The sequence below is a fragment of the Diorhabda carinulata genome, chromosome 6 (genome assembly GCF_026250575.1).
Source record: "Diorhabda carinulata isolate Delta chromosome 6, icDioCari1.1, whole genome shotgun sequence".
Classification (NCBI taxonomy): Eukaryota; Metazoa; Arthropoda; class Insecta; order Coleoptera; family Chrysomelidae; genus Diorhabda; species Diorhabda carinulata.
Genome location: NC_079465.1, coordinates 27,924,747 through 27,996,835, shown reverse-complemented (window position 1 = coordinate 27,996,835; position 72,089 = coordinate 27,924,747). Strand labels below are relative to the sequence as shown.

Below are 72,089 nucleotides of genomic sequence, written 5' to 3'. Positions count from 1 at the left end.
CCTTTTGTCAGAAATCAACATTTTTAAAGGTGAGCGTGATGATGGTGAGCGTTCTGGTCGACCAATTGAGGTAGTTACTACAGAAAGTATCACAAATTGGTTATATCTAATCGTAAATTGGATTTTCGTGAGATAGCTGAGGCCGTAAAGATACTAGAAGGAAGGGTGTTCACAATCAAAGTTTTCAAAGTGGGTGCCGCGTTTGCCGAGTTGATAATTCAGAGCAGTGCTTGGCCTTCTGTGTCGATATGTGACAATAGATGAAAAATGGCTTTATCACTTCACTCCGAAATGAAAACGATCAACATCTGAGTAGATTGCAGCCGGAGAACCACGTCAGAAGTCTACAAGGGCATAACAAATAGCTAGGAACGTTATGGCTTTAGTATTTTGGGATGTCCATGCAATATTGTTCATTGATTGTCACCAAAAGGGAAAGACAGTCAATAGCGAGTACTACATAGAGTTGTTGGATCGTTTGAGTGCACAAATCAAGAAAAAACAGCCTCATATCTTGTAGATAGACTAGTGTTCCACCAAGACAATGCACCGATTCACAAGTCAACAACGATGGTTAAATTGTACCCGAATTACTCCTCAAATTGCTTCCTCATCCACCCTATAGTCTAAATCTGGCCTTCAGTGACTACTGACTATTCGCTGATCTCAAAAAAATACTCGCCGGTAAGAAATTCAGCATAAATGCAGAAGAAATTGATGAAGCTAAAATCTATTTTGAGAAAAAAGACAAATCCCTCTACAAGCTCGGCACCGAGAAGTTTAAGAGGCGTTGAAATGATTATATTGCTCTTGAAGGAGAGTAGATTGATGAATAAAATCGATTTTTGACAAAAAAATGTGTTTTTCTTAGTTAGTTAAATGACTTATTGAGGGATGTGAATTATTTGTTGCATTATGATAATGTTTCAATATACGACTATGTACCGATATGAAACCTATTGTACTTATCATGAATATAATATGAAAAAAAAAATGTAGATATTCAATATTGTTGATAGTATGATAGGAAAAATGATTCGTTTCGTATGATATCCTATTCAAATAAATCGTATTTTTGTTGGTGTTTTCAAAATTCCACTTTCTCATTTTTCATTACTCCTTATTTAATCTGTTCTCAAATTAAAAATATAATGCAGTTCTAGAAATTGAAAATGTGGAAAATAAACAACGGTCCCTAATGACAATCTTTGCTTCGGAAAATTATTTCATACAACAATAGTACAGACAGTTCCAGAATTGTATATTCCGAGCAATTAAAAAACAAAAAAAGAGAAAATCCTCGCATAAAGAAACATGACATAATTTTTCTACGTCTGCAATTACGTTGCAGTGTACATTAAAATATAACCTTGCCTTATTTAAAAAGTTGAGTCTTCATTAAGCGACAATAACGATAGGAATATTCATTGTTTCCAAGCAGAAATACGTACCGTTCCATTGTGATTTAAATATACAGCCGACGCGACGTTTAAATGATAATGACATGTGGATGCTGTTGGAATAACGATTAAAAAGTTCCATTAATTATGTCCTGCAACGCATATGCTATTGGTTAAGTGGTATAGATGTCACCCACAATGCACTAAATTCACAATTTATTTATCCGCCCAAAAGTACAGAGTGGAAGAGTTGATTTATAGATGTACAGATACACAGCCAATTAAAAATTTCCGAGATATTTTCAAAATACTATTTTCTCAGATTCTCACTTATATTATAACTTCTTGCTCTCACACCAAAATGTCTGGTATTCTCTTGAATACAATCCATGACAATATTATTAAAATAATCTTAGTCATATTAGCCCCCAAGTTAATATGTTATTAAGTTCCAGCACCACGTAAGTCAAAAACGACAACTTTTCAGAAGAACAAGAAAACTGTGTGTTTTTTTATCTGCCAATCCTATAATGAAAAGGTATTTTTTATGTGAATGAAAATTTAGGTACTGTCCAGACCAGAGATTCCCAAATTGGTCGGTATTGACCCCTTGGGTGTATTTCCAATTTTATGATCCGAAATATTGGCGGCTTACCGTTCCTCAGAGGAGAAAACAGCTACTTTCCTGGCTAATGCCTCGACGAATATTGAACTATATCTTCTCCGAAGAACGTGATGTCATCGGAAATCGAAATATTAGATGTAAATAGATATTATGTTTTTTAATTACTGAGCATCCCTCATGTATGTATGTATGTATTTGAGGTCTCGAGTATGCCTCATATATCAGTCGACGGCTAGCGGTCTACGGACTAATGGTTCGCAGTTGGAAGGGAAGATGTCGCCAGAAGGCGTCTACTGAGAAAGTACATGAATCAAGTAGCAGCGCCGGCTGGCTGTGTCTCCAGTTCATATTAGAGATTCCGAAGTCGTTGCGCCATTCCGAAGAGGCGCAACAACGTCGAAACTAGTCAGTGGTTACGACTCCTGCCAATTTCGGTGGATTGTCGATGTGATCAAGTTCATCGGGGGAGATGTAATTCAATATTTTTCGTGATATTAGCCAGGAAAGTAATTGTTTTCTCCTTCGAAAAACGACAAGCAAACATTTTGAATCATTAAATTCGAAATGCACCCTGTACAATCTACTCATTGTATACAATACAGACGGCAACAATTAACTCAGTTTGAAAAATGTCAAGTACAGTTGAAACTCCTCGCAAAAAATACATTTGAGAGAGGAGAACTCGACAAAATGTAGATGAAGTGCAGATGAGAGTTCATTAATATTTTTAATTTATAATATTCAACAATTCTGCTTGGGATTATCGTATGATATTACTGAAAAATTAGGATAAGTTTCGGATTCAAGTGTTCTATTTATTATAGACATTTTGAATGATCTCTAACAAAGAAGCTCCATTGAACTGATTGAATTGAATAGAAAAATAACAGTATCAATTGAAGAATGAGTACGTCAGAACTATTCGATATTGTCTAGAATATACAGTTTGGTATTGGCTATTCAATATGTTAATCGGAAGAAAATAGAGCTATGAAATAAAAATCAAGCCATGTTGAAGGTAGTATTGGCTCAATAACAGTTAAACTTCGATTTCGCATTTATTCGACAAATTTTTCAATATTTGTGTAGCGTTGAGCATTGGGGAAATTTAAAAGGAAATCTATCAGACTTTAGTGATCTCATTGCATATCATTGTCAAGAACATATGTATATTGTGACATGTATACTGCAATTCGAAAGATCTACTCCTTTTAGGAAATGCAGGATATGAGATGACTCTCAGGTGTGATGTTCTGGAGCTCCGTAGTCTCTTCAGCTGCCCATTAAAACAACAATGCCCCGACAAGACTTCTGTCAGTCCAGTCATTCAGTTATCTAGGCTCATACATATAACTGGATCAGTTGCCCATGAGTATCTTTCCTATTTCAACTCTTCTAGATTGTTTCAATAACAAATTGTTTTCTATCTACCTATTTTTATTGTACTTCCTCTATTGTCTTTGAGCCGAATCTAGAAAAAGGTTCATGAAGTTTTCACAGTGTTTGTTTCTGGGTTAGTACACTTCTATTCCAGTTCTATTTGCTATTCTAAACCTATCCGTATCCCATTTACTTCTACAGACTAGTTTTGAGATCATTTCTCTCTCAATGCTCAACTTTTTCTATATTCCAATATTTTGATGACTTTTGTGGTTTTATCCGTCAATAATATATAGAGAGGTGGATGATTGGGACTCACTTCTAATGCAACAGTTGGGCATGTACTTATGGCCCCGGTCGCACTTATGGAAGCCATTATTCTTATACTACGTATTTTATGTTCATGTGAAACTGCTATAATATAATAATCGGTGATTTTCTAGCATGTTAGCTTCCATTGTCGAAATCTGAACATTATCCATTTTTGACATAAGAGATAAAATGAATTGAATAATCGAACTTTGTCATTATTGCAAAGCTAACGAAATCATTCAGTTTGTAGGTGACCTAATGTTCAAGGAAACTATTCTGAACCTGATAATCTTCAGCAACTAGATCATGAGTGTAAACCGGTTTCGGAGGATCTAGGACACTGCTTGGTTAGTGTTCATACAGCTCTCATTATCGATACTTATTTTAGAAATTCAAATACCTTATTAATAAAAGAGAAAACATAAAGCCCTAATGAATACCTCTTACAAATGCGTTTAATTCTCAGATAGTAAATTTGATGAGGGATTATTGAACTTTCTTGTGATTGTAATCAGAAACATCATATAGGATGGGTTGTTTATTCTATTATTTGGTTTACATTTGAGCTCTTAAGTAACTGTTCCGCTCCGAGGAACTGCGTACTGATCCCACATTCACGCTTGGTTTCAGTTCCGAAGAGTTACATTTTATTGTTCGAAAAGAGATAATGTAGTAATTCAATATGTGATTTGGAGATGTCAAAGCGACTGTTGGAACTCATGTTTTATGGATTGGAACAGACTTGCCAAAGAACTGGGGACTATAATTTTTAAAAAATCAAAACTTCGCTTTGATGCTCTCGATATTAAGAATTCTCTTCGTGAATAGCGCTCGTTTGGAAACGAAAAATACTTTGAAATATGTATTTTATAAAGAAAACCTACGAGATTGGAACTATTTAAGGATATTCACTACAAAACTGCAGTTTTCTTTCTTTGTGGGACGGTCATTCAGTGAGTGGACATTATGTATTTTGACTGGAAGTTGCTGGGTGACATTTATTTTATAGAAAAGCGTACCGCGCCAGTACTTAGAGCTTGGAACTTATTCGTAAGTATCGTGAAAATATTTTTTGATAAAAATATGGTCGCTAATTAATGAATTTCCTCAAAGTCGCTTAGCAAAATTCAAAGCAGTTTACGTGTTATAGTTTTTATTAGTGCCATCAGAATGTTTAACATTTTTAATGGTGACGTACTCAGAACATATTATATACGTGCAATTTGAGTTTTTTACAGATACTTGAAACATGGAATTGAATCGTGAACATTTTCGTGCGATGAATTAAACGAACAGCAGTGTGCCGATCAACTCGCTTCGACTTTTGGTGACAAAGGACCATCTCACGATACCGTGTTTCACTGGTTTTCCAAATTCAATCGTGGTGGCACTTCGTTGTAGGATGAATTTCGTAGACGTCATCTAAAATTAGCTATTGTGCCATAATATATCGATGGTATGCACAAAGTTTTATACCCTGAGATTAGTGTTTACTTGTGTATTACTTTCACTAGCATTTGACAAACGCTCAAAAAAAGCTCGTGTCGATTGGTGCAAAGGAATGCTGAAAAAATTCAATCGTGGTGATTCAAGAAATGTCTTTAATATCGTGATAGGCGACGAATGAGGCATTTAGGAATATAAACTCAAACCTTGATCAGAAATAATCAAATGGATCTGCTAAGACGAGCCAAATCCAGCAAAAGCTGTTCGCCAGTTTTTTTGGAATAACTGGATATATCTCCATCATTTCATTATAGCGATGTAGAACGGTCAATTCCGATTGATGCATTAGCATTTGTTTTCGGAAGTTTTCGAAAAAAGCTGGAAATCAATTGCAAAAAACGAATTCTCCATTCTCCATCACGACAATGCGAGATTCCACACATCAGTCAAAAAAAAAACGTTTTTGAACAGACAAAACATCGAATTGATTGGACATCCGCCGTACAGTCCTTGCTTGGCACCTGATGATTTCATCTTCAACTTTCCAAATTTGTTTAAATTGAAATTTCGTAATGTATTTCTCCCTATTTCCAACTATTTTGAGTTACGATTGCAAAGATGTGATTGAACTTTAATCCTCGTCTCATGATTTGAATTTCATTCCTTCTCAGATTATATATCCATAGGTAGTTGTATGTCTGTTGTGGTTCATTATTATATTATTTTGAAGATTGATGAACGGTAAGTTGAAATAGAATTTTTTAAAATTACCTTTCTACAGTGAGATTTTTCGTTAGGGATCAAATTCTAGCTGGAATGTTAAGAAATAATTCCAAACAAAAAACATTTGTATAAGTTTTGAAAGTATTATACAAATAAATACATTTCTGGAAACAATACTCATACCACTTTGGAAATAACGCTTGACATATGTCCCAATTCGCTCGGATTACAGTTTGGCAGACTATTCAGTTGAAAATTAAAATCGCAGCAATTGAGAGTTGCGATTCATTAAAACGTGATTTTTTTCGAATTGAATTAATTGGGAATCGATTAAATTTCGATGAACTTCTAGCTGATAGGATTTTGCACGAATATTGGACAAATTGACGAAGTTGTCATTTCAACGTTGATAAGTTCCAAGGGTTTTTAAAATCCATATATTTCAACAATTTCACAAATCTACATATTTCAGTATCTTACAAGAATAATATCTCCAAATATAAAAGGAGAAACGGTTTTCTGCAGAGACTGACGAATAAATTTTCTTGGTCTCGTGGGTTTATTAATATTTATTCAACCAAAGAATTCATAAAATGTAATCTTAAAATTACAATTTCACAGTCGGATGAAATGAATACATTATTAGAACATTAATAACAAACAGATGGATACACTAATGAATTGAGAGTTAAGAAATGACATTTTTCAACAAGAAATTGAATCTCAAAAAACTAAAATATTCCAAATCAATAATATTATATTTCAAAACAACTTTCAACTATAATAGATTCAAATGATGCTAAAAAGTTGACAAAAACGAAATGCAAGACCAAAAACCAAATAATTGTTTGTATCCAATAGTACAGGGTGTTTTTTAAGTAGTCGAAAATTTTTAAGTCACTTCATTTTAATGTGAAAAGTTCTTATAAACAAGTGTCATAAGTCTTGTAGTTGATGATAATAATGGATTGTCGAATACTTCCGAATATACCAGGATTTTTACAAATAACAATAGTCTTCTATGATATGATTTTGAAGATCTAAGTTCAATATTGGTGTTGTATTAATTAGAGATTTTAGATATCCCCACACGCAAAAATCCAGAGAACTGTTGTCTCCAGGTGACCTAGGGGACCAGTGTTGTGGAGAACCTCATCCGATCCAATGGTCTGGAAAAAAATGATTTGAAAACTCGCGTACAGTCACTGCAAAATGTGGAAGAGCATCATCTTGCATGAACCACATGTGCCTTCTAATAGTAAGAGCTGTGTAAGAAGGAGAAATTGTCCTATTGAATGCTTTTCGATGATGCCAAACCAAACATTGATCGGGAAGGAGTGCTACAACATTTGCTTGGGGATTAGCATTGTCCGTATGTTGTAATTATGAAAATTCATAATGGAATGCCTTGAAAAGTTGGCTTTATCCGTGAACAGAATATAGGCAGCAAGATTTAGTTTGCTTGCAATTTGATTTAAAATTCATGGACAATTTTGTATACGGAGCGAATGGTCAGTCGATAGCAAATGTTGATAACGTTAAATGCGAAATTGATACAATAAATTATCTTCTAAAATATTCCAAATAGTTGTTTTCTGTTACTGACATTTACTTTATCAACATTATTTCAATGGCCACCTAGAATAAGCATGTTCCTTTATATCACGTCTATGAGTATCAGCAGGAAAAATACAATTTTAACAGTCAATTCAACACTTTTTATCTGATTAACGACAAGATTCTCAGACATGAATCCCTCCTTTTAGATGGAGTGAAGGAGTGCCTGCTACAAAATTGAAGATAACTTAGGAAACAACATGTATATTTAGTCACCTTTCTACAGAGGATCCGAATATCTAGCAGTAAAATGATATATTAATGCCGATTGTAATGGTTCATAATTACCTTCAATCGTATAAAAATGAAAAACAAATAGAAAGAAAATTGATTATGTCATCAATAATCAAGTAGTGTGCGTAGTTTTTGGTTGATTTCTTTGCTCAAATGTTGCAATAGTTGATAGTTTTCCGATTTTCAAGATGGTCAATGGAAATTATCCCACGCGCATCCCAAAAAACCGACGCCATGACCTTGCCTGCATATGAACGCCGATTCTCCCTTTTCAGTCCATTATTTTGATTCCGATTTAAAGTGATGGACCCACGATCCATCCGTAGCTTTATTTCTTTGCCAAAAACTCGATGGAAACATCTTCACGACGCTGTTTTTGTTCCATTTTGAGCAAACGCGGCATCCTTCTTACGCACAGCTTCCTCAAGTCCAAATTTTCAGTGGCCTCGTTTAAACTCTGCAAACACCATCTCTAGGTCACGCCAGGTACTTCTGGGACCATCCTCGTACGTATTGACGTGATTAGGGAACCATCCTATAGAGTTCATAGCCGATTCATAACCAAATAAGAAATGGTTATGGTGCTGGAATGGTGAGGATTTTGGCTGTAAAACTGCCTCTCATTAACTTTATATCGACGAAGAGAGGTTAATTCAAATGAAGAAGTCAGAACCAGGTAGTCTGATAGGTCATCCAAGGATTCTAGAATTTATAAAGCTAGAAAGCAATAACCAAATGCTTAGCACTATGGACGTAGACATCCCATTCGAAGTGGTAAGTAATGATCACTAATCATGGGTCAATAAAGAGCTTATAAAGCTGCGAAATCATAAATGTGTAGAAGTGCAAAATGTGCACTTTAAACATCAATCATAGTTTTTATTTGATGAATTGTGAGATAACAAACTGAATATTTATACATTCCAATTTTTTCAATATGTGAGAATATGTAAGACGATGTTCTACAGTAAGCAGTTTATTTAGAAATGTTTGATTGTGTTCTAGTACCTCCTGTAATTATTTTCAATAAATAATTAGAAATTATAATAATGTTTTTCAGAATGAAAACTTATAAAAATCGTACAAGCCGTTTCCGAAATTATTAAGGCTTTTCCTACATAAAACTTATTCTGTATAATAAATTGGCTACTTCAGTCTAGTTATAAAGATTCTACCATAAAATCTAAAGCTATCATAATACAATTCAATAATTTTAACAATAGAAAGCCTCTGATGGTAGCATAATCTTTGTTTTTCTTTCACTTTCAACCCAGTTTTTTCTTCTTTAAGTAAGAAAATGTCTACGTTACAGAAGTAGATCAGTTAGTACATAACAATTATAGACCATATCAACATAGCTTTCGTTTTATTAGTGGTTTTCCATAAGAAAAGTGTATTTTGATTTTAATATCAACATTAACATAGCGAGAGTTCGCTCTGATTTTTAAAATTTGAATACATTTATTAAGATTTGTAAGTCCTTGATAGTTCAGTCAACTTTCTGTTTACTGAATTCAGTGAATTTGTACGTTTTTTATTTTGTACACAAACAATGTTCGGATTTTCAATTTTAACTTTTTTGTAATAAATAGGGAAAACTCTTTACATATCAGTAGCTCTACCGCATTTTTTTATATGCCAACTTCCACAAGCTTGAGCATTCGAATCATCTATGTAATAAATTCCTTTTTGTTTGTACACCCTTGGGATTTTGTTTATCTCCATTCAAATACTTTCCGGTTAAAGGCTTATTAACCCTTTCTACTCTCATTAATACTGATTAATATGTCTGGTAATGAGAGTGACACTTTAATGTTGGTGCGGGTAAAGTAAGAAAAATTAGATACCTGAGATTTGTCATTGTACGAATAATTTTTTTCTGCGAGAAAATTAATCAGTCTTGAAGCTATTAGTTCCTCACAAAACTGCGTGAAATTATGAGAATTTATTAGGAAGAATGAAAAATTTGAGAATGAGAACTAAATAAATTAAAAATCAGTCTGAGAAAATCCGAAACTGTTATTAGATATGAACAGTATTGGTAACAACATAATTAAATTAATCACTCAAACCTTGGAACTGAAGCATCCTTAGGTCGTCGACAGAGAGTAGACACTTCGGTGGATCACAGCAGCTCGGTGCTCTATGTTGAAATTGTACTCTTCGATTGGAAGTTCATTTGTGGAAGACCTGGGGCGTTAAAAAGAACTGTCTATGTGCCTCCGCTCACTATAAATCTCAATATATGATCTTTTTCAGCTTCTTACCAATTAAACCTTCTATCAAGTTGACGCTTTGGTTAAGTTTGCTCTTGTCAACTTTTTGTTGTATGGTTCCATCCTTGTTATATCGCAAAGACTTTGTGGCAGCTTCATATTCGAAAGGTGCAGTCAGGGAATCTACCAAGATTTTTGGATGGATTCAACGTTGCGTCCTCTGCGTAGGACCTCAATAAATTCCTGTTCATTCCATCATGTTCCCTGATGCCGATGGATAAAAAAACATCATATTCTTAAAGGCTTTCGTTACGTTTCCGCCTTCGGTGAACTACATCTGAGGCTCATCTCTTTACAGTGCTATATTTGGGTTCAATGCTTTTTGCTTTTTGAACTAATTATCAGTAGATACTCCAAACTGTTCAAAGTTATTGGTCCAGGATCATCATCAACCATTAGTGTCTTGATTCGGACATAACTGCCAATTTATCCTGTCTTGAGTTGAGTTATGTCTTGTACTCTCAAAACTCTTCTAATGAGTCCATGATTTTTTCGTCCTATTCTTAATATCTATTCTGGTTAGGTTGCAAACTTAATTTTTTCAAATGGCAACCCCCATTTTTCTCTTTACCATTGGATAGAAAGTCGATTCTCGATGGTACACTAGTATTTATTTGCTAGAAGTTTCCGAAAAAATCAGGGAAACCAATCGCAGAAAACGATTCACTCTACACCACGACTATGCGAGCTTTCACAAATCAGTTCCAATAAATACAGTGTGTTATCCGCCGTACAGTCCTTGGCACCCAATGATTTCTTCTCATTTCCGCGGATTAAAATTAAATTGAGTTTCTCTACACCAGAAGAAGTGGTTGATGCGATCAATTCAATTGTATGCAAGAGATTATTGGATTCAATAGTGAATATTTTTAAAAACAATGAAGCCGTATATAATTACGAATATTTCTATTTGTCCATTCCAAAAACTAAAGTAATACCCCTTGTAATCATCTATATTTACTACATAGTTCTTTCAGTATCGCAGCGAATCGGATAAATATGTCAAATAGTCAAAATACTTAATTATTAAAAAGAAAAAAAAATTTTCCCGCCATGCGATTCTCAATTTCTGATGGAGTCAAGTTTTCATTGGATTGTCGTGTATTTATGAAATAAGTGAATAATACTGAATATATTGAATTAAGAGGAATGGAATTTTGGTTTGCAGTGAGTAATTTAGCTACTCATTTTTGTAGGTTCCAGAGTGTTATGGCTTTCATACCATCCCTCTGATTATTCCAAGATAATGAAATGAAGCACAAGTTGTATAATAATTTCTAATTTCCACTTAACTTGGTAACATTATCATATCTCATGGAGATACTTTCCATAACTTAGCATAAAATACATTACCGTACTTTTTGTCAAATAAAAAGTGAACTTCGCTCTCAATTTACTTCGATCGCTCTCTAGGTATGGCCCTATAGTATCCCTTTAACATGTCTCTTAATAACGTATTTTTTGCAGCTGTTATGTGCCAAAATATATTTGATATACACAAATTTTTCACAATGAGTGATAAATTATAATTTGAAGGTAGATAGAAAAGTTAATTAACTTGCGCGGACAAAACAGCTTTGAAATTCCAAATTTTGTACCAGATTTTCAAACAACCGAAAAACATATATCATTAATATAATAGAGTGTAGAAATTAACGACGGACATCCACGCGCTTCCAAGCTTATGGTATCAGGGTTGTTGAAAAACGTATAAATCTGTGTTTTATCTGAATACGGGATGTCGTTCATTAAGTTAAAAAATATACAATGTGTTGTAGTTTTTCGTGATACAATCCCCATATTTTTGCAATTATTTCACAAACTGCTCAATTAGTTTCAATTTAATATGAAGAGGTGGCAATTATACCTTTTCAGGCGGAACCAAAGTAGTATTGATGAAGTTTTTCTCGTCAGGACTGAAACCGTGGCGCGTCCATATTGTATAACTTGACTGTTGACCCAACATTAATCGCAGTTAAGTCAATGTAGTTTTCTTTCATATTAACTGAGTACCTCAATAGAAGAGATGTAAATACATTTCCATTATGTAGCAAGACTGCTTTGGGGCTAGTTTTGGATGAATCAAGGAAGAAACAATAAACTAAATTGTCCTTTTTATTGAAATACTGAGTTAATTCCGTTTCTCAAAATTGGTACCAGGAAAATAAGGTTTGAGATGATAAAAAGTTCTCATTTTTTAGCCTAAAACGAAGCAATTTAGCTGCATATTTTGAAAAACTCAAGTCTCTAACTAGGTTATTAGGTTCAATCTAAGGAAAAAATTGTGATTCGTAGTCGACTGAAAAATCTGACCTAGAGTCGTTCATCGGAGCAAACGTTTGTGAAACCTCAATCATCACACAAGATATTATCTAGATTCGGAAGTGGGTGCGGAACTGGTATTTCAGATCTATGGTACATTAGAGGAATACCTGCATCAAGGTAATGATAACAAGTTTTCTTCTTGTTATCCGTATTTAATCATTCCAAGACTACCGCACAAAAGTAGCAGTCTGTTGTGTAATTTATCTGTTAACGCTGTATTATTGGAATATGCGAAAGAAATGTAGTTTTCTCACCCTTAAACCATAAGTTCATATCTTCCTCACATCTTCTGCACATCTTATGAAGAGCCCATGCTTTGTCGTGATCCCCAAGTATTAATTTGAAGTTAAGCAAACTTCTTCACAAAATCACTTACATCTCTTTGATGACTTTCCACTGTATATTCACCACAAATAAAACAGAAGCTGTCCGGAGATAGAGCTAGAGCACACATATAAAAATAATAGTACAGAAGCGTTTGAATGCTGGATGTCAACTCAATATGGCAAGGTAGGGTCAGCTAGATAATAAACTTAGCCAGTTGGAACGTGATTAAACGTGTTCATACACGAGAATAAATGCAACCCTTCACCAATCGTCAGAAATTCTTTATATCCCCCTTATCACTAAATTGTAATTATATTTATTTGGGAATAAACAAGAAGAATTGACGTGATTATTTACGTCTATTATTTTTTTTTTCATTCTCAGAATCATATATTATTGAAATTAGAGTAGAGATTACAATTCCAAATTAAATTGGAAGCTTAAAAAATAAAGTAAAATATTTTAAGATAACAGTTTTATACAAAATATTTTTTTCGGTGTTGGAAGATCAAAATCAATAAGAAAATGTATAAAATACTTATACAGCTTTCTACTTGCCGACCTGTGTTATTTAGGGCGACAATTTATTCATCAATATTGAGGAGTTTACTATATAATAACTTATTTGCTCGAAAATAATATTTTCTAAATATTGGACTTGTAAGATAGACCTGTGATATATTTATATCTCTGTTCCATTATATTGAGTGTTCATTGTTTTAAACTGTTGTGGTGGCTGATGAATTATTACTATTAGTCTGGCAGGATCAGTTTGATTCCAAATCATACCTCGTTCTTTTCATTCCAGTACATCCTTGTCCTCAAACCTAAAATATCCAAAATAAAAATATCATATGAAAATTCGAGCTTACTTTGAGGTCTTTTCTTGCCACGTCTCACTCAATTTCCTTTGATCCTACAAAAAGAGAATCCGACAGCCTTTTGTAATATTTTTATAAAGTAGTAAAGTCTTGTATCATATCAGCCGTGTTCGGCTTCTTAAATAGAAAAATGTATTCAGAAAAAATTCCTTTGTCCATTCAAATAAAACAAGTTTTGTTATTGAAGGAGAGAATTATTTAACAGACAGTAGCGGATCAAAACAAAACGATTCTTTAGTATTTTGTTATAATTTGAGTGAAAATTGAATCGAAAACGGAACACAAAGATGATAGGTGGTTCGAACAATCACTGAGACTTTACTGAGTTATAGATCTAATAAAATCTTCTATAAGGATATGATCAACCATCTATAGTCACGGTTTTCATTACTTTATTAGTATAATCTCAACTTTGAATTGATAATTTGCGATCTATCGGAACAGAGGCGTCTCTAGCTCAAGTAGTGACTGGATGCAATTATGCGCCATCTAGTACCTAAGCGTGCTGATCAATATAAAAATGGAATATGTAAAAACAGCACTTCAAGTTACCATAAACAAAGACCTTGTAACCTCCTCCGTATTTTTAAAAATTTGTCCGGAAACAACTGGGTGTGGTTTCAAGCTTTCCATGTCTGTCAAATATCTTCACTCTGATATTCAACCACAAATAGAACAGATTAAAAATTCAGTAGTGAGCAGACAGTTTTAGTTTTGGAAAATGGATGCAATTTATGTAAAGTTCACCGAGAAAAATGAATTTTATGGATGAAGAGTGAACAAAAATAACAGAACACATTTTGGTGGTCATTTAAAATAAATTCAATTCGAAGACGAAATAATACAGAAGATAATCACATGTTCTGGAGGTACCTCAATCGGAATGGGAAAAATGCTTCGACAATTGGATCAAATGCATCCAAGTGTATTGATCTGAATCGAAGATAATAAATCCGTATCCAACTATGAATATTTGTAATGTGAAATAAAGCTATGCGAACCGTTCTTCTTTTTACGTGGGTTACGTTAGGAATCCTTGAACTGTACTTCTATCTGTAAGTTTCCCTCTGAAACTTTCACAAGTATCTACCTTCATGAACTTCAATCTAGTTTGACGTTTAAAAAATATGCTGCAAAGTTGTTGACTTCGGAGTTCCTACCCTCAAAGAGATTAGAAAACCCCATTCAAGTGATGAAATTGTGATTATTAATTAGTCACAATTTTGAAATATTCTTCGTATTCGTTTAATAGGACCCTGTCCCGTTTAATTCCAGATATTGAGTCTCCTCCTGAGCTCTTCTTGAGAAGCTAAGCTTCAATTTCTGTAATATCATAACATCTTATTCTATCTCTTTGGCTTATACCCTTAATTCAATAATCTACATAGTTTGAGAGGATAATGAGCTCATTGATAGAAGAGAAAATGAAATATGCCAGCAGTACCAAAAAAACGGCAGTTTGCAAAGAAATTCTAAGTTGATGTATGCTCCAACAACAAACAATTCAATTAGGGTTAACCGAATTTTAGCCCATCAGGAAGGAATAAAACATAAACTGAACTCACTGTATACACTATATATACACTCCAAAATTCCCAATTACACTGTCTGAGGAGCGTTTTGCCTACCAAGTTTTCGTCTCCAGAGACTGAAGATAAATAGTTCACTTTCATGTTTTGAGGAAAACTCGAAGAAAATCAGTAATAAACACAAAATTATAAAACTTAATGAGAGAACAAATCTCTAAACAATCCTTGGTCGAATATTGGTTTAAACAATAATTAACCAAGATGATTTACTTATCTAAATATCTTATTAACTCAAACTCTAAATAGAAGTTATTTCTCACTCCGGAGATGTATTTCTTATATATTCTTATCTATCACTTTGTATTGTATTGGAAAAAAGGAATAGGTCTGGTTATTCTTGATTGAATTTTGATTCCGTATCATTCAAAGGCATGCCTGTTTCCGTGCGATTTTTACGCGTTTCTACCCTTACTGCACCCAACACGGTTATCGAACTTCATGCACGGAATCTAACAGCCTCGTTCACATTGACGTGGCAATATTTTTTTCCAAGGATAGAAATTCCAATTTAGAATGTAATCTCAACTTAAAATGACTTTCATTCAGAAGAATTCATAAACAATTGGAACGAAAATAGTTCTGCGTCTGCGTAGTTTGTAGTGATTTTTTCATCACTTCACTTTTTTCAAGTTATTCAACCTTGTGTCAAAAGATATAAAACTAAATAAAAAACAATAAAGTCAGTGTTCATCAACCAAATTAGCTTCTTGGATTTTCATCAAATTTCGAGACTCTGTAGATTTGGAAATATGAGAAATTTGGTCAGGATATGCATCATTCAAAAGAATTCTTGATACTTTTATGGTGAATTGAAGATTCATGTTTCAATTTCATTCAATGTTTCATTCAATATTTTGATTTATTTAGTCTCACTCAAACACTACTGGATCAGCATGCACTTCACTAGAAAATCCAGATATAAATTTGTTATCCAAATTTCAATATGTCTAGAGGCTGCAGCAATCATTTCGAGATATAAGGTCAAAAGGATGTAGTTCAAAATTGCAACTACAAAATGTCCTCGATCATTAACTCCCTACTACTGTTTTTTATGGCCATTAAGACAAGTTGATGAGCTTATTTTGACCTCTATGGTTTAACTTCATCTCTAGATAAATGTTGCTTTATATTTATTATGATGTACTATTGCAGATATATTAATTTAAATTTGAAACTAAATATCTGTGTGTCATTTTTGGTGACCCGGATCTCATAAAGTTCAGTTTGTGACTTCTACCTTAATAGTGGATAAGTGAAGGTGTTGCTGTCGGCTCTCAATGCGTTGCATCGATATTTAAAATCATCAATCGGACTTTAGTTGCCGCATTTTTCGCGAATTTCGAAAGCCTGAGTAACTAACAACATGACAAACCAGGGAAATTTCAACAAATCTGATATATACAAATGGGATTATTCTGATTTGTTTGAATTAAAATACTAGATGAATTTACGTTGCTAGATTCTGTTCAAATCTGGATATTGAATTTGAATGATGTACTGAGTTGTGATTTACGCTTTGTTTCACATATTGTTTCCACATAAAATCGATGTGGAAATACAATCCCATCATTTTATTTTTTCTATCAGTGATTTTCGAAGGGGATAAATTTTGACACAATACAGCGACTGACGCTTTACATGTTTTTGAAGATTAAGCGCATACAACTATTCCAATGTAACATCAATTTTGATCAGAATGTAACTAATTTACGCCAGTTTCCTAGTTTAAGTGATATATAATAGATATTTTGATTGTGAGTTTGTACTGTATTGAATTCTGAAACAAAACATTATATTAGACGAAATCAGAAGGAATAGTTTTGAGTACAACCAATCAGATTAAGATCTCTTTTCACTTTATTGATTTTTAAATTGGAAATGATATCTTTTATTTTTAGCTTTGGTATTTAATGGATGATTTTGATTTCCATGTATTTGGACGTTTTATCGTTCAAGGCTTCATAAACTTTATTAAATGGTTTTCCAACGGAAAATTTTAAATGGTGTTGTTGAAGTATGAAATTTGAGAATCAATTTTGAAAGTTGTGTCACAAGTAACGTATATACGTTTTCCTATAAATACGCATTGTCCCGATGAATTATTCTTCACATTCAAATAAAGTACTAGACTGATTCAAAATATTATGTATTGTTGTAAAAAATTGATTTTGGGATAGGATCATTCATAAATAACCAACAATTGTTTACTTATTACTAAGAAAATGTTCTGTTTCTTAATGTTCTTTTGACACTAATTGAAAGCGAGTACTCCTCGGTATTGCTGGGGTTCTGTTTTTATTTAGACAAAAAAAAAACACCACATTCACGTATAGGGTTCACATTCAATCGGGGTGAAAATATGAAAAATGAGAAGATTTTGTATTCCTTTTTGCAGTAGAGTTTCCAGACACCTTATCAATCGGACTAGTAACAATAATAATAACTTATACTGAGGAATATTGCACGTGTTCCTTGATATGTTCTGAACAATCATTGAGATCTCCAAGTTCGCACAATCACAGATTACATTGAGAAAGCCGTCAGAAGATACGAAGATAGACTCCACAAACATTCTGTGAGTGAGTGCTGTACTCGTAGCAACAATAAAGAGGTAATTTGATCACGTTAATAAATAGGACGGATCCAGATGGCAACTAGATTATAAACTTGTAACTTAGTTATTAATCTTTTGAATTTGTTGAGGCATCAACACAATTTGACTCTCAGCAAATAAATCATGGATTGTATGTATAAAGGAAACACATTTGTTTCTCATTGGACAAGACAATTGTTGCTTCTCGTTATACTCTAATGACTCTGGCGTTGAAGCTCATGTTTTCTTTTGTCCTTCTATGGAAAAAAAGTGAGATTACCTTCAATTCACATGTTGATGTAAATCTTTTATTTTATATTGAATACAATTGATATTTCAATAACTTATTTCACCACTAGTGTCACCATTATTACCAACTTAACTGGTATCGTCAGTTTATCTTTGACACGAGAATTTGTACTAATATTTTGGTCATCAAGTATCACTGTATATCCATGAAACATATGGTGTCATACTCTAAATATTGATTCTAGTAAAATTGCAATTCAATGGGAAATATTTTAGTTTCGTAGAAAAGTAATGAAATATTTTCCAATTTAAATAATAAATATTTCCAGAAGCATGATGATTTCATTAGGAGCCTGGAAGAATCCATTACTGGACATATAATGAACTATATTTTGCATTATACTTTTTATGCGAATCTTCAAATGAACAATATCTACTGGCAAAAGTGATTTTAGTGTTTTTAGGATCTTCGCGCGAATTTCGTAGGGATAAAACTACCTTTAGCAACGATGTTGCTGGAAAGCACGTTGATTCTCAATAATCATATGATGATAGCATATGATAACATTAGTTTTCTTTATTATAATTCTTTCAAATGTTACAATTTTTTTTTTAAGTGTTGTACAATTATTGTTGATCAGAAATTCTGAACTTGCTACCTCTTTATTCATTTCTTATAATGTGGAATCTATACTTATTTCTATCGTTATTATAATATAATAACGATAGAAATATATTGTATCTTCTCTCTAAAATCTATTTGAACAAACTATGTCTATGATATAGGTTTTAATAACAATAATACTCTTTCATCTTATCTTTAGGTGATTTTCAGACCCATATCATTATAATAATTAGTGAGTTCATAACACGTAGATATAGTAACATGCCCGTAATTATCAATTCCTTGGTTTTGTTTTGTTTTGTTTCATGTTACTTCTCATTATTTTCATAGAAATTATTAAGTGAATTGTATATATATATATATATATATATATATATATATATATATATATATATATATATATATATATATATATATATATATATATAAATTTGACCACGATTTCCACATTTTCTATAAACATTATCACTTCCCCATTTAGTCTTATGCTATCCTCCATCCATCTCTTCCTTCGAAATCCACAATAGTCTGTTCGTTTAGTCTAATCCTTGATTGGATCGTTTGCTCAATTTTTAGTTCTTCTATGATATTTATTTGTTTATTTTTGTATTCTAACATTACATTTAAGTTCTGATTATACACCCTCATCTGAATTCCTGATGAATTTCTTTCAAAATCTTTTTCCACTTGTTCAACGTCTTCCACTACATATTTTTCTATTTCTTCATTGATCTTAACCCCCATTTTCTTGAATTTATATTCTCAAATTTTCATTTTGATCTTCTTCCTCCTCTTCCACATCCGCAACTTTTTTCCTTAAGTCCTCATCATTCTCCCTGAGTTTCTCAAACTTAAAATTTCCCATCTCTTTGATATACTTCTTATTTTTTCACTTTATTTTTCTTCCATATCTTCGAATTTATTTATAGTATTATGAAAATTATTTATTTTCCCCTCTTATTGTTTATCTCTGTCTCAATATTTATTCTCATATTTTTCTCCTGATTTATCATATCTTCCTCAATATCTACTATGTATTTGTTCATATTTATAATCATCTTGTTTATATTCTCATTCATATTACTAATATTGAACTATTCATATCTTCCCTACTACTTTTTATATATGTCTTAATATCTGCCCTCATCTTTTCATTCTGATTCATCAATTTTATAAAAATTTTCATTACTTCATCACCTTCCATGTCCTAATTGATTTTGTACTACAGTCCCTTTCCTACTTCTACGAATTCCTTCATTTGATCTCGCGATTTTACAGTTTTTTCAAATGATGTATGATGCATCTAACATGAGGACGATGTTCTTCTACATCTATGAATCTGTTGATGGAATGAATCCATTTTCATATTCCTATGAAGATTTGAAAGCTTATGAAGGAAATCTGCAGGATATAAACTCCAGGATACTCCAAAATCAACTACATAACGTGGAAACGCTCCAAACGACAATTATCTTGTTTCGAATTGATTAAAATATCGAATATAAAGTGTAAACAATCGTTTTTGTTATATTTGTGGACACTTAATATTCTCAAAAAAGACAAGATCTATTGTAGATTCGTTGAAAAGACGCGTATATTCATTAATTTGGATTTCCTGTTGCAATATAAAAAGTACTTGAAGCACCGCACTACAGTCGGACTGCTAGACAACATTTAGATGCAACATATCCCTAATATCGATTGGTCGAGAAGGGCATTCGCCTCCTCGTTCTTCAAAGTTAAATCTTTGTTATTTATGTTTATAGGGTTACTTCAAATCATTAGTCTACACGACACATATGGTTGATATTAAACGATTTAAAGAATCGTATTCAAATAGCGTGTAACACCAGAAGAAATACACCTCAAATCTTTCAACGTGTTCCATAATCCATGACACGTAGACTACGTTCATGTATTTTGGCTAGAGGTAGTTATTTCCAACACTGAATCGTTTTTCATTTTACATCTTCACTCTTTTCCATTCAATTTATTAAATAAACATATAAATTTACCCTCGTATAATGTGATTAGTGATTAGTCCTTTGCGAGTGCCAAACAACGAAAAATACAGTTTCTAGCTTTACTGAAATTTAAAAGACCCATCTTAATTTCATACGAGAAATCACCTCCTGAATTTCATTCTTTTTACAGAAAGATTTATGACATCACCTTCAGATATGCCTGTACCTATCTTCAGTATCTACATAAATTCAGTTTCAGTTTCAGTCATGTATTTTAGGTAGCATTCTGTAAAGTATAAATCACGCATACTTGATAACGATGCATCCGAGTTCTCGATATCTAGTTCGGCTCGATTAGTCACTTATTTGATTATTGAGCCCGTTATAGATGAATCCATATATATGGTGGTATGAAAAGGAACCATAAATATTTAATGTCGATAATTTCAAGTGACAGGAAATGCATCTATTCAGAAAGTTATGAGGAATTTCCAACTCTGTATAGCGGTTAACCGCAAACTGCCCGTTCGGTGGCATATCATGAACTAAATACGATTGTATTCATACTGCTATGTATATTTGGAAAAGTTGTGATTGAACGTATACGTTTTGGTAATTGCTATATCAACATGCTAACCAAGCTTTCGTAATTCTGTACTGACTTGATAATGAGGCTTTTTCATCTGCATATTATAACGCACGAATTGAGCTCCACAAATGTTCATTAGTAGTGCCAAGGGTACAATTCCTATCAAATTTTATATCGAATAACATTATAAAGGGATATTATGCAAGTGAATCTGATAATAATGATAATAATTTGTATGCTTAAAACTAGTTGTGATGTACGTATTGAAGAAATAATTTTAAATTTTTGAGTAACCATGAACTAGATGGACAGCAATAATATTCTATATTGAATTTTGTGATGATATCTTTGAAAATATACTCCAATTCAAAAACAATAACTAAAAGAATATTTGCAGTGCAATATCGTGATTATCTAATTTTTGCATACTATAATCAATATAACCCCTCATTTCGCAAGTATATGGCCGATAATCAATACGAACTAAATCTGGAGAACATGACGAACGCTCAATTAATTCGGAGTACAAGAAATCAACTCTGCTTAAATTACTTCGGCGTTTTTTTCTATCACTTAATAATATTTCAAATACTGTTAGCATGAACTGTCCTATTGGACGTTGCATTTAAAGTCTTACTCATCATCACATTTGAAATGTTTGTGTCTATACTGGGCTAGAAGACGCCTGTTTGCTTGTATGCATGTGTTCAAATTAGTTTTTTGTTCACTACCAGTAACAGGATACGTTGACAAAACATATGAAGGCACAGGAAGTTCATTTTCTGAATCTGACATGTCTGATGAATTTGCAGACGCTTCTGCAGAATCCGATGTTGTATAATGCTTGTCATCAAAAGAAGCGTCAGAAAAACCAGTCACACTTTCTTCATTTGAATCAAACAAATGTGCAATGTCGCCTTCAAGTTCACTCTCAGTAAGCCCTCGTTTTGTCATTTCAATATTTTTTTTCATAATCTATTTATAATAATATTTTTTACAAATAAAAGACAGGATTACGAGAACCTATCTTATGTCAATGCTCGGATATAACTGCGTATATAAACATGACAATTTTAACTCGTCAAACCTACAAAAATCGAAGAATGTGCAAAACTAACAATGACTCACCGGTGACTCACGGGGGTCCACAAGAGTAAATTCACATGTTGAGACCGAGTGACCACCCGTGGGCACTTGAATTGAAATAAATCTAGGGGTTTAATAATATCCACCTCCAACTATTGTACACTAAAAAAATATTTAAAAAATAATGTACGTATTTAACAATAAAAAAAATGACGGTCCATATGTGAAAAATACGATTTTCCAATGCTGTCTTCAACGTCTTAAATAATATATTTATTTAAATAAAAGTCCCCCAAACCTATGTCAGAATGCATCGTTTACAATATAGTGAGAAGAAAAAACGAATTGGTTTTGCATTGATCATGATATCAAGATTTTATGAGAATATTTTTCTTCTTGATAATATATTGATTCTGCTTCTGTTACTAATGTTTCTTATTCTATATTCTACTTATCAACCAGATCCTGATGTTCAAATCGATTCTTAATTTGAAATAGCATAAGTCAATCTGCTCCACAATTTACTTTGTTAGCCCAGAAGAATTTTTCAGGATTTATAAGAAAAAATTTGAGAGGCACCAATAATTTTTGTTTCAAGCATTTATTGTTTCAAACATATCAAATCGTTTGTAATGCATAATCAAATAAAATTTTCTTGAATACTGATGTATACCAAAAAAATGAACATGATTTACGTTAATGATTGATTCAATTTATAGGGAAATATGGCCAGTGTACAAAAAATTATTAGAACCACGAACTGATGTGTGGAATTGGTGATATATTGAACCGTTCTCGCCGTCTCTCCGGGGAACACACTCAATATTTCAGAATATTCAGCCGACAGGCATAAATCTAAGGTGTTGGCAGTATACGGATGGAGGTATTCGTGCGAAATTGCAAACTTTCAATGCTTTTGGGATTGTTCACCGAACCCCCTTTATCTCATTGTTCCATTATCCGTAGACAAATGTCAGAATTTGGTTGTAACTTGTTTCCTACTGATACAATTAATAATTCCTATTCCTCGAAGTTCACTTGCTAGTTGTGGAAGTATTCTTCTCAATTTGGTTTTCAATCACGATATCGCCACAGGGCGAAATTTAAATATTTAATTTCAGCCTATTTTGATCACAGATGTGAATATACGTTTCTAGCAAAAATCTCAAATTTATAAATGAAAAATTCAATTCGAATGCTGGGTATACACTACAAGTGTATATCCAGCAATGAAGAATAAGAAATAACTTTTTCAGTATAATATTAGATATTATATTAACGTATGTAACAAATGTTTCCGGGAAAAATTCGTTGCCTTTGATTCAATTCTAAATAACTTAAAATCTAGTTGCCATAAAACACACAGATTTTAGATTGTTTTATTTTCTTAATTTTTGTCAAATTCTAACTTATCTTATCAGGTTGAAAACTGCTTGTTTTAACGTAAATAGATGATTTCTAGTTTTTTCCAAAGGCGTAAAGCAGAGGTGAAGGACCTTTTCTCCACCCCTGAATATTTTTTTCTCAATTTTTGAATTCTACCATCATTCATCAATAAAAAAGGAATAACATTTGACTTCAATAAAGAACAAGAGCTTTTTGGAGACGCTCGCTCACACAAATACCTATATGGATGGATAGAGAATCGAATTTAGAGGAAAAAATTAGTATCCTCAACTTCCCACCATTCCTTCTCTCATAGCTGACTTTGATTACTCCAAATGAGGAAGAGCTCGTAATACGATACTTAAAAAAGAAATCCTCACGAGTGAACGACGTCAGGAAAAAAATAATACAATTCTCTTGAATAAAATTAATTCGAAATAACTGAATTTATTAGTTTCTGTATCCAAATATAACTTATGTTGAATCAATTCTCCTAGTAAACACTTTATGCTACACCCAACTAGATGTTGAGAAGTTTGACAGTTCATATCATATTTGAAACAAAGTATGATTTTGTTTATAATTCCTTATTACCCAAAATAGAGAAGGATTCTATTCGTAGGAGAGGGATATGAATAAAATATTATTAATGTTAAAAGTCAATTATGCTTCATAATCAATTTCTCATGATTAAAAAGCTGCATATTTTGAATAGGAATTATTTCGAAGTTCATCTCTTAACAGCTTTGGTTCAATTGAGTTTGAATGTAACAAGGGCATGCGGACATTTTTGCCAACGACATAAATCAGCAGAGTGACTTTTTACACGCAATTTAGAGACCCATAGTTTCCACTAACCCCAAGTGGGTTTGGTTTACAAGAGCCGCAAGATGGCAACTTTTCACAAGAGATTCATTTATTTAGAGAAAAATATGCCCTATCTCGGAGGAGAGTTAATGCCTACAAGTACACTTGTTAGAAGAGATAACCATGTCCTTTTGTTTAATTTATCGTTCAAGTTATACGGAAAAATGTAATTATGAAGGATAATCAAAATTAATATTCAAACGTTTCTATTTTACAGACAGATTTTTTATTGATAATAGTGAATAGAATTAAACTTTGCTCAACAGTAGTTTCCTACTACCTATAGAATTATGACAACTCTTAGAAATGTACAGGGTGGATGGATGAAGATGCAATTTTTAAAAACTCTATATTTTGGGACTAACGAAAGCTTTCACTGATATAGTCAAAAATGTACTATTAAGAATATTTCTCTATTAGATTACTCACACGTACCCACCATTTTCAGCTTTTGAAACAGAAGCAATTAAAAAATCCTTCCTTTCTCATAATATGCGTTTTACTAGACCATAATCTCTCCACATGTATGAAATCGGTTTACACGATGTAGTTTTTCTAGTTTAAGAGATGAAGTAATCAGAAAGAGCCAGAAAAGGTCTAATTTTTCAGCGGCAATAGCGGCAAAATGGCGATTATAACAACCCTGTTTCCCAAGAAATGCAGTCGTCATTATTAGGTTCGGCATCAGTTTGATATTGGTCGACTATTGCTAGACCTATTTCCAAATAATTATTGGAAATTACAAGCTTGGAGCATGGAGAGATCATGTCAATAGAATGAACAACGATCGACTGGCGAAAATCGCAAAGGAAGAGAGACCCAATACAAGTAGACCGCCTGGAAGACCACCAAAGCGCTGGTATGAGAGCTGGTCCTCGCAGTCACAACTCAGGCTGCCTCTTTGAAAACACAAGACATAGTCTTAAAATAAGAAGAAGAAGAAGACAAGCTTGGAAACTCAAAAACACTGGTCATGTGTTCATGAGCCAAAAAATCGTTGAAATCTCTCTCGACCTTTTTTTTTAATTCCTGGAGTATAATGATGTATTTAGCGGCAAATTGTGAGAAAAATCCATTAATATTACATTATATATTCACAGTACTAGAGGCTTTAGAGACCCATGATTTCTTTTCTCATCAGACTTTAACTTATTTGACAATTCTTCTCCACAGGTCTCGCTTCTGTACTTTTGCCCTACAATTCGTTTCTACCACTTTAATATTTTCCAAAACTGCATCTCACTTTTTTTTCTGGTCTCTCCCTCCTCCTTGTACCCTTTTCCCCTTTTTCAATGACCCTTCTTGCAAATCTATTTCCCGGCTTTCTTAGTATGAGTCAACCATTTTATTCTTTGGGCTTTTATGTATCTTGTTATTGATGTTTAGCTTCCGTATGTAACTGTTGGTTGTTGCTCTTCATCTCTACTTGACAGTATTGCTCTCAGCTATTCGAATTCAGAAACTTATATTGAATTTAGTTTTGAATTTGAATTGACTTTTTTTTGGTTTTTAATGCTTTCCAGTAGAAAGTATTTCCTCCCATGGCAGTGGTAACAGCTTGACAGCGACAAAGCAACAAGCGACAAAGTTTTTTATTAGATTTTGGATAACATTCTTCGGAAGTCTGTTCCACTTCTGCACCTGTATGTCGCGAAGCTTTCTAGAATAGCTGGGGATCGACACATGCCTTCGTTAACGTCTCCCTATATCATTTCAAATGTGTTTAATGGGATATGAGTCTGTACTACGAGCGGGCCAATTGCGTGATTTAATACTTTATAAATATCTGTGAGCTTGAGCGAACCAGTCTCTTACTGCCTCACTAGTTGAAGAAGAGCTTTTAATCAGCATTAACCGTGCTCGTAGTTACTTAATGGTACAATTCGAATATACCGTATACCAAAAAATAAAAACGAGTGAATACCAGAACGTTAAGTCTCAGCAATTCATTAGCTGTATGTAGATGTGCGCGTTTGTTTGTATACGATGAAAATTAATGAATTATTGGAAAGATCAATTACAATCGGCTTGCTAACTTGCTAGACAGTATTATATACTACTGAGTCATACGTAATGAAACTGTATAAAATTCGTTGATATTGATATATCCAATTCGAGTTACAGTTGTAAGATAAGTAGGTAAATATACTTCACACCATAGTTATATCAATCAAGTTCATATTATCAAACATTAAAAAGCTTCATCACAATACAAATATAATTCTTCTCTTATTATTTGTTGTTTTAAGGAATGATATTCCATTTAAATATGAAGATTTTAGGGTTAAACGATCCAAATCACGACAACTCATCTATTAACGTTGAATAAAACTTGGCAGGGAATTGCTGTAGTTGTAGTACAAGTTAATTATCAACAAAAAACTGAATACCGTAGTATTCACCAACGAAGCATTAGAAGTAGTGAATGTGAAATTCGTTCAACCATTAATTCTAAGTTGTAAATCACGAAATTTTCTCATACTATTTTTAAAAATACAGTAATTCTCATGCGGAGCAATTCTAATGATATTTTATACCTGTTTTATACCTATTTTATACTGAATTATTGCTTTGCAGCGTTACTTTAGAATATATGACTACGTGGAGTTAATTTATATGATAATAACAAATGAGATATGAATGATCGAGAATTCACTTTTACAAATAGAAATGATTGTTTTTTATATTTATTTTCAAAGAATTCTAACTTTAAATTCAAGCAAACAAGAATTACGTAGCTAACGCTCACAAAATGCGAAAGTACATCTACTAAACTGATTTAAGTGTCCTGCAAAATGAGAAAGATCGTATCCCTAACATTGACAAATTTGAAAAAAAAAAACTATAGTTACCAAGAGCAGAAAAGGTTGTTTCTAATTTAGCTTACATGAAGGATTCTCGATTTTTTTTTCAATGTTGTAAAATTATTGATAACTGAAATGGTCATTGTTTTGAAGCTGGAATAGTTATAGAGTCATTTGGTGGTTCAATTGCAAATTTTCGAGGAAATAGATCTGAAAAAGGTTTTTTCGTATTTCTACTATTGCATCTTGTGTTTTGCTGTTTGCGCAGCTATACTTGTGAAATAGCATATCTATTCTGATATATTACACGATCAACATATGATACTGAGCGAAAGGAGTTTTCCTACAATTCGTGTCAATACATTTTTTCCATAAAATGGATAGTTTGAAGTATGAGCGCACAAAAAATGTTATTTGATACGCGTTTACGTGTGATTATAACTTGGAAAACCAGGTGAAAATATTCAATTTACTGATGAGAAAAAGCTAGAAGTACTTCTAGAGATTAAGGAAAATCCGACAACTCGAGAATTTTCCGCCGAAAATGATGTAAGTAAATCATCTATTTTGAGAGTTTTGCAAAAATACCACCTTTACTATGTTAAGTTGGTTCAGGAGTTTAATGAAGATGATCCTGATAGAAGGCAAGAATTCTGTGAATTGATGATGGACAGAGTGGACGCAGATTTACAGTTGCACGTAGAGTTAGAAATTATTTAAACTAGGTTTTTCTCAATACTTGGATTGGAAGAGGGAGAAAGATCGAATGGCTGGCTAGATCCCCCGATTTAACTCCTTTTGATTACTTCTTATAGGGTTATTCAAAATCTAAAGTATATTTTAACACACCAGACAATATTTCTGATTCAACAGAATAACAGAAGAAACTAACAAAATAACCTCTGAGGTCATACAAAATGTTATACGAGAATTCCAAAATCGCTTCGGTTATTATCTAGAATGGTAGTCATTTTGAGCATCAAATTTAAGTACATTGAAAAATAAATTTTAAATATTATGCAACGTTATTATCTTTATCATTATCATTATCAAAATTTTCTCCAACAAGGTACCACACGACCCCCTTTCTTATTTAAAATTTTCGAGGAGGTGCTTATTATTCAGAGGGGTTGCTGCAGGGGGATAATATTGTCAAACTGTAAATTGTCAATTCAACAATAAAAATCGACCTAGTTCATTTTTTTTTCACAAAGTACATATTAAAGCTACAATTGAATTTATTTCATACATATGGAGCGCAATTCTCTCGGCTAGGATCTTTTTAATGGATCGGTTGTTGTCGGCTCATCATCATAAATTGGTTTCCAATTCAATCATTCATAACAAAACTTCTATCATGTGATGAAGAAGTAATTTTGATATCTTTTCTTGCACTTGTCACAATTGAAATCACTGTTTTTCCCAAACAAGTGCTAAATCTACTGATTCGAAATAAATGTTGTCTGTTATTTCTGCTTCTGTTAAGAGCAGAGATGCAACATTAAATTTCCTCTGATATGCTCATTCTTGAATGAATTAATAACTATAGTCATTATTCACTATCTTCTAGTACCGTAAAAGAGTTTTTATTTATTTCTGAATGCCTTCTGCAATATCTATTGAAATATAGTGCGGGTTAAAATAAATTCCGGGAATGCATATCAATATTTGTGAAATATTTCGAAGGATTTCGAAAATACGTCGTTGAAATAGCATAGATTGATTCATTTCAGATGTGTCACTGTCAGAGAAAATTTTGCAATAAATATAAAGTTAGACGCCAATGATGAAATTCGCATCATGATACATTTGACCAAGCTGAATAGGTGCAATTTTCAACTTGACACTTGAATTATGATTTATGCTATTTTGTATCCAAAATCACAATTGATAATGAAAATCTCGTATTAGATATTGAGGCGTTATTGGAGGGGTATTGAAATAGCCAATGAATTTTAAATAGAAGTTATTCATGTATCAAGAAACTATTTATAGTTGTAATATTTGTCACGAGATTCAATAATAGTGATAAAAAGAGACTAGTGTCACGTTACATAATATATTTTTCTCGAAATCGCCCAGATTCGAAATACTGGCGAAAATATTTGGATCTGAGGCGAGAAAAATAGGTTATTAACTTTCCAGCTGAATAATATGATTACTTCTAAAAAATCTACGTGCAAACTTTTGTTTCCATTTATTTATGATGATAGTAATAGAGCAGTTAAAATTATTCGTAATGTTGAGAGGTTGTAAGCTGGTTGACATGTAATAGACTGCTGTCGCACATAAAGAAGATGACAGTTCAATTACTCCAGTACCTAGGAACTAAAAAGCGATTTCACTGCCGATTTCTATCGACCAATCGGCATTAATGCGGGAACGGTCGCTACTCTTTTCATAACTTGATAGGTCGCGTGTTAGATTTTATCTAAGGATTAGAATTAAAGTCATTAATGTAAAAAAATGAATTTTTAATAAGTTTATTTATGAATATTAATACAAATTAAACTTTTCAAATAAATTTTAAAAAAATAGTTAACCAAACTAAGAAAGTTTCTTTAACATAATATACTAATAACTATTTTTAAGATCAGTTCAAACATATAGGTTTAAAAAAAATATAAACTAAATATAAAAAAGATTCTTCGGTACAATTATTACAATACAAATATAAGTAATTGTTTGATTGTGTTCTTTACATAATGGAGAGACACAAGGTACACATTGATGTTGTGTAAATCGGTTCTTTCTTTTGGGGCAATATTTACATCTTGTAAGGGAGCTACAGTCTGCGTTGGTTTTCGGCCAATAACGTTAAATATTTTTTGTCGAAGAGGAATAGACAAGTTTGGAATAGAAGAGCGCCTGATTATATGAGGTAATGCCAACTGTTTTGAGAGATCTGAAATAAAAAGTTTCCTTGCTTTTATCTCACTCGTGTTACGTTTCTGAATTATTTGGAATCAATATTTAATAGAGCATAAAAAATTGTTAGTGGCCAACGGTTACTGATTCGTGCTACGGAATACAACATCTACCCCACCTTTCGTGGAATTATAAAATGTTATAATTTCTGGCTTGTTGGCTTGTTTGGTGGACTGATCTATTGAACTATCATCATGAAGAGTAGATAGCATCATTACTTCTTGGAATATACCACGCAAGAATACAGTTATTGTCATCTTTTCCGTAAGCAAACATACTACTGCATACTGGATGATTTTTTACTTGAACAAAGTCGGATGGGATCTCTCGCTTATTCTTTCGCAGTGTATCAACTAAAGTTAGTTTGTGATTTAGCAGTAAATCGTTAGCAAGGGGAACTGATGTGAAGTAATTATCCATTGTAACGTTTCGTCCAGTCTTATTAATAGTAAGTATCAAACATTTCACTACGCTGGAAGCATCGTTTGGCAACTTGTATGGTCCCTCTGATTGTTTTCCGGCATATATTTCCATATTGTGCGAATAAAACGTTCGTTCATCTGCTAGACTATAGATCTTTATGCCATATTTGGAGGGTTATTTGTAATATACCGCCTGCAGCGACACTTTCCTTGAACTCTTCCAACATTTCGTCTATCGTAGCATACTATCAAATGAATCCTTTTACAAAATTGTCAAATAGATCCCGTATTAGTACTAGGTTAGCATATGCGTGATGCCCGAATTAGCACGTGATGTCTTCTCTCCGACATAACAGCCGCAAAGTATTCTGGGGCTGAACCACCATGAATCGGAAGTATTTAAGTTAAGTTTTTAAGTTAAGTTTTTTCACATCCGCCATGTATAATATGAAATGCGTGAATTTCCTCGATATCAGTTGATGGACAGTTTCTGGGGCGCGAATATCGCTAATTTCTAGTTGGTGAAACTAACAATTTTGCCAATAGTTTCGTCTGGAAAAATAGTTTCCAGCAATCTAAAGTAGTACTAGCTTCTTTAGCAATAGCTTCAACACTAGGTAGTTGTGTTATGAGGTTCTGAGGACGTGTTTTTCTTGTAGGCATGACAGGTTTAGGCTACAGTCATTCCTTGAGATTTTTACCTAAAAAAATTGGGTCTCTTTTTGTTTGCGCTTCTGTGACAGTCTGATTGATCAGTGTCAGTATTATGCACCATGTTATTTGAAATGTTAGGGATCTTATCGACTACCGTTGAGTAGTTGATGGAGATAGGAGGTTCGAATCCTGTGTCGAACGAAATTTTTTTTAAATAACCCATTTGCCCTTAGTTAAAAGGAGAGTTACGAACAAACAAGCCCACAAACTAACAAACACATAGTTGATGTGATAAGAAACAAGCATAGAAAATGTTTCTGTTAAAAGTAATATGTAACAAATTTTCAAGTAGCCATCCTGTATCTTTGTTTATCATAAAATATGCATTGCTATTTGTTACTGTAAATTCAAAAACTCTTCGTGGCGGCCATAAAATACATTGAGGGTAACATTAAAGCAATAAAGTACCCCAAAGTTAACATTAGATCTGTGCCCAGTATTTGCAACTAAAACTTTTATCATTCAAATACTCTATCATGAACCACCGTTTGAACTTTAAAACTATTTAGAACATTGTTGGAACTGTATGTGAATACTTCAAGTGTTTTGGAACTTTCAGGTGATATAATTGTAGTTGTTGTTGAGTTTCGAGTTATTTTCACTCACTTGAGAGTATCTAACAATTAAAAGTTACATATAAAGTAGCTGAGCTTGATTATATCGGTTAAAATTGTTTAACAGAATAGTGTTCGTCTAGACGAAGAAATTTACATAAATGGTTCGCTAGGTAGATTGAATCAAGTTCATTGGATAATATACTTAAAACTAAAAGATAAGAATAGAAAAAGAACACGGTAGGAATGTATTAAACCTAAAAACATTTACAGTTCACTCAAATATTCAATAACATTGAATTATCTAGGTATTCGAAAGTTTTCGGTTACGTATATTTTTTGCGAAGCAACTAATTATCTTAAAATTGATGGTATTCATTGAATATGTGAACACTTTTTTATTCAATCCAGCTTTTCTCTAATATACACGATATTTCAAAAAAGGTGATCCCATCTCTAGGATAGAAAATATTTGGAGTTTGTTCAGTAAAAAATTATACACATTTTTTACGATTTTACCGCAACTAGTCGCAACATTGTGTTGAAATTTTATACGAATATGTTTTAGAAGCTAATGAATCCAATTAATTTGTTTTTATGTCTGACTGTCATAGAGGGCGCTAGTTACACGATTCGTACCAAGTAACATTGAACATAACTTTTTCAATATTAGATTTTTCGAGCAAAATTCCAAGTATACTCGAACATTATTTAATTTAACACCGAAAAGGTACTCTTGGGTAAATTCGATAATTAGTACCATTTTCGGAATATTTTGATTTGAAAATTATGAAGTAAGAACCGATGCTGGTATGAAGTATTGATTATTCAGAAAATTGGAACTGGGGGCTTTCGTTTCTTATAACGAATCACAGAAATCCAGTCTAATCAGTATAGAATCTTGTTTTTAAGTAATAAGTTAAATAAGTATGGAAGCTGAGCTATTCGAGGCCTAAGCATGAAACAAACAACAATTTGATAATCATGTATTGCGGTTCTGGGACTAATCGGCAAAACATATTATATGAAATTTCAATACAATGTTGCCAGTAGTTGCGGCAAAATCGTAAAAAATGTGTATAATTTTTTGTTGAGCCAACCCCAAATATTTTCCAGAAATCAGAAAATATCCAAATGGCATGACGCCTTTTATCTTGAATACGGAAGGCGTTACGAAAATTTGTCACTGATCAAACCCCACATATCTTTCAGTTTTCTATCTACCCTAGAGAAGGGATCATCTTTGTTTAAAACACCCTCTACAAATTACCCACCACATTTTATGAATGTTATGTAATACTTTCTGGACAGAGCATTTCTGAATGAATTAATGTAAAAAAAGAATGATACTCTATGTTACGGCATGAGAATCCTTGTGAAGGGTTTATTGAGAAGTTTGGAAATAACCAATAAAATATTATTGCTTTATAGTTAGTAACAAATTGCGAAAAATGGAGATCAAGAAAAGTGAATGTTACAATTTTGAAGGAAGATTGCTGTACATTGTGAAAAATTGAAATTAAGGTAAACCTGACGTCTATGAAGTATTTTGGAATTGTGGAAGGCATGAAACAAGAGTCAATTCATTCTTGTGATACACAGAAGTAAGACAGGAAATACACAAATGCTGTAGAAATTATCAGGTCCAGATTAGATGAGCAAGTAAATAAACATGTTCTATAATGCCAGACATCTCCTGAAATGTGTACTTAGTTATTTTTAAAAGAACTAATGAATAAATAAATAAACATTTGTACTACATACTATCGAATATCATATTAGTGGCATCAGGAAAAACCTGAAAGATATTAGTAATTAAAATATAAAAAAAACATTTTTCCTAATAGGTGGATTGGACTGAGAAATCCATTTGCATGGCCACAACGTTCTCCTGAATTGAATACAATGGACTCATTTTATTGCCGATATCTAAGAAGCAGAAGAAACACCGGTAAACAGAAGGAACGAAATTATCGATAGAATATAGAACTTCAAAAGTGACGGTATGAATCTTCCAAGTTCAATGAAGTATTCTTCGGAAGTATATAGAAGTGCGATATACCCACTTCGAAAATGTATCATAGTTTTTTTTTATTTTTATTTGATAAGAAAGCTAATCAACTGAATTTTTCTATATTTCAATTTTCCCTTAGGTAAGTAACATGATATTCGAAAGTATGCAGTTCAATCAAACTGTTTGATTATGTTCTTTAAAAATCTACATAACTCCTAATTTTATCGAGGTAAGAAATCGACTGAAAAATTCATTTTTGCTATCTTTAGATTGTATAGGTTGTCCCTGTAAAAGCTACGGATTGTTAACCATTGGACATGAGCCGTCCCTGGCCTTCAAATGGTTGTGTAGAATCATTTATTTCGTCAAACACACTAAAGGGACATTAAAAATTCATAATGTTCGAATAACTCATAAACATAACTCGGGAAAATGTTTTCTATGTCACAGCATTATTGTCACGTCAACTTCTCACTCCCGAATTTTGTGTATCATGTCTTGGAACACCCGTATAAACCCACAATTTACATAATACGTTTTTATGTATATTTTATATCACTTTGTGATAGTAATAAAATATAATAAAGTTTGGAAAATCCAACTGGAATGTGATATTTACACAAAATAGAGTATTCCATTGCTTTGTGTTTCACTTTTCAATAATTAAATAACCTTTCATTCTTTCAAATTAATTTTTAATACAAGAATTGGAATTCAGTTTTAACAGGCACTTTATCTTAGTACGTGTGTTAATATAACTGAAAATATTACTGTATGAGGTACCTTGATTATATAAAAATTAACTCAATGTTCATATCGCACCTTTAAAAAAACACAGAAAACAGCAAAGGTGTAATAACAATACGTTCAAGGTAAACTTTCTAATCAGGCGATCGGCGTTGATGAAGTAGCTTATTAGACGAACCGTTACATGGAAAACGAGTGGAGCGATGTATTAATTCGAAATTCGAAAATTAATTGTAAAGTAACTATAAAGGCTAGAGAAACCGAATAAAGTGCTAAATTCAAGTTAAAAAGTGCGCCTCTCTCTAATATAATAATCCAAATGTCGTTTCCAAAGTGATAAATAGAAGTTAGGGGAAAGGATCGGTGAATACAAATTGATTCCTACTAGAATCTATCAGTTATAAATTTCTAATATAAAAAAGTTGCTATGCTACAAAATATTCACGATTGCTTTATCAAAGGTTAAATTTAGGCCCATTTCGCACCAAGCAGTTCTAGTTCATTCGCGTCCAGTCAAATCGGATGCTTTCGAAATTGGAAATATTAACTCAACATTAAAACAAAGAGTATATGTAAATCTGGTTTCATACTAAGCGCGTCCCGTCAAATCCCAACGCGTCAAAACTTGCCAAGACTTATTGCGACTCAGCCTGTCGAAAATTTCAAGAATCAATCAGTCGTGACAGTTGCACGGAGAAAATGGATATAGAGTTCTGTGGTTAGTATTTTCTTTTCGAATGCGTTCAGCAATCCACTTTCTTAGTTGAAACAAATCTGGGCTCATGCGCAAATAGTTATAAAATTTTTTGGGGTCATCGAGTAGATCCGGAAAGAGGTGATTGAAAGAACCGAACACTGGTCTTCTTAAATGTATGGGATGAACCCAACAGAAATTTCATCTTTTCTTTATCTTCCTTCTTCTGTATAATCGGAGTAAAATCATGGCTTGCAGAAGAGCATCCATTTTGTCACAAATTCTTCACAACACTGACTGACTCAGACTCAACAAGCGACATATTCAGTGCAGAAGCAAATTTTGACGTGACTTGACTAAATAAAACGTGACCAGACGCGAATGGACTGGACTGGTTTGGTGCGAAATGGGCCTTACTGTTAACTGGTCAATACAAAAAACTCGAATCATTTGCAGTAATCATTCTTTCTTCTTAATAAAGATACTAAGTTTTTTTATATAAATTCAAATTTCCTATGTTAAATTTAAATAATAAGTTGGAATTTTTGGAACCGTTGGCAATAGTCATACACAATTACACTGTGTGACGCGCGTTTCGACTGTGTTTTTCTTCAGTTTCTGAAGACGAAAATGTAGTGTTGATGTAGTGCTGCCGCTGATTGAAATAGGAACGGAACTCACATCGTGGATATACCTCGTATAGTTAAACTACATTTGAAATGAAATATCAGTCCACGCTAATTTTTATATCTGATTTGAATTTTTGTGCTCGCCTACGACTGGTTAATTCAAATTTCAAACCAGTCTGCTATTAAAAGCTGTGAAACGACTGCATATTTTCAGGTTTTGTAATTCTGACAGTAATAAATTTTGAAATTTACACCCTGTAGGGTGAATAATAAACTGGACTATCACAGCCATCATATCATTCGCTGGAAATAATAAATTCAAAATAGAAATCAACCTTTTGGGAGCTAACCTGATGATTGTTTTCTGTGTTACTTCATGAACATACTCCACCTTTGATAATATAGGTACATTAGATTGTTGGAATTTGAAAAAAATTACTCATTAGTATTAGCAGAACATGTATTTGTCAAAGGTTATTACTTTTATTTTTCTTCTTCCTCTGAAAACTGTAGTGTTCTAGAAAACACAATTAAAACTTTTGTTCTGTTCAAGCGTGAAATACAACGGCCAACAATTCCCTGATGTATAGTCCAAACGAAATACAAGGAAGTTATAAATACATTAGATTCTCGAACTTTTCCAACACTATATATATGAACATGCTAGTTAATTGCTACATATTCAATAATTAATGAGAATAATCTTGGAGATTTAGTCGTGGGTACAAACTTCCAATTGAAAAACTTTTTTCAATTAAATTCTGTGATATCAGAAAATAATGGAACAAATTACAACGAAAATGGATGAATTTTCAATAAGTTCATTGGAAATGTGAAATAAAACTATACGAGGAACGGAACATGACCTGGTGACCTAATGTAGTAAGGATACCTGACTGCACAGTCCAGCGCAAAGTTTCCCAGCCTTTTTTGTGCAATGTCTCTCCCAAGACCTTCTAAAATTCTTATGCCTCTCTACGTACCATAGACATAATTATATGATAGGTCTTAGTAAGAAATCACTACGAAATTGTTAACTCAACACAGTACATTTTCAAAACATATAATGAAAAACTTGAATTCAAATTCGAAATAATTTTGATAAAGATTTTCTTCACAATAATTCAATATTTCAAATTTGGAGATTCGCTTAATGCTTTCTGCACAGAGATTTTAAGTTAAGTTCCAATTTGGTTTGCTTCATCCTTAAGTCTCCCTGTTCTGTTATATACAGAGCATTTTTTTTCACTAGTAAATAATTTACAAAAAACGGCAACAACAGTTTTTTTGCATTTCTGTGAGTTCGTCTTGATACTGCATAACATCTCTGAAAGCATCTTTTTTTGCTGGAAATTATCTTTCATCATTGATGGGCGCTCTTTGATTCAGATGCCAACAAATGCGAGATTTTCGAAAGTCTGGAGGTCCACTAGGAAAGCCTCAAATAATTTTAGACAGGACAGTTACAAAATACAATACGTGAATTAATTATATTTTCTCATACAGCTTGGTGGGTCAGGAAACTATGATTTTTTTCATTTATGTCGGACAGTTTAGTATCTTCTTGAGGTTGGTTTTCATATCAAACTGCTGGTATGTGGTAGAGCATTCTCTGCAGTCAGTAAGGATGTGCTCAACAGACACAGGAACGTGACAACTTCGGCTGACAAGACGACTTTCTGACGACATCAAATAGACTTGAGTGAGTTTTGTGTGTGTGCGGAGTCTTCTTATTGCCACAGCTTCTCTTCTACTGAAAAAGATTAAGGGTACGTGATAAATAGGTGGGTGGATGTTATGTAATATAATGCTGTGATTTTTGAATAAGGTTTCTGAAGTAATAAATAAATTAGTAGAGATAGGCTGTGCAGAGACTTCCTACAAAAAACAAGGTCAAAGGAGCTCAATTTGATAAGTTAGAATTCTAAACATAATATACGGATATGATTACTTAACCTAAAAATATTCATTCATGTTTTATCGTTCATTGTAAGTTTGCGGAACAGCCTATTTCAAAACTTGAATCATGTATGAAACTTCGTAGATAGGTTGTTCTATTCGAAATTCTGATTTTTAAAAAGGCAGATGTGACTTCACCATTGATGCAGCGTGTATAAAACAGAGCTACACCTCAAGTGAACGGATAAAATGAGATAAGAACTTCAGTTAAACTGACAACTTGTCGATATGTTACTTCTAGCTTTGTAAATTTTTCAATGATATTTCATACCACACCTCATGTCTTGTTATACAATAAATTGTGAATCAATAAACTTGATTCACGCAGAGATTCACACGCAAAAATTTTCGAGGAATATCGAAAAGTGATGAGCGTAAGGCTGTTCGTTGTGGCAAACGCAATCAAGTTGAAAGCTATTGAAAAGAAAAGATAAAATAAAGAATCGTTTTTAATAGGTTACTATATTGAGAACAGAAAGTAGAGCTGCAGAATTGTGAAAATCTAACCATAAACAGAGACTTAAGAAACTATTAAAAAGTTCTCGAGAATAATTTAAAATACGAAAGAGGCAATTTTCTCGAGCGTCTTTAGAGCTTTCCTACATTTCATACAGTAATGAATATTTCGAAATACACTGTTTGATATACTAACTTATGAATAGTTCTTCAACATATTTTGTAGCTGATATAGTGGTGTAGGCTTTAAAAAACTTAACGTAGGTAAGAAATATTTTACCATTACAATCTCATTCTTCATTGTGTACGTTGTTTCTGAGTGTTTAAGATGCCTCCGACAATCGTGAGTCCCATCGATAGTGAAGTACGTGCTGTTATACGATTTCTTAATGCTAAAGGCGTAAAACCGACGGTTATTCATCGTGAGATCTGTGAAGAAGAAGAAACAACAATCCATTGAATGGCGACATTCATCATCACTCAAAAAAGAGAAGTTTAAGCAAACAATTTCTGCCCCGAAAATCATGTACACAGTTTTTTGGGACAGAAAAGGAGTATTGCTAGTGGAGTTTCGGCCTCGTAGTGAGACAATCAATGCAGCGTCTTATTGTGAGACATTAAAGACTATGCGTCGTGCAATCCAGAACAAAAGACGTGGCAAGTTGAGTAAGGGTATCGTTTTGCTGCATGACATTGCACATGTGGTTAATCGGACCAAAGATCTCATCAAATCTTTTCAATAGGAAACTCTACATCATCCTCCCTACAGCCCTGATCTGGCGCCCAGCGACTACCATTTGTTCCTGCACTTGAAGAAACACCTGGGCGGTCAGCGTCTTCAAGACGATAACGAAGTCAAAACAGTTGTGATAAGTGGTTAATAAGTTAGGCGGCAGAATTTTATGAAGAGGGTATTCAAAAACTGGTACCATGTTATGATAAGTGCCTCAATATTCACGGAAATTATGTAGAAAATTATGCGCATCATGATTGTCGAGGTGAAAGGAAACAGCCGGTTAAATGTGGGGATCAAGAAGCTTTAAAGAAATTCCAAATATCGAGGACCTGTTAAGGTTTTTTCGAAAAAAATATGTTCTAATAATCATATTATCTATTATTCCAGCCCAAACAATAACTTTCTCTATGGTATTGATATGACCGTGGCTAAATCAGAGAAAAGAACTTGTTTTAAAACCATCTGATCTATGTTATTTTATTCCATTATAATTTTACAAAGCTCAATTCGTCTAACAACACTCTTCTAAAAATTGTATTAATCTTACTTTGTAGGGATACCCCTTTACCTTCTTTAGTTTGTAAGAAATATTGAATGATCCATGTCATTACCTTATATTACTTGTCCTAAACTGGTTTAGGATGATCTTAAAAGGCTAACAGACCATCCAATTGTTTATTATCAGATATTTGTTTCATACACATTTAGGAAGATCTTTGACATAATCCGTTTCTTTGAATTTTTTCTTAGTTTTGCTTAAAGTGGATTGTTAAATTGGTGGGTTTTGGTATTTATTGTTTTTTGACGTATATACTTCTTTCTGTGTACGTGTTTTATCTCCACCACTAATCAATATTCGAATTTAAATTATTTGCGTTTAATTCAGCTTCATGTTGATAGATATTACTATGTTTACAACTATAATACTATTAATCATTTGACAGGAAGTTAATTGAGTTTGAATGTCCAAGTAATTAGAATGACTAAATTTATTTTTGGGTACTTTCCTGGCTTATGCCTCGACGAATATTGAATTACAACTCTGAATAGCGTGATGTCAATCCCCAATAGCTCGCAATTGCAATGATGGGTTGTATCTACTGACTAGTTTCGACGACATTACGTCTCATCAGAGCAGTTTAACAACCCACGTCCAGACTTGAGATCCGAACTGAAGATAATATCAAAAAGGGTCGCTCTCTTTTTCGTGTATTAGATTCAATTCCAAGAATTATTGAATATTTATAGTTAAATTTATGTTTTTTGATATTTTATTGTTCGTCAATGCAGCGTCACAATTAGTACAAGGCATTTCATAAATAATATTACCTCTATTGTTCTTTGGTGTTTCAGATTACAATTTAGTGAAATATTTGGATAACGTATTATGTGCAGTAATGCAATCATCCACATATCAATAAAAGAATGGAATATATATATCAAGTTTGCTTAGGACAGTTTCCTCATGATCTTCCATTGCTTATTGTGCTACAATACAGTTTGCAACTCAGCTTTATGTTACAGCTATAATTTTTTATCTGGTAATATAATCAAGATGAATTTGAATATTTTTTAAAAAATATTTCAGCAAAATAATACTCTTCCATAATTTATTTGAAGTGTTAAACTTTGAATGGGTGGAACTGATACTATTAGGTAAGCAACCAGTATATCATCCACATCGTGGACGTACTCCTAACCTGACTTTTAAAAAGTTATCAGCACAATTAAATCTTTTAGTTCGCACCTTCGGATTTCCATTTATTTCCATCGATAACATTTCCGTATTAGAATTTTTTTCAAATTCTATTGATGTTATCAATTTTTATTCATCTGAAATTGAGAATTTCCATATCAGATGGCAAAATGTTGTTGATAACAAAGGTGCTCTATTCATTTCAATATGAAATTTCTCCGTTTAAATTCAATTTAAGAAATTCACATTTCTTTTTTATTTTAAATCGCTATCATGTCGTCTCAACGTTGTGATGTCAATATAAATTAGTAACCGTATATTTTTTCCTTTCCTAACAGCATATTAAATTTGAAATCATGTCACGTATATCGCCCTAAGAAGTATGTAGCGATTTACGTACTTTTCTTATCAAATGCCTTTCTACTACAGTTAACGGTTGATTCACCACTCTATACAGAGACTTTTCATACCACCCGCCAAGCATACACGTATGGACGTGTCAAGTTGTGATCAAAGTGATATATTGATAGACGAACTTGATAAAGTGAAGCGACGTCAAGTGTCGTGAAATAAAAGAACTTCCTGGTTACAAGACACTTTATCTACCGCACCCTTATAAGTGATAAATGTAGGTCGGCGAATTTGAACCTAATAGTAAATCGATAAAGAAATACAGGTACATCAATGAATTGATATTAGATTTATTTCCCTCAATTAATATTCGAAGAATTGTTTTAAATTAATTTGCGCGGTTAAATTAAGGAACTGAATAATTATTTTCTAAATAATTTGCTTCTTGCTAAAACTTTCCAATGGGCCTATTCCAAATTCCATGACTCCACTATAATCACTTTCTGTTATTTTTCTAAGGCTTTCTATTGTGTTGAATCATAATATTTTAATCAACAAATTTCAGTACCACGGTTCAAGAAGAACACGCAGATTTAATGCCATAACTTGGCAACAGAAGTCAGCTTATAAGGCTCAATAAGAGACCCTATCTGTTTCCTTCACTTATTAAGGATATTGCCTACCTGGACATCGGCGGTAAAATATATCTTCTTGGAGAAAAATAACAGTTTGTCTTGGAGCATACTGATGTCACAACACTGAGAATCATATCTAGCGACCTAATCAACTTTAAATTTGTATGTGATTCTGATATTCTGTGTCTCAACATTCCTAATACTGAATTTTTATCTTTCAAAAATGTATTCTGTACTAATAACATCAAGTTATGGTTGTCTTACACTAAGTGGAACTAAACATAACCTCAAGAACAGATTTGCCTAATTCGTAAGCTCGCTTCTCTGATGTTAGAAAGTTCATTACACTCCACGATCAGAATCAGTTCAAGGCTCAATACTATAATATGCAAAAAAATGCCTAATCATGTGCCAATTAGAATCAAATTTATATTTTTTCTCACTTTTCGCAAGAAGTATTAGGCATAACATCTGGTAAGTGCCTTCTATGCTGTAAACAACTTGTATATTCAATTCTGACCATTTTATACACTGGATTTATGTTTATATTGATTTTTTGTTGTGAATTGTCCATATTAATGGAAGGTCTGCAACGATAAGACAGCTTATGAACTGTTTAGGTCTTAAAAAGTGTACGTCAAAGTCGGAAAGCTTGAAAAATTATCAACTGAAGACACTAGATAAATTGTACAGAGAGTGAAGAATTATGACGAGTATGTTATAATCGTTGAATGAATCTTAATTTGATGGCAAAGTGAAATTGTCAGTGACTGGAACATTAATATATCATCTTTCTAATCAAATCCTGGGAGAGTTATTCAAATTTTCAGTTCATATTTTATGTAATCACCCTGTCAGCATACAAAAAAGTGATTTAGTAAGATCGTTTAGTTTCCATCGTGGAAGGTGGAATATTGCAAGAGCTCAACCTCATTCAACACGAAAAATCAATTAACGAGAAAACGTCTACAAAAAACCTTTTTAAAAATAATACATCACCTTGACAGGTTAATGATTCGCAGAAATTGTTGCCCACCATTTCTGTTGTTGTATATAATTGACAAATTATATCAAATAGAAACACAAAATGTTTTATCGCTTGCTGTTATTACATTTTAAGATATAGGAGAATTCTTAGCTAGCAATAAACTTCCAGTGGAATGTAAGATTTATAGAAGTATGATTTATGGGAAATCCGAATGGCTTCGGGCTTTCTGACGCCGATATCCGGTGCTGTTACCCATTAAGATAAAGCGAAATGACCTCGACAAGCAAAGTTTAGAAGGTTCTGTATTCCTTCCGTCTCATCGACTTTCGAAATGTAATGCTTTGTCGATGACACAAAGTTTTTCCACCAAGGGTGTAAATCCCCTTATTTTGCGGAAACATTTCACATGCCGATAAAAATATACACAACATAAACATTCGACAAAGTTATTTCTCTCTGTAGAGATTTTTTTTCTCCTTAGGCCATCGTTAAACTTTCAACATCAGAAGAAATTTCTGATATTCCTGAGATTCACAATAATCTTTTAAAGAGATGAGCCTGTATGGAAACCAGGCATATTTCACTTTTCAACTTGTCGCAATGACTATAAATGAAAAAATTAGTTTCAATTCTTTTACCTAATAATACTTTCATATTGGCAAACTCCTAAGATTTTTTGTGAGAGAAATTCTGTTCAAAAGTTTATATTCGGTTTCTGAAGACGATAACTTGGTTATCAAACCGCACGTCAGACAGTGTAGCTTCGAGTATCAATTATGGTATGAATTATATAGTGAGTTCAAGAATATATTTCAATATTTCCCAAATTTTCCATGTAGCATTTTGAAAACAACTTGTCCACAACTATATTATTAATGATACTCTTAAGTTTCTCTAAGAAGACTGTACTCACAGGTTCTTAACAGTATTGTGCCGTAAATGAGTGTCAAATCTGTCAATTCTTCCAGAAATTCCAGTGATCATGACGAATGTCTTCTCCACTTTATGCCATAGAGTCTCTATGGACGATAGGTCAAGGCTGCTTGAAACCCATAGTGACAGTGTCCTTAAGAAACGTTTTTAATCCAGTTCTGTCTTGCTATAATATAAAATCCTCCACTGAGTTTATTTTATCATGTATAATATTGTCCAATAATATCGTTTATGTCATCAACTTTTTCAAAGTTTAAACGCCCTACACCTCAGTCCTAATGCATGTCAACTATTCGTTCTATACATTCTTTTCAAACAGGATTCTACATCTAAACAGACTTTGTTATGTTTTTCACTCTTCCAATTCCAATTATGACTCGCCCATGTCAATAAATTTTTTTGTCTTCTCGTATTTTTCTTTTAGAAGGATCCACCTTAAGAGGTAAAAAAGATTTACGAAGATATGTTTAATACCCTTGGTGATCAATGTCCTTAGTATGCGACCGTGAAAAATTAGAGACTACAAACTTCAAGAGAGGTGAATTTTCCGTAGAAGATGATGACCGATGGGGAAGGCCAGTTTCTGTGTCAGTCTCCGAAAATATCTATGCAGTTCATGACATGATTTCATAAGACCGTTGAATTGATCTGAAGCACTGAACATGAGAAAAATTGCTGCAAAATGGATCCCCAAATGTTTGAATATTGACCAAGAGAGTGCAAGGGTAGAAGCATCGCGTTCGATCTATGCTCGATTTGAAAACGACGTAAACTTCTTAAACCGAAGTGTTATTATGGATAAGGCTTGGGTACATTTCTACGATCCAGAAACGAAGCAACAATCGATGGAATGGCGACACTCTGGTTCTCCAAAACCTAAGAAGTTTCGTGTCCAAAATTTGCTGGAAAAGTTCTTGCTTCAGGTTTTTGGTACTGCAATGGAGTAATCATGATTTATTTTTTGGATGAAGGGGGAACAATAACTGAAGATCGCTATTTGACATTACTGATCACTCTAAGGCAAAACATTAAAGAGAAAATACGCAGAAAGCTATCCAAAGGTGTTTTGTTTTTGCACTATCATCTCTTTCCTCAACTGAAAAAAAGTTTAAAATGTCGTAAATTTTCGCCCAACGAGGAGGTAATAAAACCTGTGGAAGTCTGGTTTGCAGACCAAAAAGGAACATTTCTTTGAAAGGTCTAGAGACGTTGCAGGTTCGCTGTAATAAATGTATTCAATTAACAGGAGAATATGTTGAGTAATAAAATAAAAAACCAATAAAATCAAGTTATTTTCATTGTATTACAATGTTTATAATTTACTAAAAAATTGGTAAAATTACTTAAATGAGTTTAAAAGAGGAAAAAAGACAAAGAAGTAGATTTGAGGCCATATTTCTGATTTATGGATCATCGTTGGTTTCTTCAAACACAAAATCGCTGGAAATCTATTGAGATCTGTCATCAGTTGGCCAGTCACAAATTTATTCGAAAAATCCCTGATGTTCGTCTGGAATTTACTATCCCAGTTTTTCGATATCTTCCATCTTTGCAGTTTTTGCACTCGACCTTAGTAAGCCTTAACCGAAAACGGGGAGAGAGTATTTGCTTTTGTCTTAGCCCGTAAAAAGTTGTGATGAATAATACCATTTATTGTACGGTAGGCTTCGACACTTCCTTCCAACTTAGATTCATAAACGAACATAAAGAGATTACTAATCTGTGTGTTTCCCTTTGTTTCTTGTGATATACACGATTTTTTGTAAAACCTATTTTGCCATTTCTTGAAGTCTGAAACTATCTCATGAACAGTGAACTTATTAAACCGTGATGAGTTTTGCAAAATTATGTCAGTTATTTAATGAACATGAAAAATGCGGTTATGTTTCTTTAAAGCCTTAGATATTATCCCGAAATTCTTGTCACACGGGAGTAAACTGTGGCCGCGAACAGGGAAATACTGAGTGACTTTTTGGAAATGACCGGTCAGGTATAAGCAGAACCTTGACATCGCTTGGTTTTATTTTGGCCTTAACAAACTGTAAAATAAGTCTACAAAGATTGTATAAGGATGTTTAGAACCATTCACTATAATATTTTGTAGGGTATAATAACAATAGACAAAAATAAGCAGTAACAGCTGACTGCGAAAGTCCAGAAATCAAACAACATAATCCATAGAGGAAGTGGATTTAAAAAAATCTTTTCGACTTTAATATAAACCGTAATATAAACCAAAAAATTTAAATGCTGATTTGTCCCATTTCCACAAAAATCATGTATTCTGGTGTTAGACTAGAAAATCACCAAAACCTGAAAATCGAGAAAAATGGAGTATCGCCTGTTTAAAAATAACCGATCTATTACACATTACACTTTTTTTTTAACTCAAATCATGTTCACTCCATAAAATTATATGTAATTATTGAAAAAAATTACTCACTGCAGATAAGTAAAGGAAACTAAGTACACGAACAATATAAACACTTGCTTTGAAAGCAAGTATATTAGTATATTGACAAACAACAAACCTAGGGGAACAGTTAAATATTAAATCATTAGTGATTAGTTTAGTGAACAACTGGTGAGAGTATAATATGCATCTATATAATTTTTATAATGATTATTTTATTAAATTATTATCAATAAGTTCCTATTAACTCACTTTCTATCAGATATGTTTTAAGAAGATTTATCAAACAGTTTCTAGAACAGATTTCAAAGGGTAATAGTTTAATTTAATTCGATTGAATGAATAAAGGCCCGTTACATAAGGGGTCGTCCATAAATCTCGTGATGGCTGGGAGGGAGAGGGGTGGGTATTGTATATAAACATCCTGGTTTATCACATGAGAGAGGGAGTATTATCAAACTAATCTCATGATTCATATTATTATATTTTCAATATTTTTATTCAAATAGGAGAATTTCACAACGTTGCGGAATCAGATCTCTGTTTACTAAAAAATAAATACTAAAAATTTTATTGCATTACTTGCTAATGAATACTTTTTAAAACAATTTTACATAATAAGTTTAACGATAGAAACAACATTATTATAGAATATAATTGAAGGTCGTGAAAGCCAACTGCAAAGATTATGTACTCGATAGATCTGCCACTCTGTATAAAAATTTGACGACAAAATTCGATCCTAGCGACAACTCTTGGACTGACTCCGTACCAAGAAAAATGATTTCTCTAATCAAAGATTTCATCTAAGGTTCATATCCATGCTAATTTCGCGGAAAATTTGGAAATAGCTCAAGAAATTTTAAATGCTCGAAGCTAGTTGTCGCATCAAATTGTGAATGAAACAAAAGTATTATGCAAAATACTTTCATTTCAAATTCAAATATTGTTGTTTACAAGAAAATATAAATACCTGAAATTAAAATGCTGTTTAAAAGAAGTATTTGGAAAATATCTTGGTTTCATTCACAATTTACGTGACAACAAGGTCCGACCATCTAAATTTCACAATTAAATGCTATATTGAATGGTATTGAAACACAAGATTATCATCATCATCAATTTTTTTTCACACTTTAGCAGGCTTAGGACTGTGAGTGTTTAAAAAATATTTCTGTTTGTACATAGTACATATCCAATGGTATATAAAAAACTGATTGTATAACCATGGTAAATTAATGATTACCGTTGTCTTTCTTGCAGCTTTCCCTATATTTAACATATGCCATATTCATCACAACATCGTAGTCTTTATATTGTTGATCTTTGCCCTTCAAAATTTTATTAATAATACCTATGTAATGAAAGATGCATATGTTAAAACTAATATATTTACAAACATATTTACATAATCCTTATGATCTGAACAAAATATTGAGGAAATGTCTGTCAAATTCTCCAAACGAAATATTTGTTTCTTTATGCCTAGCGAATTGCTTAACTGGGGCAATCTTTCGAAAATTTTGTCAGAAAAACTTGCAGTCCACTCAGATGACGATTTTTTTGATTTCTGAGCTGACTGATAGATCCATTTTTCATCGGTTGTCACATATAGATGAGAAAAATCTGATTTATTACATTTGAACATGGCCAAACACTGCTCTGAATCATCAACACGTTGCTGTTTTTGATCGACTGTGAAAAAACGTGGCACCCACTTTGCAAAAAGTTTTCTCATGGTCAATTGTTCATGCATAATTGTAAACACACTGCGTTTTGTTATCTTTACTAGCTATCTCACGCATTTTCAATTTACGATTAGATATAACTGAGTTGTGGACTTTTTTATGTCCTCAATTGGACGACCAGAACATTCACCATCATAGGTATCTCTACGACCACGTTTAAACTCAGCAAATCAATTGAAAACGATTCTTTTCGATGAAGCAGAGGGCAGATAACACTTCTGAAGCCATTGCTGATCTTGTGATGTATTTTTTTCCATTAAGAAGCAATAATAAATTAATAAACGAAAGTGTTTTGTAATCATTATTTTGATAATAACAAAAGTAGCTTCACTTAAATGGCTACCACTTTTTTCTGACTAATCAAAGTCTCATGAAATTTTACGCATAGTCTTCATAAACTCCATACTTTACAAACTGTATACTATTTGGATTATATGCAATATTCAAAAACGCTACGAAGGATAGTGCGCAAAAAACCGGATTCTTTGACAAAATATTAGGATTTTAATTAAAATGACCGAAATTGCTAGTTCCGCCGCTTCTGACCTAACATCATATATTTTGATTAGTTACTGACCCTCTTTGATGGAATTTCCTAACTAGATGTGATACATATGAATGATGAAGTTGCTTGCCTTTTTGATGTTGATTTAATAAATCTCCGGTTCTTCTCTATATATCACGTTTTATGAAAAATATGTTAACAATTCGAACTTATTGTGGAATAGATTATACCATTATGGAAAAACGGAAATTTATCAACCGACAATTATATTGTGTAAGATACAAATTACTTGAAATACCTATTCCAATCTAATTGATTTACCGCATTTTTAAGAAAAAATGATGTTTTTCTCAAACTTGGATTTCTCAATTTTCTCAACATAACTCAAAGAGGTTTCTGATTCATACTCTTACGAGAGAAAGTCCGAAAGTCCAAAGTAGATAAATATTTCAAAAATATCTAAACATGAATCACAAGTTCACATTTTTCGCAATGAACACATTCTATCCATTGTACTTTTTTTGTACTAGCCATACGGCACAAATATTAAAATGCTGGGATAATTCTATTAACTTATATTATTTATACAAAAATACACTTCGAGTATGAGGGGTGGCCAAAACACCCCGCGAGTGCTCACAAGGCTAAAAACCGCGCGCGAGTGATTGAGGCTTAAATAAAAGTTTCACGTTTAACCTTATTTTTGTTTTAGAACATCGAATTTATACCATAGGATACTCACGAAGAATGGCGTTATTCTTGATATTGATTGGAAGTACGACAATATCCTTATTTATTTATATGTGGATAAAAATTACTAGGCTGAGAAAAAAATTGAAATGGATACCAGAAACTCCAAAATTACCAATTTTTGGTAATATTTTTGATTTCAAGAAACCTACAGGTTAGAAGAATCATTATTAGGGTTGGCCGAGAGAAGGATAAAGAGTTTTGAAATTAGTTTTCCATCAATTATGTTCTTAATGTCTTAGTTTTCATCCTTCACGACACGGTATTCCTTATTGAAGTTTCATAAAATATATTTTCAAAAAATTGGACTAAAAAGGTATTGAGCTTTTTATTGAAAATTTATTCAACGGAATTTTCATACATTCATCAAATAGCAACGAGTTTTATTCTATTCATAATCATATTTTCAGATATCACTTTTTTAAGTCTAAAGTCGGATAAGTTAGTCATGATAATTATTTATGCTCCAGAAATAGGTTGCACCATTCATAGGAAATTCCTACTTGCGTCACTATTTAGCCGGTAAGGTCCATCGGGTTGTTGTCCAACGTAAAAATCCTTTGATATATAAAACATTCTGGCGTTCACAATTGTAAAAATCCTGATGACTTACGGTTTGGACGGTATATATTGTTCAAAACTCCAACGGCCTCTGAATTCCTCAAGATTTCCATCTACCGTACCATATTCAGAGATTTTGTAACCTTGTCAGCAATTTGTTACAGAAGATTCAAATATTTCTCGAATCAGTGCGACTGTGCGATTTTTCGTGTTATTCTCTAGTTTCTTTGTCATCAGCACGAACTGCGCCGATTAGAAATCAAAATCTCTGCAAATGAGATGGGAAGCCAAATTATTTCAATTCCAGTATCATGTCGATTCCATAAACCTTCAGTATTTGGATAGTTGTTTTCGTGTTTTTAACAACTATGTTAAGAGTAATTCCATCATCATATAACATCCAGCAATTCATGGGTGTCTTGGAATTTTTTGCCGCTCCTTGTACTTCAGGTTATTGAATTACAATGTTTGTTCTAGCTATTCGTAATCGTTACTCATTTCAAACGGTAATCATATTATTCTTTAGAGTAAGGAATCACAAGTCTTTCAATTTCTATTACCTCTCCAAACTCAACTTCCTTCTCAGTATTAGTATCTGCTTTCTTCTCAACTGTATCCCCCCTGTCCTCAATCATATCTTCTTCATCTGTATCTTCTTCATCATCGGTTGACTCCTTAGCTGGCTGAATGTTTCCTTAAAGACGCAGAAGACGTGCTTGTTTTTATTGAAATTTCTAAGATACAAGAAGATTTTCAAAATAGAAATAAAAAACTTTTTTTGATGAATAAGGAAGTGTTTTACTTCAAGATAATTCTGGCAGTGATAAAAAGATAGTAACTGAATCAAAAATGTTTTCTGGATACGGAATTTTATTCTCATCAAGTTATATCACAAAATGAATTTAAATTAATCAGTCGCGCAGGTTCAGATGTGAAATATGCGCATATTAGCGATTAAAAGAAACTGGGTACCGCCTCAGTTGGGAGGGTAGAGGGACGTTACGATATATAAACCACAGTACCAATTAAAAACTAAACGATCTGGGTAAAATAAGCCTGGCGCGACTACTCTAGGGTTCAAAAAGGGCAAATTTTTGAATGCCCAAATGAAGTAAAATAATCATAATCTTTTATTGTTTCATGAACCTTCATTTTATGCGGAAAAGTCATCGTTATTTTCATTAGAAATATTTTCAGCTACTTCTTCATCAACTTCCATATTTGAAAGATTTCACCCTACCATTATCCATCTATAGTTTATTAAAAAAGTTCTTCGCATCCACTGACTGGGATCACTACAATTCCTTCTTGTATAACCGTGGTGAGAAATTAGAGAAGTTTCTACCTGTTTTAATATCTGTGTTGATCTACCATTATCTAAGTATCTAAATACCTCAAACCATCATTTATTGAATTTTTTCTTATAACGAACCTTCCTCTTTACTGAACCTACAGCACTGAAAACACATTCTATGACACTATAGATGTTAACCCTAGGAGAGAGGCAGTTGTCTGACTGTCATCATGCATATAAGTTGAGGATCTCAATAGCTTTACAATTCTGTTTAAATGAGTAACTCAAGCTATATCTATAGCTTGAGAATACCTTAATATCTCAGGAACATTCAATAACATATAACACATGATTGTAAAACTTTAACTAAAAGGGGAAGGTGTGAATGGGATTATAACCTGTTAGTTTTGAGTTATGATATTCACAAAACAAGAGAAACTAAGATAGAAAGATAGGTAGATAAAACATATGAACCTAAGTAGAGACACAAGGGTAAGCTATTTAGACGAGATCGTCGAGATAATGGGAAAATGGTAGATAGTGTAGAACTAAATCTGAAAAAAAGAAACCTGCAAAATATGGAAAAGAATGTTCTCTACAACAGGAATTCAAATATTCACGAATTGCCTTGAATAGTAGGTGGTTTCTGTATGATACCCACTTCAAAAGTATGTCCAAGGAAAACAACAGTTATTATGAGGCGCACTTGGAATGGTTTTTCGCCAAAATTGTGAGGCGGTAAATGAAGCTATGGTATGGCAGGAAATATTTAAGCAACCAGTCTGCATATGCATTACAGAGCATATAAAGACTTTCTCAAAAGCAGCCCAGGAAGCTAGACTCACATTACTAGACGTTGACGTCTAGATACTCTAAGAAGGGTTAAAAACTGAGATAGGGAAAACACATGCAAATTTCTACGACGACAAAATAAGCTCGACAAGAGAAGATTTTCCGTAAACTTTCGTTTCGTAATGTTAAGTATTGTCGGAATAACGAGGGGTACTGTCCATTTTCAAAACTATCTGCAGATTTCGTAAGTCAGTTGAGAGAGCGTACAAGTAATCCATTCTTTGATATATTTTTAACGAACATCCACAAATCAATGGAATCAATGGATCATCTAAAACTCCTATATTAATTTAAAATGGATTATACAAAGTGTAATGAAGATCTAGGTTTTAGAATCACGCCTGGATTAATCACAGGATATTGAGGTTATCCAAAATTATCATAGAAAAAAAGATTTTCAATTATTTTTTATGATATCGTGACATATCCATATCGATAATTTATATCTCTTCCTAGAATTGCTGAACGTGTTCGGTCGTTACCTCAATTCATATGATGGACTCTGTTCAATCGAATTATTAACTCAAAAAATAGTACTTTGCACAGATCCTGAGATGATGAAATTCATTCTAAGTACAACTGAAATTTTGAATAAGAGCGAGCACTACAAATTACTGTCGAACTGGTTAGAACAAGGACTTTTAACATCTGATGGTAATTTTCTCACACATATTCGGTAGTTTGTTAAATCTCATACATAATTTTGTGTTTCAGGTGAGAAATGGAAAAAAACTAGAAAAATATTGAATCCGTCATTCCATTTTTCTTTTTTGACAACATTTATTGATATTTTCGAGAAAAATAGTAGACGTCTAGTTGAATTATTGGACAAAGAAACTACAAATGATAGCGTAGATGTTTTACCCTATCTCACAATGAGTTCGCTAGATGTTATATGTGGTAAGTTCTAAATAATGGAAATACGAGGTATGAACAAAAATCTTTTATTGAAAAATTAAGTGAGCATAGAATTATTTGGAATTTTTCCCAGCTTAAACACTATAAAACTGATCTCACTAGTAGCTGGAATGTGATAATGTGAGCAATTCAAACTGGTTGATACCTGCTTAAATATATTACTCATCTCGAGAAAGTTCAGAAAGTAGGATAGCTGTAGCTACCAAAGATGTTCGTTTTCTAAGTCACACGCTTCCAGGTTTTGTACTGGAAGTGTTTCAAAAGAAAAAATGGATAGAGATCTCGTCTTTTGTACAACATAATCTGCACGCCTCAGCTCCTGTAGGTTATCCCAATAATTGAATCTCCTCCTATCCATCTGTTGTTGTTTTGTACCTGATACAAGGATTCGGGTCTCATTGAGGGCTCCGCTTTAGCGAGATCATCAGCTATTTCATTTTCCTCCACTCCGTTGTATCCCAGAATTCATTGTAGGATAACTTCATTCCTCTTGCCTAGCTCGTTCAAATTTTCAAGGCATTCTCAAACGAATTTGGCTTCTATGAAATTGGATCTCAAATCTCTGATGAGTGCTACGCTATCGGACAGGATAATTATCTACTGTTTGTGATAGTTCCTTTCTGGATTGAGGCTTTCAGAGTGTTTGGTTTTTGGCTCATGCACTCCTGTTCTCCTCCAATTCTATGGCATTTCTACTCATTCCTTGTATAGTATTTTGATCTAAAATTTATATTCTGATATTTCATTATTTTCTATGAAATACTTTTTTTATTTGACATATCCGTTTTAGAAGCAGCAATGGGTACTTCAATCAATGCTCAAAATAATCCAAAATCAGATTACGTTAGTGCTGTACGAGAAATGTGCAGATTTTTGATGGAGAGAGCATTTTCTCCAATAAAAATGTTTGATATAACCTATTGTTTAACACCTGATTATTATAAAGAATTGAAATGTGTCAAATTCCTCCATTCCTATGCTATGGATATTATAAATTCAAGACAGCAAAAGATGAAACTCAGAAGAGAAGAGAAGGTGCAAATTGATAATGACATGGGAATAAAGAGGAGAAAAGTATTTTTAGATTTATTATTAGAAGCCAATATAGATGGTAAACCTCTTACCGATAGAGAAATTAGACAAGAAGTTGATACATTTATTTTTGCGGTGAGATTTTTTTTATTATAGTGACTTAATTTAACATGGATCATTTGATATTTCTCATGTAATAATAAGAAATTGAGGTTCTTCTCAGTTTCTAAATTACCAAATTCACTTTGGTTCCTTGGATAGTGAAACCCTCGAGGCTTTGATTGAGAATGGTTCATCATTCCAATTAGTTTGCAAATATACTGTGGCTGTCATTACGAAGTCTTGATTTAATTTCGAACGAATGGTTTTAAAAAAGTGGAAACTGAACAATAAATTAGAAAAATACTTTTACTTATAAACTTCTAACACAAAATCGTCGTATCATGTGAACTCTAGTGAGTACAGCGGATGCGTATAGACATCACTTTACAAAATGTTCAGTTTCCCGATTTTAAGATTTGGAGCTTACGTTTCTCTTGAAAACAGTTTGATTTGATTAATTCGACTATGTCCAAGCAATAGTATATAGTATTTATTAAACTTTTGGCCGAAGAATACTTCAGTTAATTAACAATAATATACCTGTTTACACTTGGTAACCCTAATGCTGCAGCCGACTGAGAGCTAGCAATCATTTTATTTCAGATGCTGTAAGATTGACTAAAAAAACATATAGCTGCAAGTCATATTAGTATATTAATGACATTAGAATTAATTACAGGTAATTGCGGCTAATTTTTACAAGGAAACCTATCCTTAATTCATTCCATACATCCTCAAGATTCCTTTAAAATTAATTTCATCAAAAAAACAGATACCTGCAAGATCAAGCGATGGAATCCTGTTCTATAACCTCATATGAGGTAACACCGACTAGAGGACTACTGTGATATTCTAGATACATTTCTAGTTTTCTATACTTGCAGCATTCAGTTTGGAATGGAATAACTAATTCAATATAGTGTCACGTACAGCCGATACTGTGTTGTATCTTAATTAATTTTTTTTTTCGTATACAAACAAAATTTGTTCTGAATGTGGAATTTCTCTTTCAGGGATATGATACAACGGCTCTAGCTATTGGTTTCACCCTATATTCTCTATCAATTCATAGAGATATACAGGTAAGTATTCATTATGACAAGTTTGATTAATATTTATACTATGATTTAAAACTACAAACATGTACTAAAAATTTCGAAATGTAGTGGCTATCATCTGATAATACAATAAATCAATTAGAGAAGGAAGTCTGCTTGCAAACTATGCTTTTCTACTCCTATACTATAACCAACAGTTTCATAATATAAAAATAGATTGCTGCCTTTTTCATTGAATAACAAATTGAGTTCCTCCTTTTTTATTGATCATTTTCTAAAAAAAAAAGAACTTGTCCACCTCTTCAACAGTTTATTATGCACTCAGTGAGTCGCATATCCGATATGCCATTACCTTCTGGTGCGACTCAATTTTAACGAATCTTTAAACTGTAAAAGAGAGCTGTTAGATATTTTCTCGGACTACGCAGAACTTCCTGCAGGAACTTCTTCAAAAAATTAAAAATTCTGACTCTTATTTCCTCATTCATCTTTGAATCCGTTTGCCTAATTCGTAAGTACGCTTTTCCAATTTTAGAAAGATCGTTGCACGGATATTCACTTGGGAACGCGGACCACGACTTTTAGCTACCTACTCCATGTTCAGAATTAGTTAAGGGCTCATTATTTTACATTGCAAAAAAATGCACAATCACTTGTCAATGGAAATCAAATCGATATCACCTTTCCCGTATTTCGCAATAATTTGAGGGCATATTTACTGGAAGGTGACTTCTAGTATGAAAATGACTTCTAATCTAATAATAATATTTAATTCCAGGATGCTACATAATGGTTTAATTTTTTCTATGTACTAATTACTACCTATTACTATTAACTATAATTTTGTGGTTTTCTTCTGTATATTGAAATTTCTCTTTTATCTTTATATACTTATTTTTATATAGTTTTTATAAGCTTCTGTCTACAAATTGTGACAATTTTTTGACAATAAAGCATTTCTCTCCCAGTCTTTCTCTCTCTTTTTATTGTTCAAATGGCATTGGAGAAGGCTTGAATCATATGTAATCCATAATTTCGTTTCCAGGAAAAAGCAGTAGAAGAGCAAAAACAAATTTTTGGCAATGACAGGAATAGGATCAGTACAATCCGTGATTTACAGGAAATGAAGTATTTGGAACTAATAATAAAAGAATCTTTGAGGTATTGGTTAATATGCTCATTAACTCAACTCATACATACAATACATTCGAAAATTATTAAATCATTGAATGTCATTCTGCTTATATTGCGAAACAATTCGTCTTACTTCACATTTTACAAATTATGTATATATACCACGCCATTCCTCATTACATTCAATGATTCATCATATTTCAGACTATACCCCCCGGTAGCATTTATTGCTCGAACAGCTGATAGAGACATCGAATATAAAGATGGAAATATAATACCAAATGGTACAACGGTCCTCATATTGATATATTGGATCAATAGGAACCCGAAGTATTTTCCATGTCCTGATAAATTTGATCCTAGTAGATTCGAGGATATTTCTAATTTACCTCCTTATACATATGTACCCTTCAGTGCTGGCCCCAGAAATTGTATAGGTGAGATAGAAAACTGAAAATTAATAATTTGATTCTTGAACAAATTAAATGATTTCGAAGACTGTGAAAAATCAATTACATTGGTAAATGATTAATATTGAGGAATTATATTGAAAAGTTATTGAGAGAACATTCCAATTTATAACTGTACCAAGAAATGTAGTTAAAAAAATTGATGAATAAAATTTTTTGTAAGCCCCGCTTGATTTAAAAAGCACATCAAAATTTTGTACGTGAATATTGGCCAAATTACTTTTTTTAAGAACGATTTTTATGATAGATACTAATGATAACAAATTTTAGAAAGATACTAGCAAACAATATTATAAAAAGAAAGTTATTTTGTAATGATTTCTTAATGTGAGACAAAATAGTAGAAAGAAATACGAGTGGTACCGATGAGAACTCATTTTACAGATTAAAAACGAAAATTTTGTGAACTTTCTTTGCCCGTCAAAAAAATACGTTTCCTGGAGGTGTAGAAAGTTAACGTTTGTGTCGGTGATGACCTTCTCATTCGACTTTAAATTTAGATTTGTTTGTTGACAGTCGATGAAAAGGGTAAAGGTTTGTCCAATTCCACCAATTTGGTCATGGCGAGTGCCAAGTGTGAACCGAAGAGTTTTTTCATCGATTTGATGTCGATTCGTCCATATTGTCCAGCATAGTTCAGTTCTTTGACAGTTTCTTCTTTCTACTTGTAGATCACACCTTTTGAATCCTGGACATCAGTGGCCATCAACTTTTCGGTAAATAGTCCACTGTTTCGACACTTTCTCGATCTCTGATGTGTATTAGCGCATGCATGTTTTGTTTTTATTGTACAAATTGTCACATTAAAATTAGGATTGAAAGTCTGGATATGCCCATGCCCCGAACCCTTCTAAAATTCTCACACCACTCTGTAACATATGAATAATTTTCAATATTGAAGAATTTAATTGTACAATTAAGAAAATTGAATGATGGATTTTAGGAAAAAATCAATAGAAAATTGTTAACAAAACACAGTAAATCTTCAAAAAATATAATGAAAAACTAAAATTCGAATTCGGAATAATTTCAATGAAGATTCCAACACTTAACTTAACAACTTAAACCATCTTTCCTTTGTCTCAAGCTTCCGCCCATCATTTTCCACTTAATATAATTTTCCACATCAATCTTAAGCCAGAAAAAAATCTTAGAATAATATCACGTTATGGTCTTTATGTGTTTGAGATATTTTGTATTTTTTTTTAATAAGAACCCATATGTTAAATATTTAGACAAATCTAGAATCTTAATTTATAATGCCTTTTTATGACAGTAGAACCAAATAATGATTATTCCAGAATAGTTACCTGCATATTTTTATGAATACAATTGTGAAGCAGTGAAAAGAATAGATATTTATACAACTTTTAATTTGAATTCTCACTAAATTTAGCTATTATACCCTTAGAAACAACAATAATGAAATCCAAATGAGTGATCCCTAACTAATTGACAAAGATAACTGATGAAAACTGAGAGAAAACTCATTTTTGTATAGTTTCATTCTATCGAGAAAACCACAACAGTTTATTTCGAAACAAATATTGTTAAACAGAAATTTTTCGTCGCTAATAAATACTTAAATAGGTTTTCTACAACTTAAATGAAATAAGAACTTTCTTGTTCATATCTAACTAAGTTTATTATTAACTAATTTTTAAATTCTGACCTCACACTCTGTACCCCCAAATTTTCAGGCTTAGAACTTTTTACGTAAAATATTCACACTTATTATTTGATATATGAATTGCTTGAATATGTTGAGATTCTTTCACGCATATTTCAATAATATTCAAGTATACAAATGAATATGCGTACATCTGGAATTTAGCGAAGATTGCATTAAGCACACAAGAAGGACCGAACCCTGACCGTAACTTTAGCCTAGTCTAACGTAGCCTTTATTTTCTGCTAGAGGAGAAATCCTCATGGACACTTGTCGTCAGTGTCCACTCAACGGTTCACGTCAAAGATCCTGGAGCCGATTACTGCTTCGGCGACCATCTTTCTAATGCAATTATGATTATTAGGCTTCCATTAATTTCTCTCAATCTAAGCTCATCGACAACGTGCTACCACGATGCGCTATTGAAGGCGTTTATGCATATACATAAACGGCGATGGGTAAAGGAAAAGGTATCTGCTTCCGCGGTTATCCTGAAAACTTCTCCTGTGGCATCAAGAATCGATCTACCTTCCTTAAGCCCGTACTACCATTTTTACCAACCTCCAGTACGCTGTATTCCGAGAAATAGGCGCTCTTACAGTTTACCCTCCACATCAGGAAGACAGATGGGCCTGAATGATGGTGGGCTTTCTAATAGTTTGTCCCATTTAGGTATTTATAATTATAAATATAAAATTTATAATTATAAGTTATATTACTATATAGTTTCAGTTTTCTGTAATCAGTAAGAACTGATTTATTTCTTCAGTCCAATGTTTGTAGTCAATAGCTAGTCGTGGTTTTGATCAGGTTGTATCTCACCCTCATCATATATTACCCTTGAAATATTCGCTAAACTCCAGCTGTACGCTATATCATGCAAATACTTTATTTTCCTAATTTTTCAGGTCAAAAGTTTGCTTGGCTAGAAATGAAATCAGTAATATCCAAGATACTGAGAAACTACGTGATTCTGTCAAGTGGCCACAAAATGAACTTAATAGCAGAAACTTTTCTGAAGTCTTCTAATGGCATGAGAGTGAAGCTCCGAAAAAGGGTCTGGAATAATATATAGTTAGGTGCTATTTTAAAGCGGTAGTCACAACAAAATCTATTCAAAATGAAAGGGCTATGAACCAATAAATATTGGAAAACAATTGCTCTATAAATTCTAAATTCTAAATTCTTTTATAGCTAAGTATTGACATATGAATGTGAATAATTACAAAAAATTGTAAAATTGAATTAATAAAGAATTTCAAGGTCGGTGGCTACGTTTGTAAGAAGGTAAGTACCAGTTGTCAAATTTGGTGGCACATACATTTTTAAAAGGTTTGTATCTATTGGTGAAACAAATTTTAAAAGAGTGATAAGATCTGAGTTGTTTCTGATCCAATGGAAATTGGGCTATATGAGAAAAAGAAATAAGTTGAATAAAAATTTGGCTGAATATTGAATATAAGAAACTGTTCCATTGTAAGTACATTGTGTTCTTGAAAAAAAAAACACCAAAATTATTTGTTTATAAGCCGAATAACTTTTTTCATAGATTTTTCATTTGGAATATTTCATAGTAAAATTAGGTTTCTCAAATTGTATGGGAAGGGCCTAATTTTCAACAGATAACCTATTGTAGTTAATCTTCATTCTGAAGACAATAGTTAGAAATCAGATGTGGTTCCTATAAAAGTAGTTCAATCATTGAATTATTTGCTTAATTAGATTATCTATTATTTTTAACTGAAGAAACCCTGAATAAATTTTTACAAAGTTATAAATACGAGTAAATATTCACTGAGATTCTGCCTCACTGTCATCACTAGAGAAAGAAACGATTATCGGTTCTATGAGATCATCCACAATCCTATCCAAATTATGCCAGTGGAAGTTTGTCACTTTCTTCAAGGCTTGCATTGGAGAATCCTTCACATCTTATAGTTTAAAATTAGTATTTTTGGCTACCACTTCACTTGAGCCTAAATAATTTCTATAGGGCTCAATTCACAATGATATGGTGGCAACCTAAGTACAATTTATTATTTTGTTGTGTCATTTCATCAGTAACAAATGAATTAAATTCATCTTTATCATGTTTTATAAGATATTCAAGTTCAGATCCTAATATGAAATTGTAAATATAAAAGTTATAAAGTAAATACTTAGATTATCATAATTTTTGCTTTTTTTTCTTAATGTAGATATTTTTGGACCCTTTTCCACCCTAAAGCTGTGGTACGATTGATTGTCCATTATAATTAAAGCACCGTCTAGCTATTCTTTTGAAAAATCCAGAAAAAAAGTTTTAGCAACTTCATGCTAAGATCGTGGATTATGGATTATTAAAGTTTGCCTTTTCCAGATGGATTTGTCAAACCTACGGACAAAGAAAAGCATCTTTTTTATCTTGAAAAGATATATGTATCCATATTTTGGAGTTTGTACGTCTTTCATCAATGTAATAAATAAATGCGTCTCTGTTCTTTCCTGTACTGTTTGATGGATCTTTCGTTTGATGGTGTTGTCTTCTCCATCTCACAATATCGTTGCGTTCAATTAAAATCTCTTTTATAACTTTATATAATGATGAACTAGTAATTTGTGGTAAATCATTTTTTTCATTTCAGTTCCAAATTTATTCAAACTAGGTGTTTCATTCCAAAGCAAGAACTATTACCAATGCGTCCAATTATATTTATTGTTGCTTCGCTTTCAACAATTCCTGGATGAACTATTTTTTCAATGGCTAGAAGAGACAATTATGTCAATGTTTCTATATTCATTAATAGTACGATACACAGTCAATTTAGCAACAATAAAATTTTTATCTGTTAATTTCATAGGAAATTTCTATTTTCGATAACTTATTCAACGTTTCTACAATTTTTAACACCTTTGTCTGGGGTTCATCATCTGAGATTTTTTCATACAAATTCACAATGTTTTGCTTCTCTGTAGACGATTAGTGGCCTGAAATCACAGAGCTTTTTTGAGAGGCGAATTATGTCTGCTTGTAGTTGGAATATTTTCAAATTAGTCCTAGCAAAACTGTTTTCATATTTTGAGAAAACAATAACAAGAACGCGAGAAAGAATATTGACATACACTTCTATAGACAAAAGATAGAAACTTTTGCATTCCTTGTAGATTTAAAAAAAAGTAACAACTATGAAATTTGTATCCGTAAATTTCATACGAAGGTGCTATTTTCGATAACTCATTCAACGTCCCTACAATTTCTAACACAATGGTATTTACCTGTGTCATTGGTTCATTATCTGACATTTGTTCATACAAACTCACCAAGTTTACTTCTCTGTAGACGATACATGGCCTGAAATTATAGAGCTTTTTCTAGAGAGTCGAATGACGTTTGCTAGTAGTTGGAATATTATCTAAGTCCATTCTCAAATTAGTTCAGACAAGAACGGTTTTCATATTCTGAAAAAACAATAACAAGAACGGAAGTAAGAACATTGACATATACTTCTATAGAAAAAAGGTACAAATTCTAGTAAATTTGAATAAAATACAGTTCCAATAGGTCACTAGTTTAATATTGATGTTGCCAAGTCAACTTGCTCAGTTGTGCTTTCGCTTGTATCAAGCATGGATTACTGCATCCCATTTGGTTACTATTGACTAGGCTACATAACGTGGTAATTTCCATTACAACAAAATATCCGGTCAGTTATCCTAATTTATCATCTTCAGACTAATTTCTGGAGTTATCTATGAAATACAGTAAGTACAAGATACAATCTCATAATTAAAATGAACTGAAAATTATAACAAATTGCATAATTTCATATCAGTCTCCAATATTCGACTTAGGTAGTATCAAACAGTAAAGGAGAGACAAATTTATCAAGTTGCATTTGATTGTGAAATTATTTTTCTGTTTTAATGATGTTTGAAATAAAAAAACTTCCCGTAAATTATTTTTATCCATAAATGTATAAAACATGAAGTTAGAAGTATGCGTTTTTGACAGTCGTATTTGTTATTTGGAAGATTATACTAATTTAAACGGTTTTTATACCTCATCCGAAAGTTTTCAGTAACACTTCCCCGTTATTTGAAGTTATTTTAGATTTTTTTTTGTTTTTTGTTTGTTCTACCTGATTGTTTGTTTGAATAAACAAGAAGTTTTTTTTGTTTTGATAATCGTTTGAGAAAAAGTCTCCTCACTCAAATTCCTAAAAATCATAATCAGCATACTTTTTGTTTCTGTCGTTTCATCTGTCTACTGCGAATTGTTTGTGTAGTTTGTTACTGTTTGTTACAATGAGCATAAATTCTGTTATTCGATTATCTAAACCAATCTGGCATTTTGGCAGTTTTGGGATTTTTGGTGCACCGACACGATGGGGATATTCTGGAATCTACTGTAAAACACCGTACCTTTATTTCATTTTAAACTATTAGTTTAGTTTAATACGCCGTATTGTGTCATTTGGCACGTGCGCAAAAAAATTAATCTGTGGTTCGTATTTTTGTAACTTCGCTTTTCTTGTCGGTAAAGAAGACTTCAAGTGAGTGATAAATGCATATAAAGGTAAGTAAATTTATGTTTATTTTAAAAAATAAATCGTTGTAATGACGTTAACTTAAATAATAATAAATTCAATTAGTGAACACGTAATCTGATTGAAGTATGTTTAAAATTTACATTCACGATACGAGATGTTACACAGAGATATTTTTTATCTGTATCTGATAGATACATTTTATTTTCATTAAAGATTATTGCAATCAAATTCAATTAATAACAAACAATAATAATTTTTTCAAATATAAGAATCTATACAAAAACAATATACCATTACTTAAGAACAATAATAAACGAAAATGGGACACAAGGTGCAGATATAAAAACAGAATTGCAAAATTCAATAAACCATACTATGCCATGAACAGTAAATTCATAAATAGACAAGAAGTGTCCAAAGACACCAAACTTAGGACATTCAAAACAATATATAGACCAATTCTAATATGTGATTTGGGTATTGACAGAAAAGTAAAATTCCGGCTACAGAAATAAAAACCCATGAAAACTAAAACGAGTGACAAAATAATATGATATTAAAAACATAGATATACGAAAAAAACCAAATGTACAACCAACAATAGATTATATAGAGAAAAAACTACTAAAATGTGGATGAAACTCACGTCGGCTAAATGAAGAATATGGAAAGCGAAAATTGGATAAAACAGAGAAAGGTAAACCGTGGAATAAAATAAAAACAGAAATATTGAATGAACGAGGAATAAAGCGAATGATCTAGCTCATAATATCAACCAACACCCCACACCACAAAGTGTTTACAGATTATATATATTTCTGATTCGCTCAATCATTGGTATAGTATTTATTTTCACAAACTTCATAATAAGAATTAGCTCAATTATTTAGAAGTTATAATTGATTCTTCTCCATATAACTCGTTTCTAATAAAATATACATACCATGAGCTATATATTTCCCTCTATCAGACATCAAGCTCTTGTATATTCCCAACTGTAATTTTTGTTACCGAAGTCAATTCAGTACATTTTTCATGGAATACATGCTATTCTAGTTAGCATGAAAGCGCTGTAAATATGTCAATCTGATATGAACTATTTTCTAGGAAAACCGTGTACGAAAACGATGGCATTATTTGTAGCTTCAAAGAGAACAAAACTTAAGAAAGTTACTGCATAGGAAAATTTAGAATAAGGATATATTTCTATTTAGGATGAAATTTGCTTTTTATTCGTTGTCATTCGTCTACAAAAAAATAGTTTCAAGTACACGAGCTTACCAAATTAGAGTAATGAAGTCGATGCCGGATATTATTTGCTCATAGGGTGAACTGAAAAGTAAATGTACATTACATATGAGGGGTTCTATTCCCAAACTCGTCTTGTCCACTAACACAATTTTTCACAAATCGCAAAAACATTTTACTGGAATTACAGAAATGTAAGGTACCCAAAAAAGCCATAAAAGGTATTATCACCATAGGGTTAGTGTCTCAGCAAGAATTTGGATCTTGTTCCATCCATTTGGAGGAAATTTTAAAGAATTAGTTTACACGTGGGAGTTATTTTAGATATTTAAATTACACTAGCTATTTCACAAACCATCCAGACGGGACAGCACACGGTGGAACAGCTATTATCATTAAGTCTGCAATCGAGCATAACGAGTGGAGCCATACTCAAAAAAATATATACAATCGACTAATATTAGTATGGAAGTCTGGCAAAGCTCCCTGACAATCACTGCCATATACAGTCCAGCACGACATACAATAAGTAGCGCACAATACGAGCAGCTGTTTACCAAACTTGGCAACAAATTCCTTTAAGCAGATGATTACAACGCCAAACAAACGCAATGGGGCTCTAGATTAATAACTTCAAATGGCAGACATCTGCTGAAAGCTAGGGAAAGAAGAGGAATAAGGTCCATATCAACTGATGAACCGATCTATTGGCAAACTGATAGGAATGCAATTCCTGATCTAGTAGACTTCCAGAAAAATGTGTAGATGCAAAGTTTTGAACTATTTTCTAATCACACCCATCCAAATCATAGTCAGCAGCAAAAGCAATAATGGTGAAAGGAAAACCACCAAGATTTTGCAGCAAATAAACCAATTGGAACGACTTACGTGCTCATTTGGGTAGCTTGCTGCATCTACAAATTCCTTCAAAAACTGTAGAAAATATTTATAATATTGATGAACATGGAGGAGGATGAAACCGCAGACCATGTTATCTGTACGTATCCTGCACTCACACGAACGCATTTTAAGCACTTGAGCAAGCCTCCCTCAGTGTAATTATGAACTATCAGTTATTTATTTATTTACACCACCCTATAGCTCAAAGTACAATCAAAAAGAAGGAAAGACATACATGAAACTTAACAACTGAAGTCGTAAAATACAAGTGAACAATGGTACAATCAGATGGAGTGTAAATATTATACACACAAAAATACGAAAAATGTTATTATAACAGTTCTAGAATTTCATGATAACTCCGCCAAATACAAATAACGAGAAAATTTTCTATTAGAAATAGTGCCGCGAAAATAACTAGAGAGTTATGTATTTGACAGTGTTATTGATTCATTCGATATAATGGAGAAAATTTTAGGACATTAGTTCTAGCAACTGGAAAGTAAAATAAAGAGAGGGAATGGGTGGTAAATCGAGGAGAATTCTTAACAGTCAATTTTATTTGTCACAATTTTGATTTGATTGAATTTGAATGACTACTAGTCGCTAGTCGCTACATTGTTGAAACGTTCTAATAGTGTGTTTTGAGGTATTTCTTGTGGTGGATAAATATTGTCAGACCTGAACCATATTTATTTAACATACTTTCTGTGAATATCATTTATTTTTCTGATATGAGTTTGTTTGCTTGGGTCCCATACAAGAGAAACATAGTTTTGGAAAACGAATGCAATAAAAAGTGAAGATATGGTTTTAGCTTCGACAAACTACCTAGAGTTTTTCAGTACGAAACCGAGGTTCCTATGGGCTCCACCAAGAATAATAATAATATGCTCAACAAAGTTTAATTTACTATCAAATGTAACACAAAGATCTTTGAATGCTGCAGACGTTTTAAGCACAATATTAGAAATGCGATAAATGAAATGAGGGGGTTGAGTTTTCTACTAAAAGGTAATATATTAAACTTTGAAATGTTGAGAGGCTGAGAGTGCATGTTTATCGCAGCAATTAAAAATTTTATCTATATCAGATTGAAGTGAGTGGCAGTCATTCATGTTCGATATGGAATGATATAGTTTTAGATCATCAACATTATGATCTAATCCTGAAACAATGTCATTTATATATATTAGAAATAACATTGGCGCAAGTATTGAGCCCTAAGGCACTCCAGAAAATGCGTTAATTTCTATGGAGTTGAAACCATGGTTAGTAACTGTAAGTTTTCTATCCGTAAGTTATTACATAAAAAAGTTGGTAAATGAATCACTTAAACCAATGATGGATAGCTTAGTCAGAAAAATACCATGATCCAAGCGTTCAAAAGCTTTGGAAAAATCTGTACTTTAATTCCGAGACCGTAAATCAACCAGGATAAAAACCATTACATATGGATAATTTCACGTGGTGAAGGAGAACTTCGTGAAGTAGAGTTTGAAATTACTTAGAAAAGCTAGAAATATTTGTGATGGGTTGACAGTTCTCAATAACAACCTTATTAACACTAACATTAACATCATGGTTTTGCAAGAACAGACGCACAGTCTCATAATATAGAGGCTGATAACCCATAGGGATCAGATGAAAAGTTTGGTTTAAATTTTTTGAGACTAGTTAAAACTTCAGATTCAGTAAAATAAGTGAATTTTCTTTAATTGCTATTGGAAGATAAATACCAATATTTGCTAGTATTACAGCTTTGTGTAAAAATCATTAATTGTAAATGAACTGAAAATTGGACTAAAATTGTATAGTAACTGCGAAATCTATTCATGCTTTATGTTCCTTTCTGAAATCCTCTCTTCTAAAAGTAATAAATTATATTTGTACGACATTCGTAATAAATTTTTAATTTACCAAACTTTGTCCTGTTTTCTAGAAACGTTATAAAATGTGTGCTTCGGTTGGTACTTTGTTAGTAGAAAACCACATTAATCATCGTAAGTAACAAGTAAATTCATTTTCTTAACGTGTTGAAAGTGTAATCGTCTAGTTGAGTTTTATGCGCTCCCGTTCCGGAAATTTACGACGCACTACTAGACAGAAAAGAATATAAAAGGAGTGGACTCTGCCAGTAAATATTTCCAGATTCTGTAGTAGTCTCTTGAACTAATTTGTTATGTGGAAATAAGCGAAAAATATTATCCTTTCTAAATCCACCGCTCAACTTGTTTAGTTTATGGAATTTCACTGCTTATTCTCAATATTTTAGACTCTGAATAAGAGGAAAGCAAGCAGTGGCCTCTGTCACGAGTGTTCTGTCTAGACATAATGTTCACTAGGTATGTAGTGGTTCCTGGTCAACCGAAAGTTGAATAAAACTGTTAGTGTCAATTCAAACGACCAAACTTTTACTGCGAATGTTCCATTATATTGAATACATTGGATTTATTTTGGCTTCCATACTTTTTATGCACAATAACTAAATCAGTCGCCACATTCGCACACAAAAAATTTTTTCTGATTATATTGGAAAGAAAATGTGAAATAAGCATTCCTTGAATTATTCGAAGCAGTTTTTCCATACAATATACAGATTTCCATGGTTTTTTACACTTTCTACAAGAATACCTTGTGACTTGTCTCTTTTTTCTCAGTCATAGCGGCTACGTTTTTATTTCGCCGGTGGACAATATTTCTTCAGTTATATCTCAAATATGCCTTCATACATTAACATTGGTACTACTAGCCATCGTCTTGTAGTACTTGCACATTTATATGAGTTATACAACCTATCTACTACGTCTACGCTATTTATCTTTTTTAGATAAATTATTATGGTGCATAACGGATACTTATATTACTGATTCATTTATGCATTGACGTAAGACACTAATTTTGCTTCCTCATGGAAAATAAAGTCTGATAGAAGTAGTTGCCGTTTTTTACCATTCACAATCCTATTCTTAACCGATCGACCAGGATTGATTTCTGGTCTTCCAAACGGCTAAAAACCAAACCAAAACTAGTAAACCAACTTTGGGTATTGTGATATTCCTTCCGGTGCCATGTATTGAAAACCGCAATTTAACGTTTGCTTCAGAAGAATTTTAAACGGATTGAGGACCCTTCAACTGGACATAAATTGAGCATAAAACTTTCTAGTATCTACAACGGAAATTTTTATTGTTTTCACAGCTAAAAAATTAAGTTTCTGCTATTAATGTCCTTAAACATTGAAAATTGGGCATGGTTTCCCAAACATGTTGTAAAGTTGGTCTAATGAGAGATGGTTTTCAAAATTCTCCACAATTATTTATCGCTTTCTCTCTCACTAGTACTGAAATTTCAAGCAGACCCTTTATGATAGCCTCTCTAAAACTCAGTAGGCTCATTTTCGATTGAGTCGTTTCCCGATAGAAAAAAAAAATTGTGGACAAAAGTAACATCTGTCAGATGAAATATTATTTTCTTGTACCAACGAATCGATTTTCCTAGACAGCTATAATAAGACCTCAGCTGGTTACTTTTGTCGACCCCTGCCATATTTAGATTGTATCAAGAGATTTCTTTTGGTTTGAGTTTTGTTTGGTTATATGAATTAGTCGTCTGAATCATTTCTGACAATCATGGTAGATGATACTTCAACATTGGAAATGTCGCTTTATTGAGATGTGAAACACAAATAAATAATATTTCAAAAGTATTGATTCAATTTCATATGCATATAATGTTGTTCCAAATGTATTGTGGCGATACTCATATATCACAACATAGTCTAACTTCAAGATTTAACGACTCTATTGAAATGCCATAACTTCAAAATAGGATGAATTCAGAGACCATTGTCTTCCTCAATAAAAATTTCAAACTCATATCTATGGAATAAATACAAGAATAGAAAATTGAACATAAAGTTTAATATAAAACTTTGAAAACATTTACTATGGATGAGATGGAATAAGGAAAGAAATATAAAAAAAAAATAAAATTCTGTTGCGACCAAGTCGTCCAGAAACTGGTAGCAATATGCGAATGTTAGCAAAAGCTGGGTCTTATTTCAAAATGACTTTTATCTCGAAATAAGTCCGCAACTGAAGTTGACCCACATATTGACAAAGTTTCAAATACATCTTGGGAGTGTATACTGAACCAAACATAAAAACCGGGAATAAAAGAAGTTCTATCCAACAAAAATATCGTAACTTAGTTTCTGAGGGATAGAAATTTCACAAAGTGAGTCAAATTCAACGGTATGTGACGAGAAAGATGTATTGAACTAAATTTCCAAGTGAATAGAAAAATACATCAAGTATAGCGCATAGGAATAATTGGACGGATTTTTTCAATGATTGCATTTTAGCGACAATATTTAATTCTATAACTGAAATAAATTAGAGTGCTATGGTAGAAATCTAAACGGAACTCACAACTTTTGAGAAATTGAAGTTTGCAGAGGAAAACAAACTATCCAATGATTTCATACAAACTGAGGCGAACCATGATCAGTAACGAGATTTTTTGTACATTCCTTCAAATTTATTGATCCAAGATCCAAGTAACATTTACAGAATCCAATAACAAATAGAATTGAAGAGAACAGAGCCATTTGGATAAATATAATGAAGGGAATGAGGATTCTAAGCAAATAACTACTCGAGAATAGTGAAAGAGAAATGATGATTAACAAGAAAAAAATTCACTTTTCACTTAAATAGAATTGCATCAATAACTCACGTTATCCAGTCTAGACATTGTTATTGTTTCCTGGCAGTCAGTTCACATACAGTGTGTAGAAGTAAGTTCAAATAAATTCATTTTTACAGTACAGTAGAGTACAACTCGCAATGTAAGGACTCATCAATTATAGCTTGATATCTCTTCGTTCTCTTTATTCAAAATTTTTATCATTTTCAAGATTACTACCTCTATTAAGATATCATGACAGTAATTTGCAATAATATTCAACTGAAAATTCTCCCTGGAAGGGAAAACAGAAGAATAGACTCAATACTCATGATGTCATTCCGGCTTTGGTGAATTCATATCCTGAACCAGGTTACCCTAAAGGTCAAGAGATGGGGTTTCAGAAAGATGGAGCGGCATCAACAACGTTTGGCAGTACCTGAATACAATAATTCCCAAATGGTGGAATTTCCATTGCCATTATGTACATAATTTTCTTCTTCGTGTTGAAAAAACAATTGCATAACACTTACTGTCACCGCGACAAATATACTTCTTAAGGTCATCCTCACACTTTTTATGGTTTTTGAATTTGTACTATCTTTCGAGGTATCGATTCTAACTTGAGCTATTTCGAGCATTAGGCCCACCAGATCACGTTCCGAAATCGTGGGAGTTGTTGAAGAGGCGTGAAGCGAGAGAAACCATCAACGTTGATCGCTACGTCGTAAAATTACCAGTTATTTGTTAGTGCCTTACCTATTTCCACATTGTTTCAGTTCGTTGTTGATTTTTCATGAGGCATTCAGTGGTATTTCATTATTATGAACCTTCTCTGGTACATCGGTACGTCTCGTGGATAAACAGTGTTGCCGAACCTTTAAACAAACTCAACAACCACCCGAACGAGCTTGTAGTGAGCCTAATTAACGACAGTGAACCAATGAAAAGATTAAAATTAACAAAACCATAGGACTTGCAACATCACTTTTGAATATGAATTTTCATTTATCAAGTTATATTAGTTTCTACATAAACATACAAAAGAATTATCAAAGAAAATATTGAGGAATGATGCCGTTGGACATCAATCCCGAACATACTCATACTACATAACAAACAACCAACTTGCTTATAGTTCTGATGAAAGTATATATGTATATTTCAATTTAGGTACTGATTAGTAATAAGCAGAACAAAAAGATGAGATTTTCCCACGATTGAAGAGCTCTTAGCAGTACATTCCGTTTCGGAATTATATATACTTAAACAACATATCTCAATCTACCCAAAATTTACTAATAACTGCTGTAGACTCCTATTTTATATTGAAAATGTGAATTTTGGTTCTATTTTTTGACCCTTAATCTTTACAATACTTTACGCTGCTGCTCTGAGTAAACTAATGTATAGACTTCGCCATAGCCATTTGTCTCATTAGTTTTTCTAGGATCTACGTTTTCAATTTTCTGACATGTTAATTCCAGATATGGTACCATGAAATTCAATTTGGTACCCCTTGGACCTATACTGCGATATGGTAAGAGAAATATATAGCACTATCTGCTAAACTATTTGTGGAATTTGATTGTCATCATTGTCTTCTCTTTTAATCTTTCAATCCTCTTCAAATATGTTAAATTAAAATCGTGGTAGTATCAATAAATTATTATATTATATAGTTCAATTCATCAACAGTCTACTAACAGTAATTAACAATAGATTCCATTTAGTAATCTTAACTAAACCGACCATATTGTTGAGGCCAAACCTGGTGAATCCTTTATACAACCCTATTAGATCTCGTACTCGACTTCAATATCCTTCAGAAAAATGTGTGAACCGACATTTTATTATGGAATCTCGTTCTTTATGGATGGTTTTCAATAAGTAGATAATTAAACAGAGGAAGTTTCCCTCTTTTATTCACAAAGACAAGTGCATTCTTGTGGAAAATTCGTAATCTGCGGATACTTGCAGGAAATGGTATAATTGATAATCGAAGATATTGGAAAATATATAGAGTGATTTCATGGTAATCGAAGCAATAAATTATTTTAGTGATTTATTTTTGTATATTACAAACTTCTTCTTCTGCTGTCTATTAATGGATGTTTGTGAGTACTCCTGACTATTTTATCTTATCTGTGGTGGTATGGATTGATTCTCCTGTGGTTCTTATCCCTGCCCAAATTTTTGATATCCGCTTTTCACCCAATCTCCATCTTTTCTCTATATTTCCATTCATCAAAAGTTGAAGCTAATGGTACCTCTCGCTCCGTATCACATGTCCTAGGTATTCTGTTTTCCTACGTTCTATCGTCCCACGTTGTCGTCCTATTCTCCTCAAAATTCATTCGTTGGTTCCTCTTGAACTCTCAAAATTCTTCGGTGGATCCACACCTCGAATTCCCTCAATAACACTACATAGCATTTTGTAAATGAAATTATGAGGTTGAGATC

At 32.6% G+C, this 72,089-nt stretch overlaps 1 protein-coding gene across 2 annotated transcripts; it reads left to right on the top strand.

The window, feature by feature from the left end:
* The first annotated feature begins 46,195 nt into the window (after positions 1–46,195).
* Positions 46,196–62,252, top strand: LOC130895136 (cytochrome P450 4d8-like). 2 transcript variants are annotated; one of them, XM_057802299.1, is made up of 9 exons: positions 46,196–46,338; positions 49,133–49,324; positions 52,334–52,531; positions 52,592–52,777; positions 53,586–53,962; positions 54,943–55,011; positions 56,033–56,148; positions 56,326–56,558; positions 59,169–62,252. In XM_057802299.1, the coding sequence occupies exons 2-9, from the start codon at positions 49,168–49,170 to the stop codon at positions 59,333–59,335; spliced, it is 1,503 nt and encodes a 500-aa protein (XP_057658282.1). In that variant the 5' UTR covers positions 46,196–46,338; positions 49,133–49,167; the 3' UTR covers positions 59,336–62,252. The 2 variants fall into 2 exon arrangements, with proteins under 2 accessions (XP_057658282.1, XP_057658283.1); XM_057802300.1 differs by having other exon boundaries at positions 46,235–46,338; positions 49,133–49,294; positions 59,169–60,425.
* Positions 62,253–72,089: the final 9,837 nt, after the last annotated feature.

Coding starts and splice junctions, on each gene's coding strand:
- LOC130895136 (XM_057802299.1), top strand. CDS start 49,168: ATGGCGTTATTCTTGATATTGATTGGAAGTACGACAATATCCTTATTT. Junction 52,778..53,585: donor TTCGCTAGATGTTATATGTG/GTAAGTTCTAAA, acceptor TATCCGTTTTAG/AAGCAGCAATGGGTACTTCA. Junction 55,012..56,032: donor CAATTCATAGAGATATACAG/GTAAGTATTCAT, acceptor TTTCGTTTCCAG/GAAAAAGCAGTAGAAGAGCA.